The sequence below is a fragment of the Rhinoraja longicauda genome, chromosome 17 (assembly GCF_053455715.1).
Source record: "Rhinoraja longicauda isolate Sanriku21f chromosome 17, sRhiLon1.1, whole genome shotgun sequence".
NCBI lineage: Eukaryota > Metazoa > Chordata > Chondrichthyes > Rajiformes > Arhynchobatidae > Rhinoraja > Rhinoraja longicauda.
Window position 1 is genome coordinate 43,327,941 of NC_135969.1, and position 59,454 is coordinate 43,387,394.

A 59,454-nucleotide genomic window follows, 5' to 3' on the forward strand; every position below is an offset into this window, starting at 1 on the left:
TATTATTATCTCTGCCTTCAAAATATCCATTGACTTGGCCTCCACAGAATAGGTTTGTTTATAGTATTTCTGTTCATGTGGAATAGGTAGGAAAAGGCAAAAAAAACTGCTGAAAGTTGATCATGCAACAAAGCTCTGGGGAGGTATGTGTATGTAAGCCAAAATCTATCTTAATTACACTGAGTTATACCGTGTGGAAACAGGCCCTTCGGCCCAACTTGCCCGTGCTATCCAAGACGCCCAATCTCCACTTGTCCCACCTGCCCGCCTTTGGCCCATATCCCTCGACACACATGGAACCCCACTGAGATGTAGAGGTAGTTTGAGTATCAATGAGGGCAATTCTCTTTTTTGTGTTGTAACAGCTGGCAAAAATGAAGACATGTTTACTTGGATAGATGACTTTCCACTAAGCTGTTGAACTGGAACTCATTCCTCCCTGGAACTTTGTGCCAATGGGATTTTCGGAATGATGGATCATCAATGCATCTGGGTTCAGATTTCCAGGTGTCACAGCCTTTAAAAGATTATTGCGCATTGGCATATGTTAGACTTGACACTCTTTAATGTAATGGATGTGCTTGGAGTAGTTTGCGTGCAATAGCGTCACTCTGGCCATCTGTGCGTTAGGTAAATGATCCCACTGTGTTAAACAGGTTGACAGAATAAAACATATTCACGTTCGAGTACACTTTCCTCTCAAGGACGAGTGCAGGGCGAGTTGCTAAGTGTTTTCCCCCAGTCTAGTTTACTTTAGAGAGACAGCGCGGAAACAGGCCCTTTCGGCCCACCGAGTCCCACATCGACCAGCGATCCCTGCACATTAACACTATCCTACAGACACAATAAGGACAATTTTTAACATTTATGCAAAGCCAATTAACCTGTACGTCTTTGGAGTTTGGGCGGAAAGCGAAGATCTCGAAGAAAACCCACGCGGGTCACGGGGAGAACGTGCAAACTCCGTACAGACAGCACCCGTAGTCGGGATCGAACCCGGGTCTCTGGAGCTGTAAGCGCTGTAAGGCTGCACCACCTTACTGTAAGGTGGCAGTCTGAAGTGATTTTAGTTTGTTGCTCATTTTATATATTTCTTGCAACCTGTTAATTTTAGGAAGATTAATCTGCCAGAAAATGGTGTTGATGTGTATGTTAATAGCAAACAGACCTTGCAATGAGAGCTGTCGAATCCTGAACTTCCAGTTTCCTCCCACATCCCAAAGACGTGCGGGTTTGTAGGTTAATTGCCCCTCTGGAAATTGCCCCTCGTGTGTAGGATGGAACGAGTGTGCGGGTTATCATTGGTCGGCACGGACTCAGTGGGCCGAAGGGCCTGTTTCCACGCTGTATCTCTAAAGCCTCAGAAAAAAATACGATGAAAGGCTGCAAGGATGGAGAGAAAAGGAGTGAAATGTGAAGCTGGAGGAAGGGATGCAGGTGGAAGAGGTCACAGGCAGGGGGAGTGGGGTGGTGTGGAGGGAGGGATAGTGACCCGGATGGGTGGACAGGTGGGTGGGGCATAGGTATATATAAATGCAGCCGTTCACTTTGCTCTTTGGCAATCTTACCTGCTATTGACATCAAGACAACATTGGACCTTGTTTAGAGTTTAAAGATACAGCGTGGAAATGGACCCCTCAGCCGATCGAGTCCACGCCGACCAGCGATCCCCGCACACTAACAATGTCCTATTTTAATCTACAAGTTTTACTGAAGCTAATTAGACAACCAACCTGTACGTCTTTGGTGTGTGGGAGGAAACCGGGAGAAAACCCGCACCATCACAGGGAAGACGTGCAAACTCCGCAAAGACAGCACCCGGAGTCAGGATCGAACCCGTGTCTCTGGCGTTGTGAGGCATCAACTCTACCGCTGCGCCACCGTGCCGCTCAAACGGTGTGATAACAGATGACACTAAAGTCACTGAGCTCTGAAGGAAAATACTGGACACCAATGGTTAGATTCAAGCCGGACAGAAAGTAAAAGTAGACACAAGGAACTGCAGATGCCGGTTTACAAGAAAAGACACAGAGTGCTGGAGTAACTCAGCGGGTCAGGCAGCATCTGTGGAGAACATGGACAGGTGACGTTTCACAGAGTGCTGGAGTAACTCAGCGGGTCAGGCAGCATCTTGGAGAACATGGATAGGTGACGTTTCACAGAGTGCTGGAGTAACTCAGCCGGTCAGGCAGCATCTGTGGAGAACATGGAGAGACGACGTTTCCGGTTGGGACCCTTCTTCAGACTGTGGCTACAGGCACAGATTAAGGAACGGAAAAGCTTGTGGCTTCTGACTTATCGTTTAACACCGCAAAAGCCTCCCACGACCTAGAGCACACAGCACTGCAGTAACACAATGGGAAAATCCTCCAACTCTCTTGACGAGTGGAACTCCAGTCACACAGAAAATAGGTGCAGGAGTAGGCCATTCAGCCCTGCGAGCCAGCATCGCAGGGCTGAATGGCCTACTCCTGCACCTATTTTCTATGTTTGTTTGTTACTGGAGTTCCAGTATTCAGTATGATCATGGCTGATCATCCAAAATCGGTTCTCCGTTCCGGCTTTCTCCCCATATCCCATATGCCCAGTGTTAAAAGATCTTAACACTGACAACTTCAGCACTCTGTCCCCGGGTGGCTTAGCAAGGCTGCAGTGCGTGGCGATGGCAGGATGTATTTCAGAAACAGGTTAAGGTTTCGTTGCGGACACATTTCCGAGCCTTAAGCTGTGCCATGTATAAAGATAAAGGCGACAACTACAGGGTTAAAGCAAACGAGGAATCCTCCCGAGATCAGGGCGTTGGCAGCAGGTCATCGTGGAGGAATCAAACCTGAGATGGACACGCACGGTGGCGCAGCGGTAGAGCTGCCGCCTCACAGCGCCGGAGACCCGGGTTCCATCCCGACTACGGGCGCCGTCTGTACGGAGTTTGTACGTTCTCCCCGTGACCTGCATGGGTTTTCTCCGGGATTTCCGGTTTCCTCCCACACTCCAAAGACGTGCAGGTGTATAGGTTAATTGGCTTGGTGTGTGTGTAAATTGTCCCTAGTGTGTATAGGATGGCATAAACGTGCTGGTCGGCACGGACTCGGTGGGCCGAAAGGCCTGCTTCCGGGCTGTAAACTAAACTAAACTGTAATGCTGCTGTGGGTAAAGGAATCGCTGGTCGGCGTAGACTCGGTGGGCTGATAGGGCAATTAAACATTCTTGACTCATGATTATAGACAATAGACAATAGACAATAGGTGCAGGAGTAGGCCATTCGGCCCTTCGAGCCAGCACCGCCATTCAATGTGATCATGGCTGATCATTCTCAATCAGTACCCCGTTCCTGCCTTCTCCCCATACCCCCTGACTCCGCTATCCTTAAGAGCTCTATCTAGCTCTCTCTTGAATGCATTCAGAGAATTGGCCTCCACTGCCCTTCTGAGGCAGAGAATTCCACAGATTCACAACTCTCTGACTAAAAAAGTTTTTCCTCATCTCTGTTCTAAATGGCCTACCCCTTATTCTTAAACTGTGGCTCCTGGTTCTGGACTCCCCCAATATTGGGAACATGTTTCCTGCCTCTAACATGTCCAACCCCTTAGTAATCTTATACGTTTCGATAAGATCCCCTCTCATCCTTCTAAATTCCAGTGTATACAAACCGAGTCACTCCAGTCTTTCAACATATGACAGTTCCGCAATTCCGGGAATTAACCTAGTAAACCTACGCTGCACGCCCTCAATGGCAAGAATATCCTTCCTCAAATTTGGAGACCAAAACTGCACACAGTACTCCAGGTGCGGCCTCACTAGGGCCCTGTACAACTGCAGAAGGACCTCTTTGCTCCTATACTCAACTCCTCTTGTTATGAAGGCCAACATTCCATTGACTTTCTTCACTGCCTGCTGTACCTGCATGCTTCCTTTCAGTGACTGATGCACTAAGACACCCAGATCACGTTGTACGTCCCCTTTTCCTAACTTGACATCATTCAAATAATAATCTGCCTTCCTATTCTTACCACCAAAGTGGATAACCTCACACTTATCTACATTAAACTGCATCTGCCATGCATCCGCCCACTCACACAACACAAAATTATGAAGCAATTGAGATACTGTAAGTATTGTAAATACACAGCATTATTAATCCCTTCACACCTAAAGGAATTTCAGTCTGAACTTGAAGCACAGAATTTTCAGCTGTTGAAAAATGAAATTCTTCAACATGGTCAATATAGCAAAATCGAGAACCAAAGGGCATTGGTTTAAGATGAGGAGGAAAGATTTAATAAGAACCTAAGGGGAATCTTTTTTACACAAAGGGTGGTGGATGTATGGCATGAGCTGCCGGAGGAGGTCGGCGAGACCAAACGCAGGCTCGGCGATCGTTTCGCTCAACACCTTCGCTCAATCCGCCTTAACCAACCTGATCTCCCGGTGGCTGAGCACTTCAACTCCCCCTCCCACTCCCAGTCTGACCTTTCTGTCCTGGGCCTCCTCCATTGTCATAGTGATGCCCACTGCAAATTGGAGGAACAACATCTCAAATTTAGCTTGAGCAATTTACACCCCAGCGGTATCAACATTGATTTCTCTAACTTCAGGTAATTCCTCTGTCCCTCTCTTTCCCCTCCCCCTTCCCAGTTCACCCACTAGTCTTCCTGTCTCCCACTACACCCTCTCTTTGTCCCGCTCCCTCCCCTGACATCAGCCTGAAGAAGGGTCTCGACCCGAAACGTCACCCATTCCTTCTCTCCTGAGATGCTGCCTGACCCGCTGAGTTACTCCAGCATTTTGTGTTACCTTGCCGGAGGAGGTAGTTGAGGCAGGGACTATCCCAATGTTTAAGAGACATTTAGACAAGTACCTGGACAGGACGGGTTAAGAGGGATATGGGCCCAACGCAGGCAGGTGGGACTAGTGTAGATGGGGCATGTGGGCCGGTGTGGGCAGGTGGGACGAGTGTAGATGGGGCATGTGGGCCAGTGTGGGCAGGTGGGACGAGTGTAGATGGGGCATGTTGGGTGGTTTCCATGCTGCATGGCTCTATGTGAGATGATGCAGTGCTACATTGGAATGTAGATTTTCCTGTTAATCTATGATGCCATAAGAAATCTTCTCATTTTAATTGGTTACACCTACGCAGGTACGAGGAAATGAGGAAGCAAAGGTTAAAGTGACAGTATCCTACACTCATTTGGTCATTTAATTTAATTTTTCTTTTTATCGAGTGAGGATTTAGATTAAGGATTTATTCACAAAATGCTGGAGTAACTCAGCAAGTCAGGCAGCATCTCAGGAGAGAAGGAATGGGCGACGTTTCGTGTCGAGACCCTCCTTCAGTCCAGTCCTTTAGATTAAGGAGGTAGTTATAGTAATATAATATGTGCTGTGGCCATTTAATACGTGTTTTATTTTGTAAACCAGCATCTTCAAGGTCCCTCCCCCATGTATTGGCCCCTCCCTGACATGTGCCCCTTCTAGATTAACAGGACAATCTCCATTCCAAGGTGGGTGGGAGGAGGCTGGGGTTGTCGAGCAGATGGTCGACAAAGGCCTGAGATGAAAAGACAACAAGTGTGGGATGAGGAGATCATGCCCCATCTCTACCTTTCCCCATCCCCTTCCACCTACACTCCTACCATAGAAACATAGAAATTATTTGCAGGAGAAGGACACTCGGCCCTTCGAGCCAGCACCGCCATTCATTGTGATCATGGCTGATCATCCACAATCAGTAACCCGTGCCTGCCTTCTCCCCATATCCCTTGGTTCCACTAGCCCCTAGAGCTCTATCTAACTCTCTTTTAAATTCAGCCAGTGCTTTGGCCTCCGCTGCCCTCTGTGGCAGAGAATTCCACAAATTCACAACTCTCTGGGTGAAAAAGTTTTTTCTCATCTCAGTTTTAAATGGCATCCCTGTTATTCTTAGACTGTGTGGCCCCTGGTTCTGGACTCCCCCAACATTGGGAACATTTTTCCTGCATCTAGCTTGTCCAACCCTTTAATAATGTTATACGTTTCTATAAGATCCCCTTCATAAGATTACCAATGGCTTCTCATTTCACGCCTCATCTGTCGTGATCTCCTCATCTCCCACTTGGCGTCTTTTCATCTCAGGCCGTTGTCCACCGTCTTGCCCACCTGGTCCTGAAACGTCACCTATCCACGTTCTCCTGACCCACTGACTTACTGCATCTTAAAATGTTGGAAGATCAAACTCTTCAAAGTGAGAAAGTGAACTCAAGTAACGAGACCATGCGTAGTTTGAGTTTAGTTAATTGTCGCCTGTACCGAGGTACAGTGAAAAGCTTTTGTTGCTTGCTGACCAGTCACCGTGTATACGTACATGATTTCGGGAATAACATGAATAACGTTAAGTGCAAGATGAGGTCCGATCAAAGATAGTTCGAGGGTCCCCAATGAGGTGGATAGTAGTTCAGCACCGCTCTCTAATCTTTGGTAGGATGATTCAGTTGCCGGATAACAGTTGGGAAGAAACTGCCCCTGAATCTGGAGGTGTGCGTTTTCACACTTCTGTACCTTTTGCCTGATGGGAGAGGGGAGAAGAGGGAGTGGCCGGGGTGAGACTGGTCCTTAATTATGCTGCTGGCCTTGCCGAGGCAGCGTGAGGTGTAGAGGGAGTCAGTGGAAGGGAGGTTGGTTTGTGTGATGGTCTGGGCTGCTGGCCTTGCCGAGGCAGCGTGAGGTGTAGATGGAGTCAGTGGAAGGGAGGTTGGTTTATGTGATGGTCTGGGCCGCGTCCAATTTCTTGTGGTCTTGGATGGAGCTGTTCTCCAACCACGCTGAGATGCATCCCGATAAAATGCTTTCTACGGATATCCCCGGAATGCTTCGTTGTCACCTTCCCCCAGCTCACAATCATCTATTCTCCATTGCCTTTGATTGTTGTCTGGTTTTTTCACACCATATCTCGGTATCTCCCTCTCCCCTGACTCTCAGTCTGAAGAAGGGTCTCGACCCAAAACGTCACCCATTCCTTCTATCCAGAGATGCTGCCTGACCCGCTGAGTTACTCCAGCATTCAGTTTAGCTGAGTTTAGATTAGAGATACAGCGCGGAAACAGGCCCTTTCGGCCCACCGGGTCCGCGCCGACCAGCGATCCCCGCACATCAACACTATCCTACACACACTAGGGACAATTTTTACATTTACCAAGCCAATTAAACAATAGACAATAGGTGCGGGAGGAGGCCATTCGGCCCTTCGAGCCAGCACCGGCATTCAATGTGATCATGGCTGATCATTCTCAATCAGTACCCCGTTCCTGCCTTCTCCCCATACCCCCTAAACGACAATCCTTTGGAGTGTGGGAGGAAACCGAAGATCTCGGAGAAACCCAAGCAGGTCACGGGGAGAAAGTGCAAACTCCGTACAGACGGCGCCCGTAGTCGGGATGGAACCCGGGTCTCCGGCGCTGCATTCGCTGTAAGGCAGCAACTCTACCGCTGTGCCACCGTGACCGCCCCCATTTTGTGCGTCTGTCCCAGGTTGCTCATCAGTCTTCTCCAGCGAGAGGGGATGGAGACAGTGTGTGGTGCTGCAGGAAGTTATCAATCTGCCACCGAGGTTTCCAGTGTCAGGGTGCTGACAGCCCGTAAAGCTGGCAGCCACAAGCATCTCCTGTTAGCTTCTTCACATCGTCTGCGAACCATTAATTTGTCATCAACAAACCTTCTTCCACCCTCCCCCACCCAGCTCTCTCTCTCTCTCTCTCTCTCTCTCTCTCTCTCTCTCTCTCTCTCTCTCGCAAGCTCACGGGGTGCCGAGATTATTTTCTGAAGATTATCCTCACCTTAGTTGCTTCTTTGCGTTCTAATAACACAACAAGCTTAAAGAAAAAAAAGGAATAGTGCTGAATGTTCATATTTTTATTAATAATTCATGAATGCAATATCCACTTTTATAAATTCTACTGTCTGCAATCTCAATTGTGTGGCTAATTCAGGCCGACAAATAGCCTGTGGCAGACACTGAACTTACGTGTGATCAAATATATATATATGTGATCAAATATGTATATAAATAATTCATGGCCTTTATTGCCAGGTCTCCAAAAGGAAATTATTTGGAATAATTAAGCTAATTTGTTACACTGCAGATTTTAATTATTATATGGTGTGATTCGGAATAGCTATTTCCATTTCTAAGGTATCACAAAATGCTGGAGTAACTCAGCAGGTCAGGCAGCATCTCTGGAGGGAAGGAATGGGTGACGTATCGGGTCGAGACCCTTCTTCAGAATGATGAAAGGGAGCGGAACAAAGAAAGGATATAGGTGGAGACAGAGAGACAGTGGGAGAACTGGGAGGAGGGAGGGGAAGAGAGGGACAGAGGAGCTATCTAAAGTTGGAGAAGTCAATGTTCATACCACTGGGGTGTAAACTGCCCAAGCGAAATATGAGGTGCTGTTCCTCCAATTTGCGGTGGGCCTCATTATGGCACTGGAGGAGGCCCATGACAGAAAGGTCAGACTGGGAGTGGGAGGGGAAGTTGAAGTGCTCAGCCACCGGGAGATTTTCCTCGGGACATTTCCATTTCTAAAGTGCCTTTAGCAAAGGAGGAATATTATTCGGTGCTTCACAGGCGTAAATGAAGGATTTGGGCTGAATTTCGTGGAAGGAGTCATGAGGTCAAATGATCACTGAGATGAGGAAAAACTTTTTCACCCAGAGTTGTGAATCTGTGGAATTCTCTGCCACAGAAGGCAGTGGAGGCCAATTCACTGGATATTTTCAAGTGAGAGTTAGATTTTACTCTTAGGGCTGACGGAATCAAGGGATATGGGGGGGGGGGGGGAGAAGCAGGAACGGGGTACTGATTTTAGATGATCAGCCATGATCATATTGATTGGCGGTGCTGGCTCAGAGGGCCGAATGGCCTACTCCTGCACCTAGTTTTCTATGTTTCTTTGTTTTCTATCCTTCCTTTAAATGAGTCAAAACATGCAGGTGAGAAGTGAAGATGGCGAGATTCAGGAATAGAGTTGCACAGCTCACTTTAGTGTTCTTTAGTTTAGAGAAACAGGCCCTTCAGCCCACTGAGTCCATGCCGACCAGCGATCCCCGCACACTAACACTATCCTACACACACTGGGGACAATATTACATTTATACCAAGCCAATTAACCTACAAACCAGTACCTCCTTTGGAGGAAACCGAAGCGCCGGAGACCCGGGTTCCATCCCCACTATGGGCGCCGTCTGTACGGAGTTTGTACGTTCTCCCCGTGACCCGCCTGGGTTTTCTCCAAGATCTTCGGTTTCCTCCCACACTCCAAAGACGTGCAGGTTTGTAGGTTAATCAGCTTGGTATAAGTGTAAATTGTCCCTAGTGTGTGCAGGATAGTGTTAGCATACAGGGTGATCGCTGGCCGGCGCGGACTCGGTGGGCCGAAGGGCCTGTTTCCGCACTGTGTCTCTGAACCAGCTAATTTCCCCCAGAGGTTTGTTGGAGATACGATGCAGTGAGAATGACTGAGAAAGTTTAAGTCTGAAGAAGGGTCTCGACCCGAAACGTCGCCCATTCCTTCTCTCCTGAGATGGTGCCTGACCTGCTGAGTTACTCCAGCATTTTGTGAGAAAGTTTAAAAGGTAAGCCCGGCAAGTCTTTTTCTACAGAAGGCGGTGGATGCTTTGAACGCGCTGCCAGGGGTGGTGGTGGAGGCAGATACAACATTGGTGTTTACATGACCTTTGGATGGGCACATGGATATGCAGGGAGTGGAGGGATAAGGATCACGTGCAGGCAGATGAGAGTTGGTCTTGGCATGATGTGAGCTCAGGAACAGGCTCTATGTCTGTGCTAAACATGATGCCAAGACCAACTCTCCTCGCCCTGCATGTGACCCATATCCCTCCACTCTCTGCTTATCTATGTGCCAGTCACTAATGAGGCCACACATGAGCCTGCACAGGTTCATTTGCCTCCGTAAATTCCCACTAAAGTATAGGGTTTGGAGAAGAAAGTGGGATAACATAGAACTAGTGTGAAAGGCTGATCGATGGTCGGCGTGGACTCGATGGGCCGAATGGCCTGTCTCCATGTTGTCTTTTTAAACTAAACTAAACCTTAGAAGACCTAATATATAAACTTTGGTAAACTCTAAACACTGCCAAGTGGAACCAATGGTCACTTGTATATGCTGGCAAAGCTGCCGTGGAGTAGAATTAGACCATTCGGCCCATCGAGTCCACTCCGCCATTCAATGGCTGATCTCTGCCTCCTAACCCCATTTTCCTGCCTTCTCCTTGATGCCCGTTCTAATCAAGAATTTGTCTATCTCTGCCTTAAAAATACAGTGCTAAATCGTTCCCCCGACTCTCAGTCTGAAGAAGGGTCTCGCCCGAAGCGCCACCCATTCCTTCTCTCCAGAGATGCTGCCTGTCCCGCTGAGTTACTCTAGCCATTTGTGTCTGCCTTGCGCCAAATCTTTTCAACGTATAACGACCAGAAGAGATCAAGTGATTTACTAAGCAAACTTCAAACCTCACTAATGTTCGATCTTAAAGCACAAACCTAATGCTTTGGGCTATGAAGCTTGATTGATTATTTTTAAAAAGGCATGAGATCAGTCATGATCACATTGAATGATCAGTCATGATCACATTGAATGGCGGTGTTGCTCCTGCACCTATTGTCTATTGTAGCGACCATAGGGATTGGTCCTGAGAGTCGAACCCTCGGATTGGCCAGCAAGGTCACGTGGTGGTTTTGGCGCCCATAACCAGTCAGTGGGAAGAGAACTTTGATGTGAATAGTTTGAGTTAATGGTTGTCTGTAATCTCGGTCGTTATCCTTTGTAATTGAATATTGCTACCGCAATAAACTTCTTTAACAAAGTACAAGCCTCCAGACTCGCCATACTATTGTATTTATTCACAAAATGCTGGAGTAACTCAGCAAGTCAGGCAGCATCTCAGGAGAGAAGGAATGGGCGACGTTTCGGGTCGAGACCCTTCCTCAGTCTCGACCCGAAACGTCGCCCATTCCTTCTCTCCTGAGATGCTGCCTGACCTGCTGAGTTACTCCAGCAGTTTGTGAATAAATCCCTTCGATTTGTACCAGCATCTGCAGTTATTTTCTTACACTATTGTCTATTGCCTATTGATTTGTATACGCAGGTAATTCTGCAATGTGAAATTACTCGTCATTCTAAAGAGGATACAGATAATAAATAGTAGAAGTGCAGATTTGTGAAGGTCCACCGTCGAGAACTAATGGAAAATTACAAAGAAACTGAGTTAAGTTTTATTACCGGCAGAAAGGTAAAATATTATAATTTGAAGATAAGAACAACTTTGCTGTTACGTATTCTGCTTAATTTAGAACGGGCATATTGCACCAGTAAACACGTTTAGAGTCTGAAGAAGGGTCTCGACCCGAAACGTCGCCCATTCCTTCTGTCCTGAGATGCTGCCTGTCCCGCTGAGTTGCTCCAGCATTGTGTGATACCAACGTTTTTGCTCACTCGTCTGTTTGATGCGCTGCACGCACTCAGTGAGGGAAACTTAAGTTGCAGAGACTTCATACTGAACTTTGTTCCATTTCCTGTCACATAGAAACATAGAAGCATAGAAAATAGGTGCAGGAGTAGGCCATTCGGCCCTTCGAGCCTGCACCGCCATTCAATATGATCATAGACAATAGACAATAGGTGCAGGAGGAGGCCATTCGGCCCCTCGAGCCAGCACCGTCATTCAATGTGATCATGGCTGATCATTCTCAATCAATACCCCGTTCCTGCCTTCTCCCCATACCCCCTGACTCCACTATCCTTAAGAGCTCTATCCAGCTCTCTCTTGAATGCATTCAGAGAATTGGCCTCCACTGCCTTCTGAGGAAGAGAATTCCACAGATTCACAACTCTCTGACTGAAAAAGTTTTTCCTCATCTCAGTTCTAAATGGCTGATCATCCAACTCAGTATCCCGTACCTGCCTTCTCTCCATACCCCCTGATCCCTTTAGCCACAAGGGCCACATCTAACTCCCTCTTAAATATAACCAATGAACTGGCCTCAACTACCTTCTGTGGCAGAGAATTCCACAGATTCACCACTCTCTGTGTGAAAGAAAACTTTCTCATCTCGGTCCTAAAAGACTTCCCCCTTATCCTTAAACTGTGACCCCTTGTTCTGGACTTCTCCAACATCGGGAACAATCTTCCTGCATCTAGCCTGTCCAACCCCTTAAGAATTTTGTAAGTTTCTATAAGATCCCCACTCAATCTTCTAAATTCCAGCAACTCTGAAATTCCAGCAACATTAAGCAACTCTGCTGGCAATTTGCAGCAGCTTTGCAGGTCGGTGATGTTTCGACATCTGTTGTTTGCTCATTTGGTTGTAACGTCACATTCGGCCGCTGTTGAAGGTGCAGGGCAGGGCAGTGGAACCTGAGTTTCGGGAGTTTAGCCTCACAACCCACATTGTGTGCTCAGTAGGCGTGACGTTTGGACTTGAGTGTCTAGTTACCTCAAAACTCCTCTCCCTTTAGTGAACAGCAGACACTACCTGTTAGCTTCAAGAACTGCCAGAACTGCCAGAGGAAACAACAACTGCTGAGGGAGGGCATTTGATGGTGAAGTCGCAAGGTAGGTTGTGGTCTTTACTACTGAGGGAAACACTGCACTGCAGTTTGACACTTGAATTTTATTTGACTTATTTGCTTCTACAACTTCCTCGTTCGTTCGTTGGTAAGGTGCTTGCAGATTTTAAAAAGAGATTGTCGTGACTTCCTTGAATTAAGGCGGCATTGTTGTAACTCTTCTGAAATGATTGATTCACTGGTTGTAAATGTGAGCATTGTATAATTGCACAGTGATATTTTATGGGACTTTAGTGACGGGTCATAAAATGTACGAGATGTAGTTGATGTAGAGATATAGTTGAGGTGCCATCATTAAGGTCCTTGAGCCTGTTGAATACTATAATCCAGTGCTTCTTAAACTCATTCACTCTTGAGTCTTGATCACAAGGTTTCAGTCACCCTCGACTAAATTTTCTTATGTTTTTTTGGTAATTTTCGTCTTATTCTCCCTTGTGTGTAATTTTATTTGTATTAAGCCACTCACCTTTCATGCACCCCTCTAGTTTCATTCACCCTTGGGTGAACCATTCACCCGTGTAAGAAGCACTGCTTAGAATTAGTAAGAACAAGTGGCGCAGCGGGTGGAGCTGCTGCCTCACAGCGCCAGAGACCCGGGTTCGGTCCTGCCCTCAGATGCTGTCTGTGTGGAGTTTGCACGTTCTCTCTGTGACCGCGTGGGTTTCTTGCAGGTGCTCCGGTATCCTCCCACATTCCAAAGACGTGCGGGTTTGTAGGTTTGAATTGGCCCTCTGTAAAATTGCCACCCGGTGTACAGGGAATGGACAGGAAAGTGGGATAACAGAGAACTAATGTCAACGGGTCGGCGTGGACTCGGTGGGCCGAAGGGCCTGTTTCCATGCTGCATCTTTCAATCAATCAATCAATCACAAAAAACAAAATGTTGCAATAGTGAAGTGAAAATGTCCAGCACTTTGTGTCTATCTTTGATGAATTAATTTGAGGAGGAATGGATTCCATGAATCAAGGTCTATAGACACAAGGAACTGCAGAGGCTGGTTCAAAAAAAAAAGACAGGAACCCGGGTCCCTGGTGCTGACAGGCAGCATCTGTGGAGAACATGGACAGGTGACGTTTCACAGAGTGCTGGAGTAACTCAGCGGGTCAGGCAGCATCTGTGGAGAACATGGATAGGTGACGTTTCACAGAGTGCTGGAGTAACTCAGCAGGTCAGGCAGCATCTGTGGAGAACATGGATAGGTGACGTTTCACAGAGTGCTGGAGTAACTCAGCGGGTTAGAGATGCTGCCTGACCCGCTGAGTTACTCCAGCACTCTGTGAAACGTCACCTATCCATGTCCTCTAGAGATGCTGCCCGACCCGCTGAGTTACTCCAGCACTCTGTGTCCATTTTTGATGAATTAATTTGAGTAGGAAATGAGTGGAATCCATTAATAAATTTCCTTCCACTCCACCCATCAGCATCATCTCTTTGTGTGTTACTGATACCATGCCCATTGAGTTCATCTGTTTGCAAGCAGTGAGGCCTCATTATAAGATTGTGTTTTATTGCCTAACAGCAAGAGAACAGGATGAGCAGCGTTGAAGTGGTTAAGCATGCAACAGGCAGTGGCAGAGAGGCTGGGATTGCGGACTGCCCCTTCCTACGACTCATGTAGGAAGGAACTGCAGACACTGGTTTAAATCAAAGGTTGACACAAAATGCTGGGGTAACTCAGCGGGACAGGCAGCATCTATGGAGACACAAAATGTATCCAGCGATGCTGCCTGACCCACTGAGTTACTCCAGCATTTTGTGTCAACCTTCCTACCACTAGCCAGGCAAGCCGAGCTCAGTCTCAGTTCTACTCCCACCCCTATTCTCAGTCTGAGGAAGGGTCATAAGGGATAGGAAGGAGATTTAGGCCATTCGGCCCATCAAGTCTACTCCACCATTCAATCATGGCTGATTTAGATTTTTTAGATTTAGAGGTACAGCGCAGAAACAGGCCCTTCGGCCCACCGGGTCCGCGCCGCCCAGCAATCCCCGCACATTAACACTATCCTACACCCAGTACGGACAATTTTTACATGTGCCCAGCCAATTAAACTACATACCTGTACGTCTTTGGAGTGTGGGAGGAAACCGAAGATCTCGGAGAAAATCCAGGCAGGTCACGGGGAGAACGTAAAACTCCGTACAGACGGCGCCCGTAGTCAGGATCGAACCTGAGTCTCTGGCGCTGCATTCGCTGTAAGGCAGCAACTCTACCGCTGCGCCACCGTGCCGCCATATCTCTGATCTATCTCTCCCTCCTAACTCCATTCTCCTGCCTTCTCCCCATAACCCCTGACCCCGTACTAATCAAGAATTTGTCTACCTCTGCCTTAAAGATATCCTCTGACGGCCTCCACAGCCCTCTGTGCCAAAGAATTTATTCCAAAGGACCCCACTTTGGAGCGTGGGAGGAAACCAGAGCACCCAGGGAAAACCCACGCGGTCACAGGGAGAACGTACAAACTCCGTACAGACAGCGCCCGTAGTCAGGATCGAACCCGGGTCTCTGGTCTCTACCGCTGCGCCACCGTGCTGCCTATCCCATAGACGTGTGGGTTTGCAGGTTGTCCCTGCTGTATAGGGTGAGGATGAGAAAGTTGGATAACATTGAGCCTGATAGGTTCTACTCTGTATCATTCTCAAAAGCACGCATTAAGTTGGACGCGTCAGCACACGTCTGGACACAAGATCGTCATTTTAACTCTCTGTGTACTTTCGCAATGTGCAGGCACAGCTTTACCGTATTGTTGCATGTATACATCACACGCAGCTTTACCGTATTGTTGCATGTGTACAACACATATCTCCCCCCCTTAGAATTGCGATACTTTTTTAAAAATCATAATAATCTTTATCCATTATGTTTCCAAATTATTTTTCTACAACAAAACCCAATTTAAGTAAGTCCAAAAATATGCATCACTTTGTATCCAATTAAATCCAAATGAAAGTTTACCTATCCAATTCTCGTTTAGAATGTGAGTATCATTTTCAATGTAATTCTATCAACCAAATAACCTAACCAACCCAAAAGGCCGAATAAGAGTATTCATGCCACAATCCTTTCCATTAATGATAACCAAATTCTCGTTGCGTTTACATTGTCCGTATAACCGAGTCCGTATAGTCAAGTCCGTTGTCAAAATCGTCCGTTATCAGAATCCGTAGTAATCCGGTCACTTTCTATTTCGCTTTGGGTACTGCTTACGCCCTGAATTGCTTTCTTCGTTGCGCTCTGATGTCGCGTCCTCAACGGTCTCATCGTGTTTGCTTCCGTCGAAGTTTTCATGTGCAACGCTTCTTTCGTTGAGGTCTTCATCGTGCACTATGGGCGAACCTATGTCGGAGTCTATCGAATCTCCCGTTTCGTTGGTTGTGGGAGAGTCGATTTCGCGTTTCAGAATCTGGTCTGCGTGACGTTTCCAGATTTCTACACCGTTGACTTGAACCTCGACCTGGTACGAGACAGGACCGAGCTTCTTTGCGATGCGTCCTGGTACCCATTTCTCCCCTCTCACGTAGTTGCACACTAGCACGCTCTCTCCCTCCTCATATTCTCAAGCTGGGCGCGAATCGTGGTGCAACTTTTGCGAGAATTGTTTGTCACCAATGGTCGCTCTTTCATCTGGCACCGCGATGTTGAAATGCGTGCAACTTTTCCTTTTCAATAGACAATGGACAATAGGCAATAGGTGCAGGAGTAGGCCATTCGGCCCTTCGAGCCAGCACACCACTCAATGTGATCATGGCTGATCATCCTCAATCAGTACCCCGTTCCTGCCTTCTCCCCATACCCCCTGACTCCGCTATCCTTAAGAGCTCTATCCAGCTCTCTCTTAGAATAGTAGAATAGAATAGTTCCTTTATTGTCATTGTAACATGAGCCATGTACAACGAAATTGTAAAATGTCAGCCAGTCAGTGCACCATTCAAACATTTCTAAAAGCTAACGATACATACAAGGTAAAATATTTTAAAAAAGATAAACAACTAAAATAAATATCATGAAAATAGCACGCATAAACACCCAACCCTACATCCTTCTGTCGATTTCACAGTCTCTTATTATGTATCGCCCCTGCGTTCCTTGGCGGCTACATTTAGTGCCTTTATAGCAGTGGGGTAAAAACTATTTTTAAGTCTGTTTGTCCTTGTCCTTGTAGATCTGTACCGTCTGCCTGACGGTAACAGTTCAAACAGGGAGTGTCCGGGGTGGGAAATGTCCTTTATAATACTCTGGGATTTTTTGATGCAGCGGGAACTGTGTAAGTCCTCCAAGGTAAGTAGAGGGCAGCCGACAATCCTCTGGGCGTTGTCAATGGCCCTCTGGAGCGCTTTCCTCTGAGCCGCTGTGCAGCTGGTGTACCATACGCATACACAGTATGTTAGGATGCTCTCAATGTAGCACCGATAAAAGGACAACAGCAGTCTCTGAGTGATGTTATTCTTCCTGAGCACCCTCAGGAAGTGCAGTCTCTGCTGGACCTTTTTCAGCAGCGCAGAGGTGTTCACGCTCCACGTCAGGTCCTCCTCAATATGGATTCCCAGGAAGCGGAAATCCGCCACCCTCTCCACACAGTCCCCTCTGATAGTTAATGGTACCATGTCCGTTTTATTCTTTCTGAAGTCTATTATTATTTCCTTTGTCTTTAAGGTGTTGAGGAGCAGGTTATTTTCTCCACACCACACTGTCAGCTGCTCCACCTCATCCCGGTAGGCGTACTCGTCCCCCCCGGTGATGAGTCCCACCACCGTAGTGTCATCCGCAAATTTGACAATGGTGTTGCTGTGGTGGGCGGGGGTGCAGTCATGTGTATAGATGGTGTAGAGCAGGGGGCTCAGCACGCAGCCCTGTGGAGAGCCGGTACTGAGGCTGAGGGCCGTGGATGTGTGATGGCCCACTCTGACTCTCTGGCTGCGAGCTGACAGGAAGCTATTTATCCACATGCAGGTGGAGTGTGGAAGTCCCAAGTCCCCCAGTTTGTCCACCAGTTTATGGGGAAGGATGGTATTAAAGGCAGAGCTGTAGTCCACAAAGAGCATCCGCACGTAGCTCCCCGGCTGCTCCAGGTGGAACAGTGCAGCATGGAGGGCTGTGGCTATAGCGTCCTCTGTGGATCTATTCGCTCTGTACGCAAACTGGTGGGTGTCAAAGCTTCGGGGCAGGAGTGATGTGATATGACCCCGGACCAGTTTTTCAAAACACTTCATCACCACTGGTGTGAGTGCGACTGGCCGGTAGTCGTTGAGGCTGGAAATGTGGGGTTTTTTGGGCAAGGGGACTATGATTGCGGACTTCAGACAGGATGGAACAGTGGACTGGGCCAGAGACTGGTTGAAAATCCTCGTACAGACTCCAGCCAGCTGGTCAGCGCAGTCCTTCAGCACGCGTCCAGAGACGCCGTCGGGTCCAGTAGCCTTCCTTGGATTGATGGCCCGCAGCGTGCGCCTCACCTCATGCTCCTCTATCTTGAGGGTTAGGCTGCTGTGGACCATGTGGTGTGATATGGCTGTCTCGGGTGGCTCCACTTCAAAGCGAGCAAAGAAGAGGTTCAGCTCCTCTGCCAACGAGGCGTCACCTTCAGCAGCTCCAAGGTTGGTCTTATAGTTGGTTAGATACTGGATCCCCTGCCACACCTGCCTGCTGTTGTTACTGTCCAGGTGGTCCTCTATCTTCCTCCTGTAGTCTAATTTGGCCTCTCTGATGCCTCTCTTCAGGTTAGCTCGGGCCATGCTGTATAAAGCCCTATCGCCAGACCTAAAAGCAGTGTTCCTCTCTTTTAACAGCCGCTGGACCTCCCGGGTCATCCAGGGCTTCTGGTTGGGGTAGACCCGGATGCGTTTGTCCACTGTGACAGTGTCCATGCAGTTTTTAATGTAACATAGTACACTGTCTGTGAACACCTCCAGGTCCCGGTGTTCAAACACATCCCAGTTGGTCCTGTCGAAGCAGTCCTGCAGCTGCTGAGATGCACCATCAGGCCAAGTTGTGATGGTCTTTGTGATGGTAGGAGCGGTTTTCCTGAGGGGGGCATATGCAGGAATTAAAAACAGGGACATATGGTCCGACTGACCCAGGTGTGGTAGTTGTCTAGCCCTGTAGCCCAGCTTGATGTTGGAGTAGACCTTGTCCAGTGTGTTAGCTCCTCTTGTAGCACATTTAACATGCTGATAGAATTTGGGGAGCATTTTCTTCAAGTCCGCGTGGTTAAAGTCCCCTGCTATGATGTGAACACCGTCAGGATATATGCTCTGTTGACTGCTAGTGCTACCATACAAATATCCGATAGCCGAGTTAGCATTAGCATCCGGTGGTATGTACACAGCAGTTATCATGACAACAGTAAACTCTCTAGGGAGATAAATGGGCCTGCATTTAACAGTCACATACTCCAGGTCCGGGGAGCAGTGACTGTCTACAGTCACTGTGTTTGTACACCAGGTGTTGTTCACGTACACACAGAGCCCTCCACCTCTGCTCTTACCAGAGTCTCTTGTCCTGTCATGACGCTGTGCTGTGTAGCCTGCTAGCTCGATAGCAGAGTCCGGAATGAAAGAATGAAGCCAGGTCTCCGTGATCAACAGGATACAGCTGTCCTTCACGGCGTTGTTAGCTGCAGTCTGCAGCCTAAGTTCATCCATCTTGTTAGCGAGGGATCTGGCGTTCGTTAGATCCCTCAGAGAATTGGCCTCCACTGCCTTCTAAGGCAGAGAATTCCACAGATTTACAACTCTCTGACTGAAAAAGGTTTTCCTCATCTCCATTCTAAATGGCCTACCCCTTATTCTTAAACTGTGGCCCCTGGTTCTGGACTCCCCCAACATTGGGAACATGTTTCCTGCCTCTAACGTGTCCAACCCCTTAATAATCTGATATGTTTCGATAAGATCCCCTCTCATCCTTCTAAATTCCAGTGTATACAAGACTAGTCGCTCCAGTCTTTCAACATACGACAGTCCCACCATTCCGGGAATTAACCTAGTAAACCTACGCTGCACGCCCTCAATAGCAAGAATAACCTTCCTCAAATTTGGAGACCAAAACTGCACACAGTACTCCAGGTGCGGTCTCACTAGGGCCCTGTACAACTGCAGAAGGACCTCTTTGCTCCTATACTCCTTTTCATCAGCATTTCAGCCGGCGTTTGCGTTGTAGAAGTTTGCGGTGTTGAACGATAAGAGATGAGGAATCGAGCGACACGCGTTTGCAGTGGTCCCGACATCTTGTGGAGCGCTGCCTTCACCGTCTGCATGGCGCGCTCTGCGAGACCATTGGTTGCTGGATGATACGGCTCACTTTTGACACGACGAATGCCATTCGCTTTCATGAACTTTGCGAACTTTTCTCTAGCGAAACATGGGCCGTTGTCCGAAACCAGTGTATGCGGAAGGCCATGTGTCGCGAACACGAAGCGAAGCTTGTCCATAGTGACGTCACTGGTTTATTCACGTGTGATATGCACTTCAATCCACTTTGATTATGCGTCGATGAGAACAAGCAACATCTTTTCCTGTACCGGGCCGGCATAATCGACATGAACTCGCGACCATGGTTGACTAGGATGCTCCCATGAATGCAATGGTGCTTTGGGTGGATCCCGCTGATGCATTTGGCATTCTGAACACGCTCGGACTTTGTGCTCTAAGTCCTTGTCGATTCCAGGCCACCACACACAACCTCTAGCGATCGCTTTCATCTTCACAATACCCGGATGGGCATCATGCACTTCCTCGAACATTTGCGATCGACATTGGGGTGGTAGTACAACACGACTACCCCAGAGAAGACAACCCACGTGAACGCTCAGCTCCACTTTGCGACTGAAGTAGGGCTTGAAATCATCATTTGGTGGTTTGTCTGGCCACCCGCTCATGATGTATTCACGAACACGAGACAGAATCGGATCCCTCTGTCTCATGGTGCGAACACGCGATGGAGTGATGGGCGATTTCTCCAACTGGCTCATCAGAAAGACGATTTCTCCTGGTATTGGCGCTTGCGATACCGTCGCTTGTCGTGGGAGTCGGCTAAGCCCGTCTGCGTTGGTGTTAGCTGAGCCCAGTTTGTACGCGATGTCGTACTCGTATGCTGCCAGTGTTAGCGACCAGCGAATCACTGGCGGCGAAGCCATTAGTGGAATGGCCTTGTCGTTACTGAACAACCCAAGAAGCGGCTTGTGGTCAGTGTTGATTACGAATCGTTGTACGTACAAGTATGTGTGGAACTTCTTAACGCCGTAGACTATGGCTAGACCCTCCTTATCCAGCTGCGAGTAGTTGCTTTCAGCGTTATTCATACTGCGTGAAGCGTAGCCTATTGGCATTTCCGTGCCATCTTCCATGACGTGTGACAGCACTGCCCCTACTCCGTAAGGGCTGGCGTCGCAGGAGACAACCAGCGGCTTGTTGCTGTCGTAGTGCGTCAGAACTTTGGACGATTTCAGGCTTTGCTTAGCTTGTGCGAACGCATTCCGCTGAGCTGGTCCCCAGTGCCATCGAACCATTCTGCGCAGCAGTTGATGAAGTGGTTCGAGCATGGTTGAGAGATTGGGCAGAAATTTGCCGTAATAGTTCAGCATCCCAAGGAACGCCTTCAGTTCTCTGACGTTCTTCGGTTCAGCCAGCTCATCGATGGCTTTGACTCATTCATCCACTGGCTGCAGCCCTTCAGCGCTCACCTTATGGCCCAGGTATTGGACTTCATTGACGAGAAAGGCGCATGTTTCCCGTTTCAGTCGTAGGCCTGCATCTTGGAGCCTGCGGAGGACTTGTTCGAGGTTGTCGAGATGTTCTTCCTCAGAACTACCTGTGACGAGCAGATCGTCCAGGTACACCGCAACCCCAGAAATCCCCGCCAGAAGATTGTCCATCGTACGCTGAAATACAGCCGGTGATGTTGAAATGCCAAACGGCATTCTGGTGTGTTGGAACAAACCGCCATGGGTATTTATCGTCACCAGTTCACGGCATCTGGACGACAAAACCAACTGCTGGTAAGCGTGCGACAGGTAAGTGTGCGACAGGTAAGCGTGCGACAGGTCAAGTTTGGTGAACTGCCTCCCCTTCACCAGCTTCGTAAACAACTCATCAATCCGAGGTATCGGATACGTATCAGATGGAGCTGCTGTATTCACCGTTAACCTGTAGTCTCCACAGATTCTAATGCTACCGTCTGCCTTGTCAATGGAGACAATCGGTGCCGCCCATTTCGAATGTTGAACGGGTTCTATGATTTTCTCCTCCTGTAGGCGATCTAATTCGCGATCAACGTGATGGCGACGGGCCAGCGGCACTGGTCGAGCCTTGATGAATTTCGGTGGTACGGCCGGGTCGATGTAGATGTCGACTTCGAAGCCCTTGAGCGTCCCGAGTTCCGCTTTGAAGAGGTGACTGTATTTGGAGAGGAGGTTCTGCAGGCGGTCGTTCACGTTGACTTGGTTCACCTCCTGCCAGTTGAGTGGCAGAACTTTCAACCACTCATGGCCAAGTAGGCTTGGTCCCTCCCCCTTCGCTACCAGCAGCTTGGGCGTCACTGTTTGCTGGTTGTGAGAGACATTCTCCCAACAATTCCACTTTCTCTCCAGTGTAAGTACGGAGAACCACGGTGCTATCACAAAGGCGTAACCTTTCACCTTTTCGCCACTGGTTCTTCCACGTCTCTTCACTGATAAGCGTAACTCCAGCTCCGGAGTCGATTTGCATGGGGATAGTCTTTCCCCCCACACACACACAGTGTGCAGAGAGTGTCCAGCTTCAAGTTTCTGGGCACTCACATTTCGGAGGACCTAACATGGTCCAATAACACTGCTGCGCTGGTCAAGAAGGCACAACAACGACTGTTCTACCTGAGAACACTGAAGAAGTCTGGTCTACCCCAACAGCTGCTGACGACATTCTACCGCTGCACCATAGAGAGCATCCTAACACATGGCATCCCTGTGTGGTACCTCAGCTGCACGGAGGTAGAGAGGAAAGCTCTTCAGCGGGTAGTCCATAGAGCTCAGAGGACCATCGGAACACAGCTACCAGCCTTGGAGGGCATCTACAACACACGATTCCTCAGAAAAGCCACCAGCATCCACAAAGACTGTTCACACCCCTGCAACACTCTGTTCGAACTCCTTCCATCGGGCAGACGATACAAGGTCTTCCTCGCCCGCACCTCCAGACTCAGGAACAGCTTCATCCCCAGGGCCATAGCTGCTATGAACCGGTCCTGCTGAGCCGGATGGTCACATCGCACAGTGAACCGGCACAGACCTACTTGCACTTTATTCTGTTTTAAAACTGTTACAATTTGTTTCATTGGGTTGTTTAAATTAATACTGACTAGCTAATTAAATTATTGCATCGTATGGGAGGCGCATTCCCAATCTCGTTGTACCCCTGTACAATGGCAATAAAGATATATTGTATTGTATTGTATTGTATTGTAATGTGAAAGGAGTAACTTTCTTCTTCTCACTTTTAGTATTGTCACGTGTACCGAGGTACAGTGAAAAACGTTTGTTGCGTGCTGACCGGTCACAGAAAGACAACACACGATCACAATCGATCCATTCACAGTGTGCAGATACATGAGAAGGGAATAACGTTTAGTGCAAGGTAAAGCCAGCAAAGTCCTATCAAGGATAGTCCGAGGGTCACCAATGAGGTGGATAGTAGTTCAGCACTGCTCTCTGGTTGTGGTAGGATGGTTGAGTTCCTGATAATACCAGGGCCCCGGGTCATGAGTGCGTTTTTGTTGTCTCTTCCCGTGGGAAACAAGTCAATTGTCTGCACACTCTTAGTTTGTCTGTGTCCTTCTAAAGGTTGTTTAGGAAGGAGCTGCAGATGCTGGTACACACAGAAGATATACACAGAGTGCTGGAGTAACTCAGCGGGTCAGGCAGCATCTGTGGAGAACATGGATAGGTGACGATTCACAGAGTGCTGGAGTAACTCAGCGGGTCAGGCAGCATCTGTGGAGAACATGGATAGGTGACGATTCACAGAGTGCTGGAGTAACTCAGCGGGTCAGGCAGCATATGTGGAGAACATGGATAGGTGACGTTTCACAGAGTGCTGGAGTAACTCAGCGGGTCAGGCAGCATCTCTGGAGAACATGGATAGGTGACGATTCACAGAGTGCTGGAGTAACTCAGCGGGCCAGGTAGCATCTCTGGAGAACATGGATAGGAGACATTTTGGGGCAAAACGCTTCTTCGGAGCAAAGGATAAAGGGGGTGGAGGAGTACCAGAGATAGATAGTGAGGAAAGGCCAGAATAAATCCGGGCCGGTGATAGACGACCTCAGGAAGGGTGGACCCACAAGGGCCCATTGTTGGCTGGGGAAGGTGTGCTATCGAGAGGGATACAAGGATGGGAACAGTGGAACTTGTTCTAAAGCATCCTTCCAAGTCTGCTTTGCATCCTCTTTACCATTCACCTTCCCACTCGGCCTCACATCAGCAAACTTGGAAATGCTACGCTGGTTCTCTCAGCCAGTCCTTTACTGTAGATTGTGAAGAGATCGGGCCAAGCACCTCATCCTGCTCAGCTCCATCAGTTACTGCCTGGCAGCTTGGGAAAACCCCTGTCAACCACCTCTTAGTTCATGCTCGTCTAATACCCGCCGACTCGAAGGGCTCCAATCCTGCTCCGAAACCTCCTTCTGGGAACTTCCCAACAATCGTATGAAAGTCCAGGGACTTCCCATTCTCCGCCTCCTTCTCATCTACTGGGGAGTGTGGAGGTCAAGTGGCAAAAAGAATAGGTTCATTCATGACAGAAGCAGAATTAGGCCATTCGGCCCATCAGGTCTACTCCATCATTTAATCATGGCTGATCTATTTCTCCCTCTCAACCCCATTCTCCTGCCTTCACCCCATGACCCCTGACACCCGTACTAATCAAGAATCTATCTATCTCTGCCTTAAAGATATCCACTGACTTGGCCTCCACAGTCGTCTGTGGCAATGAGTTCCACAGATTCTCCACCCTCTGACTAAATAAATTCCTCCTCATCTCCTTCCTAAAGGAACGTCCTTTAATTCTGCGGCTGTGGCCTCTGGTCCTAGTGGAAACATCCTCTTCACATCCACTCTGTCCAGGCCTAGGCAGAATGAGAGTGTTCACTTTAGCCATGGCCCTCATGATTTTGGACATCTCAGTAAGGTTAACCCTCAGCCTTCTACGTACGAGATTTAAAAAAATCATCCTATCCAATCTCTCCCTATAACTCGAGTCTGCAAGCACTGGCAACATGGAGGCCCAAGGAACTGCAGGTGCTGGAATCTTGTACGGTGAACGAGGAAAGCGCTGGAGGAACTCAGTGGGTCAGGCAGAGGTGATGGAGCAGAAGGCTGCCTGGATTATGGCTGGTAATAGTTACAGGGAGAGGTTAGACAGACTTGGATTGTTTTTCTCTGGAACGCTGGAGGTTGAGATGTGACCTGGTAGAAGTTTATAAAACGATGAGAGGCGTAGGTGGGGTAGACAATCAGAACCTTTATCCTAGGGTGGGAATGTCAAACACAAGAGGGCACAGCTTTAAGCTGGGAGGATCAAAGTTTAAAGGAAAGGTATTTTTTACACAGAGGGTGGTGGGTATGGAAAGCGGTGCCAGGGGTAGTGGTGGAGGCAGATACGATAGTGGTGGTGGTTTGGAGGCTATTAGATATGCTGGGTATAGGGGGCATATGGATGATGCCCAGGTAGAGATTAGTTTGACTTGGTATCATAAACATCTCAGACAGTGTTGATTAAAAGACCCATTGCTTTGCTTTATTGTTCGATGCCCTAAATAATGTAACAATTCAGTGTAGGAATCAGGGAGGTTACAATAGACAATAGACAATAGACAATAGACAATAGACAATAGGTGCAGGAGGAGGCCATTCGGCCCTTCGAGCCAGCACCACCATTCAATGTGATCATGGCTGATCATTCTCAATCACTACCCCATTCCTGCCTTCTCCCCATACCCCCTGACTCCGCTATCCTTAAGAGCTCTATCTAGCTCTCTCTTGTTAATAGCATCCTTGAGATTGTTCTGTGTGTCTACAAGATGCCTCCTTTTTTAACATTTGTCTAGTTTATTATTGTCGGAGTGATACAGTGTGGAAGCAGGTCCTTCGGCCCAACTTGCCCATAACGGGCCAACATATCCCAGCTGCACTAGTCCCACCTGCCCGCGTTTGCTCCCTATCCCTCCAAACCTGTCCTATCCATGTACCTGTCTAACTGTTTCTTAAACGTTGGGATAGTCCCTGCCTCAACTACTTCCTCTGGCAGCTTGTTCCATACACCCACCACCCTTTGTGTGAAAAAGTTACCCCTCAGATTCCTGTTAGATTTTCTCGCTATAGCTCAGACCCTCTAGTCCTGGCAACATCCTCGTAAATCTTCTCTGTACCCTTTCCAGCTTGACATCTTTCCTATAACACAGTGCCCAGAACTGAACACAATACTCTACACGTGGCCTCACCAACGTCTTATACAACTGCAACATGACCTCCCAACTTCTACACTCAATACTCTGACTGATGAAGGCCAATGTGCCGAACGCCTTTTAGAATACCCTATCTACCTGTGACTCCATCTTCAAGGAGCTCTGCACCTGCACTCCTAGATCCCTCTGCTCTACAACACTCTACTATTCACTGTGTGGGTCCTGCCCCTGTTAAACTTCCCAAAATGGAACACCTCACACTTCTCTGTATTAAGTTCCACCAACCATTCCTCCGCCCACCTGGCCAGTCCATCCAGATCCTGCTGCAATCTTTCACAACCATCTTCACTATCTGCAAAACCACTCAAGTTGGTTTTGTCTGCAAACTTGCTAATCTTGCCCGTGTATGCTCTTATCCAAATCACTGATATAGATGACAAACAGTAACGGGCCCAGCGAACAGTAACGGTAACAGCAATTTCAAACATGTACACTGCCCGATGGGAGAGGGGAGGAGAGGGAGTGACCGGGGTGAGACTGGTCATTGATTATGCTGCTGGCCTTGCCAAGGCAGCGTGAGGTGTAGATGGAGTCATTCCTATGATGGTCTGGGCTGCGTCCACGACTCTCTGCAATTTCTTGCACTCTTGGATGGGGCTGTTCCCAAAACCGTGCCGTGATGCTTTAGGGAGGGAAGAGTAATGTGTGGGACAGGCGCAGCTGGAAATGATTAATTAATAGTGGGGGAGAGAGGAGGGAAATGTTCTGGGTCAGAACAAACCCCTGAATGAGTTGTTTCGCTCGTATCCCCTCTCATCCTTCTACCAATAAGTCTCTGCCTCCTGGTCTAGTTAGTTAGCTAGTTTAGTTTATTGTCACGTGTACCGAGGTACAGTGAAAAGCTTTTGTTGCGTGCTATCCAGCCAGCGGAAAGACAATACATGATTATAATCGTGTATCGTAGGGCGGCACGGTGGCGCAGAGGTAGAGTTGCTGCCTTACAGCGAATGCAGCGCCGGAGACTCAGGTTCGATCCCGACTACGGGCGCCGTCTGTACGGAGTTTGTACGTTCTCCCCGTGACCTGCGTGGGTTTTCTCTGAGATCTTCGGTTTCCTCCCACACTCCAAAGACGTACAGGTATGTAGGTTAATTGACTGGGTAAATGTAAAAATTGTCCCTAGTGTGTGTAGGATAGTGTTAATGTGCGGGGATCGCTGGTCGGCGCGGACTCGATGGGCCGAAGAACCTGTTTCTGCGCTGTATCTCTAAATCTAAAAAAATATCTAAATCAATCAAGCCAGTTACAGTCTACGGATAAATGATAAGGGAATAACGTTTGTGCCAGGTAAAGCTAGCAAAGTCCGATCAAAGATAGTCCGAGGGTCCCCGATGAAGTAGTTAGTATCTCAGGACTGCTCTCTGGTTATAGTAGGATGGTTCACCTGGATCTACCTGGTCTCCTCCATTGTCAAAGTCAGTCAAAATACAAATTGGAGGAACAGCATCTCATATTTCACTTGGGCAGCTTACAGCCCAGTGGTGTGAATATTGATTTCTCTAACTTCAAGTAGCCCCGGCATTCCCTCTCTCTCTCTCTATCCCTGCTCCATGCAAGCCGCACCAGCTTCTCGTTCTCACCTAGCAAACAGCTAACAACGGCCTGCTTCCTTTATCGTCGTTACTGTTTTGCGTATCTTTCATTCATTGTTCTATATCTCTCCACATCACTGTATATATCTCTCGTTTCCCTGTCCCGTGACTTTCAGTCTGAAGGAGGGTCTCGACCCGAAACGTCACCCATTCCTCCTCCCCAGAGATGCTGCCTGTCCCGCTGAGTTACTCCAGCATTTTGTGTCTGTCTTCGGTTTAAACCAGCGTCTGCAGTTCCTTCCTCCACGGGATGGTTCAGTTGGGAAGACACTTCTGATGAAAGAAATTATGGACACCACATGATTCCCTGCAGAGGAGCAATACTTTGTAGAAACAGCACACTGGAGAAATGGAGCTAGGGCCTGTTGACTGGTTTCTCTGCGCTTGGCAGCGTCAGCAGTCTAACTGGAAAAACTGGCACAAGACATTTCTTTTATTACATCCAATCTGAAAGCAAATCATATGAAAAATTGTGCGGATGCATCACATGTTCTGCTCGCTTATTGCGGGCACTATGGGGTTTGTAACCTGAACTTCTCAACCCCCTTTTGCATGTAAAACTATCTGGGTTCTGGATGAAAGGGTCAGTTAGCCAAACAAGGGGAGGATTGTGTTCCAAGCCACACCTTGTTTCACTGCATCTTCAGGTCATTGTTAAGCTGAGCACAATAAGCGGGCACAGTGCCGACAGTTGGCAGGGATGCCAGCACACACAGGTGTGGCACGCTGCAAGTCACGGGGCATGACGTGGGCAAGGTCTCCCAACACCACAAACGTGGGATCGAAACAATCCTCATGTTGCAACATGGTCGATATACCAGAACACGGTGCTTAATCACGGACACTCGGTTATTAATAAACGCACAACCAGCTCGACGGTCAACTGTGAGAAGCCGGGGGGGGGGGGGTGATCTTACATAGAAAATAGGTGCAGGAGTAGGCCATTCGGCCCTTCGAGCCTGCACCGCCATTCAATATGATCATGGCTGATCATCCAACTCAGTATTCCCGTACCTGCCTTCTCTCCATACCCCCTGATCCCTTTAGCCACAAGGGCCACATCTAACTCCCTCTTAAATATAGCCAATGAACTGGCCTCAACTATCTTCTGTGGCAGAGAATTCCACAGATTCACCACTCTGTGTGAAGAAAAACTTTCTCATATCGGTCCTAAAAGACTTCCCCCTTATCCTTAAACTGTGCCCCCTTGTTCTGGACTTCCCCAACATCGGGAACAATCTTCCTGTATCTAGCCTGTCCAACCCCTTAAGAATTTTGTAAGTTTCTATAAGATCCCCCCCTCAATCTTCTAAATTCCAGCGAGTACAAACCGAGTCTATCTAGTCTTTCTTCATATGAAAGTCCTGCCATCCCAGGAATCAATCTGGTGACCCTTCTCTGTACTCCCTCTATGGCACGAATGTCTTTCCACGAATGCTTGTTATGGGAAGTGGCACGGTGGCGCAGCGGCAGAGTTGCTGCCTTACAGCGCCAGAGACCCGGGTCCCATCCAGACCATGGGTGCTGTCTGTACGGAGTTTGCACGTTCTCCCCGTGACCTGCGTAAGGTTTTCTCCGGGTGCTCCGGTTTCCCCCCACACTCCAAGGACGTCCAGGTTTGTAGGTTAATTGGCTTGTGTAAATTGTCACGACTGTGCAAGACAGAAAATGTACAGGTGATCGCTGGTCGGCACGGACTCGGTGTGCCAAAAGGCCTGGTTCCATGCTGTATCTCCAAACTAAACCCCCATGCTGTATCCCCAAACCGTCAGAGACTCCTCCTCACTCACCACATTCAAAACATCACTGAAGTCTCACCTCTTCAGCACTGCCTTCAACCACTGAAGGTCACCTCACCTTCTGTCTCCTTTCTCTGTTTGTTTACTTATTTATCTATTTATTCACTTCTCTATGTTCTAGAAATCCCTGTAAAGCATCTTTGAGTGTTTGAAAAGCGCTATATAAATGTAATGCATTATTATTATTATTATTAAAGTAAATCTGTATTGAGAAGGACAGAATTCAGGGCTACTAGTTCAGTAACAATGGTTGGAGAACGAGGATGGGGGGAGGAATTGTCCTACTGAAAATGATCCTTGCTTCCCCTCTCTCTGTGTGCTTCCCGCATCCTTGTTCAACCCTCCTGATTAAATATTACTGCTTGAGTGCCTTGTTGTCACGTCCCCTCGGTTAGCAATGACTCCTTCTACATTTCCTCAGCAGCATCTGCTTTGATCAGGCGTTTTCACACCTTACCCTTCCATTTCCCTGTCTCCCCGTCCCCTAACTCTCAGTCTGAAGAAGGGTCTCGACCCGAAACGTCACCCATTCATTCTCTCCGGAGATTCTGCCTGACCCGCTGAGTTACTCCAGCATTTTGTGTCTATCTTCCATGCTAGAAATGCCTTACTGAATGTTTAGAAACATAGAAACATAGAAAATAGGTGCAGGAGTAGGCCATTCGGCCCTTCGAGCCTGTGCGCACCGCCTTTCAATATGATCATGGCTGATCATCCAACTCAGTATCCCGTACCTGCCTTCTCTCCATACCCCCTGATCCCTTTAGCCACAAGGGCCACATCTAACTCCCTCTTAAATATAGCCAATGAACTGGCCTCAACTACCTTCTGTGGCAGAGAATTCCACAGACTCACCACTCTCTGTGTGAAGAAATGTTTTCTCATCTCGGTCCTAAAAGACTTCCCCCTTATCCTTAAGCTGTGACCCCTTGTTCTGGACTCCCCAAAATCGGGAACAATCTTCCCGCATCTAGCCTCTCCAACCCCTTAAGAATTTTATATGTTTTATACTTATCCAACTAAATGAGTTAAACCCTGTAATAAACCCTGTTTTATTAAACCCAGTAATAAAATTAAATGAGTCCAACGCCCTATTTTCATGTTGACTGTTTCCTTGGCCAGTGAGTTGCATGCAGAAGGGGTCTGACGAACTAAACAGAGTCCACAGGTGCTGTCTGATCTATTGAGTTCTTCCAGTACTCTTCCAGTGTTTTGCTCAAGATTCCAGCATCTGCACTTTCTTGTTTTTAGTTTTGTTTAGTTTAGAGATACAGTGTAGAAACCGGCCCATCGGCCCACCGGTTCCACGCCGACCAGCGATCCCCGCACATTAACACTATCCTGCACACACTAGGGACAATTTACACTTATACCAAGCCAATTAGCCTAACGTCATTGCACGTCAGGTTAAGACCTGCACGTCTGCACGTTAGGTTAAGACCTCACTAAGACCTGCACGTCTTTGGAGTGTGGGGGAAAACCGAAGATATCGGGGAAAACCCACGCAGGTCACGGGGAGAACGTATAAACTCCGTACAGACAGCGCCCGTAGTCGGGATCAAACCCAGGACTCCAGCGCTGTAAGGCAGCAACTCTACCGCTGCACCTCCGTGTCACAGGTACCATAACAGCATTTAAAAGAAATTTGGACAGGTGCATGGATAGGAAAGGTTTCATTCTGCTACTTTATCTGAACCAAATCTTTTCTGCTTTAAAGAGCGTTTGAGAAATGTAATGAGGGTGACAAGGTTCACAGTGTGACCAAACTTCGTCCCACCCCGCCTCTCTCTCCCAGCTTTTCTCCTCCCACTCCAACAATCCTGAAGAAGCATCCAGACCCGAAACAACGCCCATCCATTCTCTCCACAAATGCTGCCTGACCTGCTGAGTCACTCCAGCCCTTTGTGTTTTGCTGAAGAATTCTAAGTATTTATTGTGTGGCCGGCAATGTCACACTAAGCTTCCAGGGTTGAAAGACTCCAGGCTTCACAGTGGCGCAGCGGGTAGAGCTGCTGCCTCACAGCGCCAAACGCCTGCTTTCAATCCTGACCTCGGCTGCTGTCTGTGTGGAGTTTGCACGTTCTCCCTGTGACCGAGTGGGTTTCCTCAGGGTGCTCCAGTTTCCACCCACATCCCAAAGACGTGCGGGTTTGATAGATTAATTGGCCCTCTGTAAACTGTTCCTAGTGTGTAGGGAGTGGATGTGAAAGTGGGATAACATAGAACTAGTGCGAACAGGAGTGTTGGCACGGACTCGGTGGGCCGAAGGGCCTGTTTCCAAGCTGTATCCAAAAGCCTGTTTCCAAGCTGTATCTCTAAACTAAACTAAACCGCACTAACATTCACCTTCAACAATTGACCTACGTGCTCGACTTAATGTTCAGTGAATTGAAGAGACGGCAGACTAATTGAGTGCTCTTTGAATTAAACAGCTTCAACTTGCTTTAATTACTTTGATTGCGTGCCATTTCAGGAAATGCTACAAGGCTGATCATACAGAAGGAGGATCTACAACAGCTTTGAAAATACAGATAAATGTTATTCAAACACCTGGTGACTGGTCTGACAGAGAAATGAGGCCTACAGGTGGGGTTTTATTTTTTAACGTTTTTTTTAAAGCTGAGGGCTTTAAGCTGCCTTACAGCGAATGCAGCGCCGGAGACCCGGGTTCCATCGCTCTCCCCGTGACCTGTGTAGATTTTCTCCGTGATCTTCGGTTTCCTCCCACACTCCAAAGACGTGCAGGTTTGTAGGTTAATTGGCTTGGTAAATGTAAAAATTGTCCCTAGTGGGTGTAGGATAGTGTTAATGTGCGGGGATCGCTGGTCGGTGCGGACCCGGTGGGCCGAAAGGGCCTGTTTCCGCGTTGTATCTCTAAACTAAACTAAACAGAAACACGGTGACTTTGATACTTATATGTAGGATTTCAGTGATGCAAGAATTAATTCTCTATTTTACAAACTTTCACTGACACTTCTCAACACACGTCAAAATCCATTGATAATCAAAAGTGATTTATGCTTGTATATTAATAAGGTCAGGCCCAAAGTACCTGCCAAGTTATTGTTGGTAACTGTGGACTTTAGACCACTGATTATTTCTAGAACTTCTTGCTTTTACTGCCGGAGACTTAACTCAAATGAGAAACTTGCAAAGCGTTTCATAGAACACAGAGCAGTACGGGAACAGGCCATTCGGCCCACAATGTGTGTGCTGAACACGAAGCCAAGTTAAAGTAATCTCCTCTGCCTGCACGACCAATATCCCTCCATTCCCTCCATATCTGCCTGTCTCAAAGCATTTTAAGCACCACTATGGTAGCTGCCTCCACCACCACCCCTGGCAGCGCGTTCCAGGCCCCCACCACCCTCTGTGTGTAAAATTGGAAAAACTAGTCCCGTACGGCGCCTTTAAACTTTGCCCCTCTCACCTCCCACCAAGTCAGTGGATATTTTTAAGGCAGAGATAGAAAATTCTTGATTAGAACGGGTGTCAAGGGTTACGGGGAGAAGGCAGGAAAATGGGATTAGGAGGCAGAGATGGGCCGTGATTGAATGGCGGAGTGGACTCGATGGGCCGAACGGCCTGATTCTACTCCTATCACGTGAACTTGTGAACCATGCCCCCTAGTCCTTGACATTTCCACCCGGGAGAAGGCCGTGACTGTAATTTTCCATGGATTAGAACAGAGAGGAAAAGTAATGCAGAGTTTCTGGAACATTCTGGAGCAAAGAGTAGGAATAAACGGGTCCTTTTCGGCATGGCAGGCAGTGACTAGTGGGGTACCGCAAGGCTCAGTGCTGGGACCCCAGTTATTTACAGTGTATATTAATGATTTGGACGAGGGAATTGATTGCAACATCTCTAAATTTGCGGATGACACGAAGCTGGGTGGCAGTGTTAGCTGCGAGGATGATGCTAGGAGGCTGCAGAGTGACTTGGATAGATTAGGCGAGTGGGCAAATGCATGGCAGATGCAATATAATGTGGATAAATGTGTGGTTATCCACTTTGGCGGCAAGAACAGGAAAGCAGAATATTACCTGAATGGTGACCGATTGGGAGAAGGGGAGATGCAACTTGACCTGGGTGTCATGGTGCACCAGTCATTGAAAGCAAGCATGCAGGTGCAGCAGGCAGTGAAGAAAGCGAATGGTATGTTGGCATTCATAGCAAGAGGATTTGAGTTTAGGAGCAGGGAGGTTATGCTGCAGTTGTACAGGGCCTTGGTGAGACCGCACCTGGAGTATTGTGTGCAGTTTTGGTCTCCTAACCTGAGGAAAGACGTTCTTGCCTTAGAGAGAGTACAGAGAAGGTTCACCAGATTAATCCCTGGGATGGCGGGACTTACATATGAGGAAAGACTGGATAGACTGGGCTTGTACTCGCTGGAATTTAGAAGACTGAGGGGGGATCTTATAGAAACATATAAAATTCTTAAGGGGTTGGAGAGGCTAGATGCGGGAAGATTGTTCCCGATGTTGGGGGAGTCCAGAACCAGGGGTCACAGTTTAAGGATAAGGGGGAAGTCTTTTAGGACCGAGAAGAGAAAACATTTCTTCACACAGAGAGTTGTGAGTCTGTGGAATTCTCTGCCACAGAAGGTAGTTGAGGCCAGTTCATTGGCTATATTTAAGAGGGAGTTAGATGTGGCCCTTTTTTCTAAAGGGATCAGGGGGTATGGAGAGAAGGCAGGTACAGGCTACTGAGCTGGATGTTCAGCCATGATCATATTGAATGGCGGTGCAGGCTCGAAGGGCCGAATGGCCTACTCCTGCACCTATTTTCTATGTTCTATGTTCTAACATTCACTATTAGAAAATAGGTGCAGGAGGAGGCCATTTGACCCTTCGAGCCAGCACCGCCATTCATTGTGATCATGGTTGATCGTTCCCAATCAATAACCCGTGCCTGTCTTCTCCCCATATCCCTCGATTCCACTAACCCCTAGAGCTCTATCTAACTCTTTCTTAAATCCATCCAGTGATTTGGCTTCCACTGCCCTCTGTAGCAGAGAATTCCACAAATTCACAACTCTCTGGGTGAAAAAGTATTTTCTCACCTCAGTTTTAAATGGCCTCCCCTTTATTCTAAGACTGTGGCCCCTGGTTCTGGATCTCGGCCAACTTTGGGAACATTTTTCCTGCATCTTGCTTGTCCAGTCCTTTTATAATTTTATATGTTTCTATAAGATCCCCTCTCATCCTTCTAAACTCCAGTGAATATCACAGAGTTCTCAAAATATCGGGCTCGGGGCCAAATATCTAGATTTTGAGTTTGAGATAACTAGATGGTAATAAATTTAAAGTTTGAAACGTTGAATCCTTTTTAAGTCTCCTCAATGCTTTAGTTTAGTTTAGTTTAGTTTAGAGATACAGCGCGGAAACAGGCCCTTTCGGCCCACCGGGGTCCGCACCGACCAGCGATCCCCGCACATTAACACTATCCTACACCCACTAGGGACAATTGGGTTAAAGCCGATTAACCTACAAACCTGTACGTCTTTGGAGTGTGGGAGGAAACCGAAGAGAAAACCCACGCAGGTCACGGGGAGAACGTACAAACTCCGTACAGGCAGCACCCTTAGTCAGGATCGAACCCGGGTCTCCGGCGCTGCATTCGCTGTAAGGCACCACTGTGCCGCCATGCTGTGATTTACAACACATAGCCCAAGAACACGAGGATCATGAGGACACAGGATGAAAGGCGATAATGTTTAGTGCGAGGTAACATCCAGTAAAGTCCGATTAAACGTAGTCCGAGGATCTCCAATGAGGTAGATGAGAGGTCAGGACTCCTCTCGAGTTGGTGGGAAGATGGTTCAGTTGCCTGATAACAGCCGGGAAGAAACTGCCCCTGAATCTGGAGGTGTGCGTTTTCACGTCATTTTTTTGCATATCTTTCATTCATTTGTTCTATATCTCTCTGCATCACCGTCTATGTTTCTCGTTTCCCTTTCCCCTGACACTCAGTCCAAAGAAGGGCCTCGACCCGAAACGTCACCCATTCCTTCTCTCCTGAGACAGGACCTGACCTGCTGAGTTACTCCAGCTTGGAGGAGAACTTTTTTGGTGGGCTTGTAATAAATGTCCGTCACTAGTTTTTCTCCTGTGATGGAGATGGTGAGGTCCAGAAACGGGAGGGAGATGTCAGAGATAGTCAATAATAAATTGTCTAAAGAAGGGTCTCGACCCGAAACATCACCCATTCCTTCTCTCCCGAGATGCTGCCTGACCTGCTGAGTTACTCCAGCATTTTGTGAATGAGTCACTCCAGCTTTTTGTGTCTATCTTCAGAATATCAACCGACAGCTTTCAATGTTAAATTGTAATGCTTTCAGTTTAGTTCAGTTTAGTTTTGAGATACAGCTCGGAAACAGGCCCTTCGGCCCACCGAGTCCATGCCAACCAGCGATCCCCGCACATTAACACTATCCTACACACACTAGGGACAATTTACATTTATACCAAGCCACTTAACCTACAAACCTGTACGTCTTTGGAGCGTGGGAGGAAACCGAAGATCTCGGAGAAAACCCACGCAGGTCACGGGGAGAACGTACAAACTCCGTACAGACGGCGCCCGTAGTCAGGATTGAACCGTGTCTCTGGCGTTGTGAGGCAGCAACTCTACCGCTGCACCACCCTGCCACCCCTAAATGATGTTCCTGCCCAGGATCGAACTGGGGACCTTTTGCGTGTGAGGCGAATGTGATAACCGCTACACTACAGAAACGGTCTACACAGCGGAAGGCTAATTATGTTTAATACCTCCTTACAGTGATACTACGTGGTTCTGTGCTGCTGCTTGCCAGTGGAATAATGGTGTACATCGCCAAGAAAATGATTGTTCTTGAAGTAAGAATGAAACCTATGAAATATCCGAACGGTATGGACTCTTGTTTAACATCTTCCATTAAATAATATTACGTTCAAAGGTCAGTTTTTAAATATGAACACTTTGTACTAGAAACAAAAGTTATATTAACACAGAGCACAGACCACTACAATGCAGAAGCACTGTCTGTGTAACTCATCAGTACCTAGCCCACAGCCAACAATGGACCATTGTGAACATCGTTCATTTTTGCACATCATAATTCATCTGTTCTATAATCACCGTCTATATCTCACCTTTCCCTTTCCCCTGACTCTCAATCTGAAGGACGGTCTCGACCTGAAACGTCACCTAATCCTTTTCTTCAGAGATGCTGCCTGACCCGCTGAGTTACTCCAGCTTTTTGTGTCAGTCTTCGGTTTAAACCAGCACCTGCAGTTCCTTCCTACCCAGGAACAGACCCTTCGGCCCATAATGTCCGTGCTGACCAAGATGCCAAGACCAACTAATCTCCTCTGCCTGCACGTGATCCATATCCCTCCATTCCCTGCATATCCACGTGCCTATGTAATAGCATCTTAAACACCACTATCGTATCTGCCTCCACCACCACCCTCTGTGTCCCAGGCCCCATCACTCTCTGTGTCCCAGGCCCCATCACCCTCTGTGTCCCAGGCCCCATCACTCTCTGTGTCCCAGGCCCCATCACCCTCTGTGTCCCAGGCCCCATCACCCTCTGTGTCCCAGGCCCCATCACCCTCTGTGTCCCAGGCCCCATCACCCTCTGTGTCCCAGGCCCCATCACCCTCTGTGTCCCAGGCCCCATCACTCTCTGTGTCCCAGGCCCCATCACTCTCTGTGTCCCAGGCCCCATCACCCTCTGTGTCCCAGGCCCCATCACCTTCTGTGTCCCAGGCCCCATCACCCTCTGTGTCCCAGGCCCCATCACCCTCTGTGTCCCAGGCCCCATCACCCTCTGTGTCCCAGGCCCCATCACCCTCTGTGTCCCAGGCCCCATCACCCTCTGTGTCCCAGGCCCCATCACTCCCTGTGTCCCAGGCCCCATCACCCTCTGTGTCCCAGGCCCCATCACCCTCTGTGTCCCAGGACCCATCACCCTCTGTGTCCCAGGCCCCATCACTCTCTGTGTCCCAGGCCCCATCACCCTCTGTGTCCCAGGCCCCATCACTCTCTGTGTCCCAGGCCCCATCACTCTCTGTGTCCCAGGCCCCATCACCCTCTGTGTCCCAGGCCCCATCACCCTCTGTGTCCCAGGCCCCATCACTCCCTGTGTCCCAGGCCCCATCACCCTCTGTGTCCCAGGCCCCATCACCCTCTGTGTCCCAGGCCCCATCACCCTCTGTGTCCCAGGCCCCATCACTCCCTGTGTCCCAGGCCCCATCACTCTCTGTGTCCCAGGCCCCATCACCCTCTGTGTCCCAGGCCCCATCACCCTCTGTGTCCCAGGCCCCATCACCCTCTGTGTCCCAGGCCCCATCACCCTCTGTGTCCCAGGCCCCATCACCTTCTGTGTCCCAGGCCCCATCACCCTCTGTGTCCCAGGCCCCATCACCCTCTGTGTCCCAGGCCCCATCACCCTCTGTGTCCCAGGCCCCATCACCCTCTGTGTCCCAGGACCCATCACCCTCTGTGTCCCAGGCCCCATCACTCTCTGTGTCCCAGGCCCCATCACCCTCTGTGTCCCAGGCCCCATCACTCTCTGTGTCCCAGGCCCCATCACTCTCTGTGTCCCAGGCCCCATCACTCTCTGTGTCCCAGGCCCCATCACCCTCTGTGTCCCAGGCCCCATCACCCTCTGTGTCCCAGGCCCCATCACCCTCTGTGTCCCAGGCCCCATCACCCTCTGTGTCCCAGGCCCCATCACCCTCTGTGTCCCAGGCCCCATCACCCTCTGTGTCCCAGGCCCCATCACCTTCTGTGTCCCAGGCCCCATCACCCTCTGTGTCCCAGGCCCCATCACCCTCTGTGTCCCAGGCCCCATCACCCTCTGTGTCCCAGGCCCCATCACCCTCTGTGTCCCAGGCCCCATCACCCTCTGTGTCCCAGGCCCCATCACTCTCTGTGTCCCAGGCCCCATCACCCTCTGTGTCCCAGGCCCCATCACTCCCTGTGTCCCAGGCCCCATCACCCTCTGTGTCCCAGGCCCCATCACCCTCTGTGTCCCAGGACCCATCACCCTCTGTGTCCCAGGCCCCATCACTCTCTGTGTCCCAGGCCCCATCACCCTCTGTGTCCCAGGCCCCATCACTCTCTGTGTCCCAGGCCCCATCACTCTCTGTGTCCCAGGCCCCATCACTCTCTGTGTCCCAGGCCCCATCACCCTCTGTGTCCCAGGCCCCATCACCCTCTGTGTCCCAGGCCCCATCACTCCCTGTGTCCCAGGCCCCATCACCCTCTGTGTCCCAGGCCCCATCACCCTCTGTGTCCCAGGCCCCATCACCCTCTGTGTCCCAGGCCCCATCACTCCCTGTGTCCCAGGCCCCATCACTCTCTGTGTCCCAGGCCCCATCACCCTCTGTGTCCCAGGCCCCATCACCCTCTGTGTCCCAGGCCCCATCACTCTCTGTGTCCCAGGCCCCATCACCCTCTGGGTCCCAGGCCCCATCACCCTCTGTGTCCCAGGCCCCATCACTCTCTGTGTCCCAGGCCCCATCACCCTCTGTGTCCCAGGCCCCATCACCCTCTGTGTCCCAGGCCCCATCACTCTCTGTGTCCCAGGCCCCATCACCTTCTGTGTCCCAGGCCCCATCACCCTCTGTGTCCCAGGCCCCATCACCCTCTGTGTCTCAGGCCCCATCACCCTCTGTGTTACAGGGCCCATCACCCTCTGTGTTACAGGGCCCATCACCCTCTGTGTCCCAGGCCCCATCACCCTCTGTGTCCCAGGCCCCATCACCCTCTGTGTCCCAGGCCCCATCACCCTCTGTGTCCCAGGCCCCATCACCCTCTGTGTCCCAGGCCCCATCACCCTCTGTGTCCCAGGCCCCATCACTCCCTGTGTCCCAGGCCCCATCACCCTCTGTGTCCCAGGCCCCATCACTCTCTGTGTTCCTTTAAACTCCGCCTCTCTCATCTTATAGCTAAGCCCACTATCTATGACATTTCCACCCTGGGTTAAGGGTTCTGACTGCCGACACTATTTACGCCCCTCATAGAAACATAGAAAATAGGTGCAGGAGTAGGCCATTCGGCCCTTCGAGCCTGCACCGCTATTCAATATGATCATGGCTGATCATCCAGCTCAGTAACCTGTACCTGCCTTCTCTCCATACCCCCTGATCCCTTTAGCCACAAGGGCCACATCTAACTCCCTCTTAAATATAGCCAATGAACTGGCCTCAACTACCTTCTGTGGCAGAGAATTCCACAGATTCACCACTCTCTGTGTGAAAAAAAACTTTCTCATCTCGGTCCTAACAGACTTCCCCCTTATCCTTAAACTGTGACCCCTTGTTCTGGACTTCCCCAACATCGGGAACAATCTTCCTGCATCTAGCCTGTCCAACCCCTTAAGAATTTTATATGTTTCTATAAGATCCCCCCTCAATCTTCTAAATTCCAGCGAGTACAAGCCGAGTCTATCCAGTCTTTCTTCATTTGAAAGTCCTGCCATCCCAGGATTTTATAAACATCTATAAACATTGTACAGCCATTATAAAGTCTCCCCTCAGCTGCTGAAGTCTGAAGAAGGGTCTCGACCCGAAATGTCACCCATTCCTTCTCTCCCGAGATGCTGCCTGACCCGCTGAGTTACTCCAGCATTTTGTGTCTACCTTCGATTTACACCAGCATCTGCAGTTCTGTCCTACACACTCTGCTTGTGGCTAATACCCTCTAGTCCAGTCGATGTGCTGGCAAACCTCCTCTGCACCCTCTCCAAAGCCTCCACATGGATGACTAGAATACATCAATACATCAAAACCAGCTGAACCAAAATGCTATAGAGCTGCCACATGCCACCCTGCTTCTCATGTACGATGCCCTGACCAATGAAGGCAAGTGTACCCAATGCCTGAACCACAAGCACGCACGAATGCAGCCTCTGATTGCCGGCACTCTGTAGTGAGTGTACTGGAGAGAAGGTCGGCACGGTGGCGCAGCGGTAGAGTTGCTGCCTCACAGCGCCAGAGACTCGGGTTCAACCCTGACCATGGGTGCTGTCGGTACGGAGTTTGTACGTTCTCCCCGTGACCCACAAAGGGTTTTCACCGGGGTCTCCGGTTTCCTCCCACACCAAAGACGTTTGTAGGTTAATTGGCTTTGGTAAAATTGTAAATTGTCCCCCGTGTGTGTAGGATAGTGTTGGTGTATGAGGATCACTGGTCGGTCTGTTCCCGCACTGTATCTCTAAACTAAACTAAACTAAAAATGCCCGTGCTTTCCTTTGTAATAAAGGTAAAGCCAACAAAGCCACCTGTCTTTGTGTAAAGTTTAATAGAAAATAGGTGCAGGAGGAGGCCATTTGGCCCTTCGATCCAGCACCGCCATTCATCGTGATCATGGCTGATCATCCACAATCAGTAACCCGTGCCTGCCTTCTCCCCTTACCCCTTGATTCCGCTAGCCCCTAGAGCTCTATGTAAATGTGTGGTATTGTTCCCCTGTGGCTGATTAGACTGACACCCTGAATGGATGGGTCTCTCTACGATGAAAGTTTGGACAGGCTTGTTATATCTACTAGAGTTTATGAGAGGGAGAGATGATTTGATTGAAATATATAAGATCTCATCTGAAGAAGGGTCTCGACCCGAAATGTCACCTATTCATTTTCTCCAGAGATGCTGCCTGACCCGCTGGGTTACTCCAGCATTTTGTGTCTATCTTTGGTGTAAACCATCATCTGCAGTTCACAAGTTACAGGAGTAGAATGAGGCCATTCTGCCCATCGAGTCCACTCCGCCATTCCATCATGGCTGCTCTCTGCCTCCTAACCCCATTTTCCTGCCTTCTCCCCATCACCCTTGACACCCGTTCCAATCAAGAATTTGTCTATCTCTGCCTTAAAAATATCCACTGACTTGGCCTCCACAGCCCTCTGTGGCAATGAGTTCCACAGATTCACCACCCTCTGACTAAAGAAGTTCCTCCTCACCTCCTTTCCAAGAGAGAGCCTTTTAATTCCGAGGCTGTGCCCTCTGGTCCTGGACTCTCCCACCTGTGGAAACATCCTCTCCACATCCACTCTATCTAAGCCTTTCATTATTCTGTAAGTTTCAATGAGGTCCCCCCTCAACCTTCTAAACTCCAGCGAGTACAGGCCCAGTGCTGTCAAACGCTCATCATGTGCTAACCCACTCATTCCTGGAATCATTCGTGTAATCCTCCTCTGGACCCTCTCCAGATCCAGCACGTCCTTCCTCAAACACGGGCCCCAAATTTGCTCGCAATACGACACAGTTCCTTCCTACACAGACTTAACTTCTGAGGATAACGATGTTTCCTCAGGTGTAAGCCAGGGAGAAACGCAGCATGTTTTAAGTTACATCTTTAAAATGTGTGAAATGTTTTGTTTTTAGAGCTTACGGATCCAAACCATAAGACGTTCGTGTGCCAAATGGAAACGCAATGTCCAGAAGATCAATTTCCCTTTAAGATCACCAGTGGAGCAGCGAATGTTGTTGGGCCCAACATTTGTTTCAACGGTGAAACGTGAGCCATTCCTCCTATAACTCTGTTCTCACTTCACTTCAGTTTAGTTTATTGTCATGTGTGCCGGGGTACAGTGAAAAGCTTTTGTGTCTATACCTCTACACCACATAGAGGTCTAAAATCATGAGAGGAATAGATCAGGTAGATGCACAGAGTCTCTTGCCCAGAGTAGGGGAATCGAGGACCAGAGGACACAGGTTTAAGGTGAAGGGGAAAAGATTTAATAGGTATCTGAGGAGTAACATTTTCACACAAAGGGTGGTGGGCGTATGAATCAAGCTGCCAGAGGAGGTAGTTGAGGCTGGGACAATCCCAACGTTTAAGAAACAATTAGACAGGTACATGGATAGGACAGGTTTGGAGGGACATGGACCAAATGCAGGCAGGTGGGACTAGTGTAGCTGGGACATTGTTGGCCGGTGTGGGCAAGTTGGGCCGAAGGGACTGCTTCCACACTCTATGACTCTACGAACCACACCTCATGCAACGCCAAACTAGGCTGGAAACCTATTATCAATGTTCATATCATATCATATCATATCATATATATACAGCCGGAAACAGGCCTTTTCGGCCCTCCAAGTCCGTGCCGCCCAACGATCCCCGTATATTAACACTATCCTACACCCACTAGGGACAATTTTTACATTTACCCAGCCAATTAACCTACATACCTGTACGTCTTTGGAGTGTGGGAGGAAACCGAAGATCTCGGAGAAAACCCACGCAGGTCACGGGGAGAACGTACAAACTCCTTACAGTGCAGCACCCGTAGTCAGGATCGAACCTGAGTCTCCGGCGCTGCATTCGCTGTAAAGCAGCAACTCTACCGCTGCGCTACCATGGGAATATAATTCTTCCAAAAGAAATGTTTTATTGAATACTCCTCTCTAAACCTAATATTTACATTTCTAATGTCTTTAATATTTATTTCTGTGCTTACTAAGATCCAGTTAAATGCCCACGACCACAGAGTCATATTATTTCACTTCGTAACAGGTGCCGTTAAATCATATTTTTTCCACTTTTATTCGTCCATTTTCCTTCCAAGAACAGGAAGACAGATTATTATCTGAATGGTGTCAAGTTAGGAAAAGTGGAAGTACAATGAGATCTGGGTGTCACTGAAAGTAAGCATGCAGGTACAGCAGGCAGTGAAGAAAGCTATTGGCATGTTGGCCTTCATAGCAAGAGGAGTTGAGTATAGGAGCAAAGAGGTCCTTCTGCAGTTGTACAGGGCCCTAGTGAGACCACACCTGGAGTACTGTGTGCAGTTTTGGTCTCCAAATTTGAGGAAGGACATTCTTGCTATTGAGGCCGTGCAGCGAAGGTTTACTAGGTTAATTCCCAGAATGGCGGGACTGTCATATGTTGAAAGACTGGAGCGACTAGGCTTGTATTTGCTGGAATTTAGAAGGATGAGAGGGGATCTTATTGAAACATATAAGATTATTAAGGGATTGGACACGCTAGAGGCAGGAAACGTGTTCCCGATGTTGGGGGAGTCCAGAACCAGGGGCCACAGTTTAAGAATAAGGGGTAGGCCATTTAGAACGGAGATGAAGAAAAACTTTTTCACCCAGAGAGTTGTGAAGCTGTGGAATTCTCTGCCACAGAAGGCAGTGTAGGCCAATTCTCTGAATACATTCAAGAGAGAGTTAGATAGAGCAGAGTCAAGGGAAATGGGGAGAAATCAGGAACAGGGTACTGATTGTGGATGATCAGCCATGATCACAGTGAATGGCGGTGCTGGCTCGAAGGGCCGAATGGCCTACTCCTGCACCTACTGTCTATTGTCATTGTCTATTGATGCTAAAGTGGTGTTTAAGACATTTTTCGACAGGCACATGGATATGCAGAGGATGGGGGATATGGATCTTGTGCAGGCAGAGGTGATTAGTTTAACTTAGTACATTAACAGATTTGTGTTTGAACACAATCTATTCCCTTACTCGAAGTTCAAATGTCATTCTTGCTTCGTGTGCAGGCTCGTGTGGCACTATTATCTCAGCGGGTCAGGCAGCATCTGCGGAGGGAATGGACTGATGAGATTATGGGGCGGGGCCCTTCTTCCGAGTCAAGGACCGAAGAAGGGTCTGGACCCGAGACGTCCCCTGTCAATTCCCTCCGCAGAGTCTGCCTGACCCGCTGAGTTCCTCCAGCACTTTTGAGTATCGCCATTGTTTGAGATATCTTTCCGTTTCTCCCACAAACAGGCTAATAAGTACCGTAAAGAATAACGTCGGGAAAGGAATAAACATTGCTTTAGTAAATGGTGAGTGAACGATCCAAGAAAATGAGAACTGTTGTTAATGATAACTTTATATTGTCAAGTCACATTTTATGATGTGTAACCTGATGCCTTTATTCCACAGCAACCAATGGTCAACTAATAACCATCAACTTTTTCGACATGTGGACGGGAAGTAAGACATTTTTCATAAAAGAAAGTTTGTTTTATTTTGCTGAAGAGTTTAAAAATTGTCAGGACTTGTGTTTACACGCTAGATAATTCAATCAAAATATATATATTTTAAATCAAGTATAGAAGTTGTGAGGTCATGTTGCAGTTGTATAATAGACAATAGACAATAGACAATAGGTGCAGGAGGAGGGCATTCGGCCCTTCGAGCCAGCACCGCCATTCAATGTGATCATGGCTGATCATTCTCAATCAGTACCCCGTTCCTGCCTTCTCCCCATACCCCCTGACTCCACTATCCTTAAGACGTTGGTGAGACCACATTTAGAGTATTGCGATCAGTCCTGGGCACCATGTTGTAGGAAAGATATTGTCAAGCTTGAAAGGGTTCAGAAAAGATTTACCAGGATGTTGCCAGGACTAGAGGGTGTGAGCTACAGGGAGAGGTTGAGTAGTCTGGGTCTCTATTCCATGGAGCATAGGAGGATGAGGGGTGATCTTATAGAGGTGTCCAAAATCATGAGAGGAATAGATCGGGTTGATGCACAATCTTTTGCCCAGAGTAGGGGAATCGAAGACCAGAGGACATAGGTTCAAGGTGAAGGGAAAAAGATTTAATAGGAATCCGAGGGGTAACTTTTTCACACAGAGGGTGGTGGGTGTAGGAACGAGCTGCCAGAGGAGGTAGTTGAGGCTGGGACTATCCCATCGTTTAAGAAACAGTTGGACAGGTACATGGATTGGACAGGGTTGGAGCGCTGGCAATTGGGACTAGGGCAGTTGGCCGGTGTGGGCGAGTTGGGCCGAAGGGCCTGTTTCCACACTGTATCAATCTATGACTCTATCAAATTAAATTAAAAGGGGGAGGAAAACAAAGGAGGACCCGGTGTGGGGAGACTAACAAGTGGGAGGGAGGGGGGAGGAGAGGGGGTAGACGAAAGAAGGACCAGGCGCAGGGTACTTTGTAACTTTGTCAGCGCCCTTTAAGCGGCGACAATTTGCATACCTTGGGTATTGTCACTGTGACTTGGCACTAGTGACAATCCATTCATTCACTCATTCAAAATGGCGGCACGGTGGCGCAGCGGTAGAGTTGCTGCCTTACAGCGCCGGAGACCCGGATTCGAACAGGAAATTGTGAATAGAATATTATGATTTGAATGCAGATTTGAATGGAGATGAACCTCACTATTTGATTTATTTACAAAATGCTGGAGTATGGAATGGCAGGTGAATGGAATTCGGTCACTGATCACCCACAGTCTGTATAACCAGCAGAGCGGGTTTAAGAGGCGGAAACAAAGACCTGCACATGCTGGTTGTGTAAGAAAATAACTGCAGATGCTGGTACAAATCGAAGGTATTTATTCACAAAATGCTGGAGTAACTCAGCAGGTCAGGCAGCATCTCGGGAGAGAAGGAATGGGTGACGTTTCGGGTCGAGACCCTTCTTCATTCTGAAGAAGGGTCTCGACCCAAAACATCACCCATTCCTTCTCTCCCTACATGCTGCCTGACCTGCTGAGTTACTCCAGCATTTTGTGAATAAATCGATTTGTACCAGCATCTGCAGTTATTTTCTTATACTATATGAATCTCACTATTACTGCAAATGTAACACATTAATAAATGGAACGTTCAACAATGCTCTTTTTTTCTTCGTCAGAAATTGAACAGCTTGTGGATTTCTTAAAAGATATAAAGCTTCCGACGATTCTGCTCCTTGCTTCATTCGATGACCCATCAACAAAGTGAGTCTTTAACACACTCTGGCTCGTTAAAATGGTGGCTTAGTGACATGGAAGTTTAATACAAATGGAAAGACAACACGTTAGAGGCAGGAAACATGTTCCCAATGTTGGGGGAATCCAGAACCAGGGGCCACAGTTTAAGAATAAGGGGTAGGCCATTTAGAACGGAGAAGAGGAAAAACCTTTTCAGTCAGAGAGTTGTGAATCTGTGGATTTCTCTGCCTTAAAAGGCAGTGGAGGCCAATTCTCTGGATGCTTTCACCTATCCATGTTCTCCAGAGATGCTGCCTGACCCGCTGAGTTACTCCAGCACTCTGTGAAACGTCACCTATCTATGTTCTCCAGGGATGCTGCCTGACCCGCTGAGTTACTCCAGCACTCTGTGAAACGTCACCTATCCATGTTCTCCAGAGATGCTGCCTGACCCGCTGAGTTACTCCAGCACTCTGTGAAACATCACCTATCCATGTTCTCCACAGATGCTGCCTGACCCGCTGAGTTACTCTAGCACTCTGTGTCTACCTTTGGTCTGAACATTGAATTCTCCAATGTTAAGTAACACCCCCCCTTTGTCTCGGTCTTTCTTGCCCACCCCCGTCACGCCAGCACATAGATAGTTCTCCCTCTATCCACCCCTCCACCATGTTTTTACGTGGGTCTTTCACAGTTAAATCTACTTTTTTAAATCTGCACGATCTCTTGAAGCATTTTCAATTTTGTTTGACAGGATGAACGATGAAGCAAAAAAGTTATTTACTGAGCTGGGAAGTTCTTTAATTTTCTCCCTGGGCTTTCGAGACAACTGGGTGTTTGTGGGAGCGAAGCCGATTAAGGGGAAAAGTCCATTTGAACAGGTATGGATAAAGAATGGAAATAATAAACGATAAATAATAATAACATACCATGAGTATTTGTCGGCACTGGGCCTGTACTCGCTGGAGTTTAGAAGCATGAGGGGGGACCTCATTGAAACGCACAGACTAGTGAAAGGCTTGGATAGAGTGGATGTGGAGAGGATGTTTCCATTGGTGGGAGAGCCCAGGACTAGAGGTCACAGCCTCAGAATCAATGGATGTTCTTTTAGGAAGGAGATGAGGTGGAATTTCTTTAGTCAGAGGGCGGTGGTGAATCTGTGGAATTCTTGGCCACAGAAGGCTGTGGGCAAAGTCAGTGGATATTTTAAAGTCAGAGTTAGATAGATTCTTGATCAGTGCGGGTGTCAGGGGTTATGGGGAGAAGGCAGGAGAATGGGGTTAGGAGGGAGAGATAGATCAGCCATGATTGAATGGCAGAGTGGACTCGATGGGCAGAATGGCCTAATTCTACTCCTGCCGGGCATCTACCCCGGGTCGGGGCTGGTCGAACCTCCTGTGATTTGGAGCTTCCCGAAGTCGGTCTCTGCCCGAGACTGCGAGCTCCTCAATGTTGAAGTCCGCAGGCCGCGGTTGGAGCGTCGATCCCAGGCAAGGGGTTGCACGCTCTGATGGTAAGGCCAGGGCCCCCACGGTGGGGCTCACAGTCAGTCTCGAGCAAGGCCGCCAGCTCCGCCATGTTAGGCCGCAGAGCGACCGGAGATACGATCCGGAAAACAATCGCATCTCCGGCAAGGTAGGAGATTGAATAAAAGTTTCCCCCGGTCCCCTACCCCCACCCCCCACCCCCCTCCCTACCCCACATAAAACAAACCAGAAAACATTAACACAAACTTTTAAAACAAACAATAACAAAAAAGACGAAAAAACAGACAGACTGTTGGCGAGGCTGCCACCCGGTGGAATATGAGATGGATTGTAGTTCACCACTGCTCTCTGGTTGTGGTAGGATGGTTCAGTTGCCTGATAACAGCTGGGAACAAACTGTCCCTGAATCTGGAGGTGTACGTTTGCACACATCTGAACCTTTTGCTCATTGGCAGAGTGGGGGGGGAGGGGGGGGGGATGAGGGGGGGCCGGGGTGAGACCAGTCCTTAATTATGCTGCTGGCCTTGCTGAGGCAGCGTGAGGTGTAGATGGAGTCAATGGTAGGGAGGTTGGTTTGTGTGATGGTCTGGGCTGCTGGCCTTGCTGAGGCAGTGTGAGGTGTAGATGGAGTCAATGGTAGGGAGGTTGGTTTGTGTGATGGTCTGGGCTGTTGGCCTTGCCGAGGCAGCGCGAGGTGTAGATGGAGTCAATGGAAGGGAGGTTGGTTTGTGTGACGGTCTGGGCTGCGTCCACAATCTACACCTGTGGAATATTCCTTCCAGATGAAGCAGAAACTCACAGTCACCCCGCCAATCTAGTGTCCCCCCTCAGTGTTCACAACGAGGTCTGCTCTGCTTTGATGAATCCACAAGTAGGTTAATGTTTATTATTGTCACGTGTACCAAAGTGCAATGAAGAGCTTTGTTCTGCATGCTATCCATATAACCATATAACCATATAACAACTACAGCATGGAAACAGGCCCGTTCGGCCCTACCAGTCCACGCCGACCACTCTCCCTGACCTAGTCTCATCTACCTGCACTCAGACCATAACCCTCTAATCCCCTCTTATCCATATACCTATCCAATTTACTCTTAAATAATAAAATCGAGCCAGCCTCCACCACTTCCACCGGAAGCCCATTCCATACAGCCACCACCCTCTGAGTAAAGAAGTTACCCCTCATGTTACCCCTAAACCTTTGTCCCTCAATTCTGAAGCTATGTCCCCTTGTTGGAATCTTCCCCACTCTCAAAGGGAAAAGCCTACCCACGTCAACTCTGTCCGTCCCTCTCAAAATTTTAAAAACCTCTATCAAGTCCCCCCTCAACCTTCTACGCTCCAAAGAATAAAGACCCAACCTGTTCAACCTCTCTCTGTAGCCTAAGTGCTGAAACCCAGGCAACATTCTAGTAAATCTCTTCTGTACCCTCTCCATTTTGTCGACATCCTTCCTATAATTTGGCGACCAGAACTGCACACCATACTCCAGATTCGGCCTCACCAATACCCTGTACAATTTTAACATTACATCCCAACTTCTATACTCAATGCTCTGATTTATAAAGGCAAGCATACCAAATGCCTTCTTCACCACCCTATCCACATGAGATTCCACCTTCAGGGAACAATGCACAGTTATTCCCAGATCCCTCTGTTCCACTGCATTCCTCAATTCCCTACCATTTACCCTGTACGTCCTATTTTGATTTGTCCTACCAAATCGGATCAGATACTATACATAAATACAATCAAGGCAAACTCAAGTCCAATAGGTGGAGCAAAGGGGAAGATACAGAGTGCAGAATATACTTCTCAGCATTGTAGCACATCAGTACCAGAGGCAAGGTATATGGGACTCGTGTAGATGGGACATGTTGGTCGGCATGGGCAAGTTGGGCTGAAGGGCCTGTTTCCACACGGTATGATTCTATGACTCCAAGTCCAATGTTCACAATGGGGTAGAGGTGAATGGGACAGTACCCTAGCTAATGGAAGGGCGACTTATGGAAGGGTCCCGATCCGAAACATCGTCTGGCCTTTTCCCGCCACAGATTGTTCCTTGTATCCCTCTCATTAGCCCACCTTCCCCAGCCAACAATGGGCCATTGTGGGCTCCACCCTTCCTGAGGTCACCTGTTGCCGGCCCTGATTTGTTCTGGTCTTTTCCCACTCCCCTCCCCACCTCCACTCTCAGTCTGAAGAAGGGTTCCGTCCCGAAACAATAGACAATAGACAATAGGTGCAGGAAGAGGCCATTCGGCCCTTCGAGCCAGCACCGCCATTCAATGTGATCATGGCTGATCTTTCTCAATCAGTACCCCGTTCCTGCTTTCTCCCCATACCCCCTGACTCCGCTATCCTTAAGAGCTCTATCTAGCTCTCTCTTGAATGCATTCAGAAAATTGGCCTCCACTGCCTTCTGAGGCAGAGAATTCCACAGATTCACAACTCTCTGACTGAAAAAGTTTTTCCTCATCTCAGTTCTAAATGGCCTACCCCTTATTCTTAAACTGTGGCCCCTTGTTCTGGACTCCCCCAACATTGGGAACATGTTTCCTGCCTCTAACGTGTCCAACCCCTTAATAATCTTATACGTTTCGATAAGATTCCCTCTCATCCTTCTAAATTCCAGTGTATAAAGCCTAGTCGCTCCAGTCTTTCAACATATGACAGTCCCGCCATTCCGGGAATTAACCTAGTAAACCTACGCTGCACGCCCTCAATAGCAAGAATATCCATCCTCAAATTTGGAGACATTGGAAAACTGCACACAGTACTCCAGGTGCGGTCTCACCAGGGCCCTGTACAACTGCAGAAGGACCTCTTTGCTCCTATTCTCAACTCCTCTTGTTATGAAGGCCAACATTCCATTGGCTTTCTTCACTGCCTGCTGTACCTGCATGCTTCCTTTCAGTGACTGATGCACTAGGACACCCAGATCTCGTTGTACGTCCCCTTTTCCTAACTTGACACCATTCAGATAATACTCAGCCTTCCTATTCTTACCACCAAAGTGGATAACCTCACACTTATCCACATTAAACTGCATCTGCCATGCATCCGCCCACTCACACAACCTGTCCAAGTCACCCTGCAACCTCATAGCATCTTCCTCACAGTTCACACTACCACCCAGCTTTGTATCATCTGCAAATTTGCTAATGGTACTTTTAATCCCTTTGTCTGGCCTTTTCCCTCCACAGATTGTGCCTTGTATCCCTCTCATTAGCACACCTTCCCCAGCCAACAATGGGCCATTGTGGGCTCCGCCCTTCCTGAGATCACCTGTTGCCGGCCCTGATTTGTTCTGGTCTTTTCCCACTCCCCTCCCCACCTCCACTCTCAGTCTGAAGAAGGGTTCCGTCCCGAAACGTCACCTATTCTTTCTCCAGAGGCGCTGCACAAACAGTCTCTCTGTTCTTGTGGGAGATTTGTACACTGTATATCTCCGCAGATGGTTTGTATTCCTAGTCGGGGCTGTTCTCACCACATTCCTCCTCTTTAATTCAGCTGTTTCACATACTCTTGTGTTGGCACAGCTTGGGGTCTTGTTCTGGAATGTCATGGATAGTAATCACATCTGGCCACCCCGACCACGGGCGCTGTCTGTACGGAGTTTGTACGTTCTCCCCATGACCTGCGTGGGTTTTCTCCGGGATCTTCCGTTTCCTCCCACACTCCAAAGACGTGCAGGTTTGAGGGTAAATTGGCTTGGTCAATGTAAAAATTGACCCTAGTGGGTGTAGGATAGTGTTAATGTGCGGGGATCGCTGGTCGGCGCGGACCCTGTGGGCCGAAGGGCCTGTTTCCGCGCTGTATCTCTAAAGGAAACCAAACTAAACCCAGCGGGACAGACAGCATCTCTCGAGAAAAGGAATAGGTGACGTTTTGGGTTGAGACCCTTCTTCAGATCTCGTTTGGTTAGTATTTTTGCTTGTTTAGCATCTTTGTAGACCACACCAAAATTGGTGGAGTTGTGGGTAGTGAGGATGGCTGTCAAAGTATAGGGTGGGTTATGGATCGACTACAGAAATGGGTGGAGAGATGGCAGATGGAGTTTAATCCAAGCTGGTTGTGACAGGACTGAAAGTTGCACTTGCAGAGGTTAAATGCCAGGGGGAAAGATTCCAATGAATGGCATGACTCGTGACCAGATTCAAGATTCAAGATCAATTTATTGTCACGTGTACCAATTAAGGTGCAGTGACATTTGAGTTACCATACAGCCATACTAAGTGAAAAGCAACAAGACACACAGCCACATAAAATAAAATGTAACATGAACACCCACCACAGTGGATTGCACATTCCTCACTGTGATGGAAGGTAATAAAGTTCAATCATTTTCCTCCTTGTTCGCCCACGGTCGGGGCTGTTGAACCGTCCGCAGTCACTGCTGCCGACTGTCCTCCGATTGCTGCTTAGTGGGATCTCAGGGTCAAGTCCATGGCTCCCTGAAAATGGCAACACAAGTAGATGGATCGATAAAGAAGGCGTGTGATATACTTGCCTTCATCGGTCAGGGCAATAGACAATAGGTGCAGGAGGAGGCCATTCGGCCCTTCAAGCCAACACCGCCATTCAATGTGATCATGGCTGATCATTCTCAATCAGTACCCCGTTCCTGCCTTCTCCCCTGACTCCGCTATCCTTAAGAGCTCTATCTAGCTCTCTCTTGAATGCATTCAGAGAATTGGCATGTAGTACAAGAGTCAGGAAGGTATGTTGCAGCTTTGTAGAAATTTGGTTCGGCCGGTCTTTGGAGTATTGGGTGCAGTTCTGGTCGCTCCGTACAGAGAGGATTTTTTAATTTTTAAAAAATATGTTTTTAGATTCTTTTAGATTTAGAGATACAGCGCGGAAACATGCCCTTCGGCCCACCGGGTCCGCGCCGCCCAGCGATCCCCGCACATTAACCTACACACACTAGGGACAATTTAAAAAAAACATTTTACCCAGCCAATTAACATACAAACCTGTACGTCTTTGGAGTGTGGGAAGAAACCGAAAATCTCGGAGAAAACCCACGCAGGTCACGGGGAGAACGTACAAACTCCGTACAGACGGCGCCCGTAGTCGGGATCGAACCCGAGTCTCCGGTGCTGCATTCGCTGTAAGGCAGCAACTCTACCACTGCGCCACCGTGATGTGGAGAGGGTACAGAGGAGGTTTACCAGAATGCTGCCTGGGTTCAAGCTCAGAGCCATGAGCAGAGATTGGACAAACTTGGATTGTTTCCAGTTTAGACAGAGGGTCCTGAATTTAAAATGTCAACTTTGTTTCTCTGCGGCCATTGTCCTTCTGAATGTTTTCAGTATTTTCCATTTTTCAGTTGCTTAGACATGTTCTGACAATGGCCCGAACTTTTCAGAAAATGGCAGATTGTTCAATTCTAGGCAAAAATAAATATATCATCAAAGTTACAGGTAACTTTATTCTATTTATTAGCTAGAGTTTAGTTTAGAGATACAGCGCAGAAACAGGCCCTTCGGCCCACCGAGTCCACGCCGACCAGCGATCCCCGCACACTAACACTGTCACACCCACTAGGAACGATTCACAATTTTACCAAGCCAATTAACCTACAAACCTCGTATTTATTCACAAAATGCTGGAGTAACTCAGCAGGTCAGGCAGCATCTCAGGAGAGAAGGAATGGGCGACGTTTCGGGTCGAGACCCTTCTTCAGACTGAACCAGTCCAATCCCCATTTTTTACCGTAGAACCAGCCAATCCCCACTTTTTTAAGTTTAGCAACCTACAAACCTGTACGTCTTTGGAGTGTGGAAGGAAACCGAAGATTTCGGAGAAAACCCACGCAGGTCACGGGGAGAACGTACAAACTCCGTACAGACAGCACCCGTAGACAGGATCGAACCTGGGTCTCTGGCGCTGTGAGGCAGCAACTCTACCGCTGTGCCACTGTACCACGCTGACGTTATTTAATATTATTTTGTTATTTGAAGGCAAGAGTCAGTTTACAGTTTAGTCTATTGTCACGTGTACCGAGCGAGGTACATGAAAGATTATTTTTTTTTAGATTTAGAGATATAGCGCGTAAACAGGCCCTTTCGGCCCACCGGGTCCTCACCGCCCAGCGATCCCCGCACATTAACACTATCCTACACACACTAGGGACAATTTTTACATTTACCCAGTCAATTAACCTACATACCTGTACGTCTTTGGAGTGTGGGAGGAAACCGAAGATCTCGGAGAAAACCCACGCAAGTCACGGGGAGAACGTACAAACTCCGTACAGACGGCGCCCGTAGTCGGGATCGAACCTGGGTCTCCGGCGCTGCATTCGCTGTAAGGCAGCAACTCTACCGCTGCGCCACCGTGCAGCCAGTCAGTGCTAACCAGTCAGCGGAAAGACAATACACGATTACAATCGAGCCGTCCACAGCGTATCTGTAGAGGTAGAGATTTCAGAGTGTGGAGCGGTTGTGATATGTGATTGTAGAATCTGCTTCTGTGGATAGCACGCACATGGTCGCTTGGGCTGGGAGCCATCTTGGTAGCACGAGGAGTCTTGCTCTTTTAACTAGAATAAAAACACATTGATGATATGTTATGTTTTTGTTACAGATCATTAAGAACAATAAGGAGAAGAACAAGTATGAGAACTGGCCTGAAGCAATTGAGATAGAAGGGTGTGTTCCAAGGAAGACGGATTAGAGACTTTAACCATTCGCTATCTGTTTGGAGCAACACAATACCAATGTATTATTCACAACAACACTCCTGACATTTTTTTGCCTTCTTCACAAACATTATTCTTGCCCCCTCAGCACTTTCTTGCCCACTTTACTTGCCAGGTGTCAATTTTGTGGTATTTTCTTTAGAAGAAGAGGAATTTCTTTAGCCAGAGGGTGGTGAATCTGTGGGATTCATTGCCACCGACGTTAAGGGTAGGCCAATTCATTGGGTTATTTTTAAAGCAGAGACTGATAAGTTCTTACCAAAGATAGACACAAAAGTGCTGGAGTAACTCAGTGGGTCAGGCAGCATCTCTGGGGGAAAAGGATGGGTGACGTTTCGGGTCGAGACCCTTCTTCAGATTGAAAGTAGGGGGTGGGGATGAGGGGGATGGGGATGGTGGAGGTGGTGATGGTGGAGGTGGGGATGGGGGGTGGGGACAGGGGGGAGTGGGGACGGGGGAGTGGGGAGGGTGAAGAACTGGAGGTGAGAAGAGACAAATTACCTCAGACAGGGCGGTTCTTGATAGGTTCTTGATTAGTGCGCGCATCAGGGGTTATGGGGTGAAGGCAGGAGAATGGGGTTAGGAAGGAGAGAGATAGAGCAGGCATGATTGAATGGTGGAGCAGACTCGATGGACTGAATGGCCTAATTCTGCTCCTACATCTTATGATCTAAGAGGTGATTGTACAGGCTGAATGTCAGAATTTCTAGCTGTTGTAAGAAATTAGAAACTTAATCAATGGATTAAAGTAATTCCCAGTATTTCAGCTTGGACGACACACAGTGGCACAGCAGGTAGAGTTGCTGCTTCACAGGTTCGCCGGAGACCCAGGTTCGATCCTGACGTCGGGTGCTGTCTGCGTAGAGTCTGCACGTTCTTCCTGTGACCGCGTGGGTTTCCTCTGGGTGCCGCCATCTGCCTGACACGCGTTTAGCCCAGATCCCTGTAAACCTTTCCTATCCACGTACTTATCCAAGTGTTGTTTAACTGTTGTGATGGTATCTGTCTCTACTGCCACCTCCGCCAACTCATGCCACATCCCAAATACGTGCCGGTAACCGGCCATCCGTAAATTGTCCCCAGTGTGCAGGGAGTGGATGAGAAAGTGGGATAACATGGAACCAGTGTGAACGGGTGGTCGATGGTCGGCGCGGACCCGATGGGCCGAAGGGCCTGTTTCCACGCTGTATCTCGAAACTAAAACCAAAACCAAAACAAAACCTATTGTCATCTTTGGAGAACATGGATAGGTGACGTTTCACAGAGTGCTGGAGTAACTCAGCGGGTCAGGCAGCATCTCTGGAGAATGTGGATGGGTGACGTTTCACAGAGTGCTGGAGTAACTCAGCGGGTCAGGCAGCATCTCTGGAGAATGTGGATGGGTGACGTTTCGGGTCGGGTAAGAAGAGAAGAAAAGTCTCGACCCGAAACGTCAACTCTCTATATTCTCCATTGAAAATGTTTCCTTTTGCATGCTATCCAAACAGATCCAATAAAACATACATAAATAAAAGATAGACACAAAATGCTGGAGTCACCCATTCCTTCTCTCCAGAGATGTTGCCTGGCCCGTAGAGTTACTCCAGCATTTTCTGCCTATCTTCGGTTTAAACCAGCATTTACAGTTCCTTCCCACAAACATAAATACAATCAGTTCATACTCAACTACAACAGGTAGACCAAAGGGGAAGATACAGAGTGCAGAATATAGTTCTCAGCATTGTAGCGCATCAGTTCCAAAGTCCAATGTCCGCAATGGGGTAGATGTGAATCGGACAGTGCCCTAGCTTGTGGAAGGGCCGTTCAGAAGCCTGATAACAGAGGGGAAGCAGCTGTCCCTGAGTCTGGTGGTGCGCGCTTTCAAGCTTCTGTACCTTCTGCTGGACGGGAGCGGGGAGAAGAAGGAATGGCCGGGGTGGGACAGGGACACTCTCTGATTACGTTGGTTGCTTATTCGAAACAGCATGAAGTGTAGACGGGGAGTCTGGTCTGTGTGATGGACTGGGCTACATCTACAACTACAACTCTACGCAATCTCTTGCTGTCCTGGGCAGAGCTGTTCCCAAACCAAGCCATGATGCAACCAACACTCAGCTTTCTATGGATCATGTGCGTGTGTGTGGGTGTGAGTGTGTGTGTGTATGAGTGTGTGTGTGCGCAAGTGTGTGTACGTGTGTGCGTGTGTTTGTGTACAGGTGTGTGCGTGCGCGCGTGGGTGTGTGTGCGTGTGTGTATGAGTGTGTGCGGGTGTGTGCGGGTGTGTGTGGGTGTGTGCGTGTGTTTGTGGGTGTGTGTGTGTGTGCATGTGCGTGTGTGTGCATCTGCGGGTGTGTGTATGCGTGGGGGTGTGTGCGTGTGCATGTGCGGGTGTGTGTGTGCGTGTGTTTGAGCGCGGGTGTGCGTGTATGCATGCACGTGTGCGGGTGTGTGTATGTGCGTGTGTGTGTGCATGTGGAGGTGTGTGTGCGCGGGTGTGTGTGCGCACGGGTGTGTGTGTGTGTGCGCACGGGTGTGTGTGCGCGTGGGTGTGTGTGCGCATGGGTGTGTGCGCACGGGTGTGTGTGGGTGTGGGTGTGTGTGTGTGCGCGGGTGTGCGTGTGCATGTGCGTGTGTGCATCTGCGGGTGTGTGTATGCGTGGGTGCGTGTGTGTGCGTGTGCGGGTGTGTATGTGTGTGTGTGCGTGTGTTTGAGCGCGGGTGTGCGTGTATGCATGCACGTGTGCGGGTGTGTGTATGTGCGTGTGTGTGTGCATGTGCAGGTGTGTGTGTGCGCGGGTGTGTGCGCGCGGGTGTGTGTGTGTGCGGGTGTGCTTGTGGGTGTGTGTGCACGGGTGTGTGCGTGTGTGTTTGTATATCGTGTCGTCATGTCCCCTTTAAGGGCCACTGCTCCCCTGGCCACAGGCTGTCGAGCCACAGCCAAGTCCAATTAAGGGTCATTGGATCAATTAGCCCGATGCTACAGGGGCCGAACGGTAGAGTTGCTGCCTTACAGTGACCCCGGTTCGATCCTGACTACAGGTGCTGTTGGATGGAGTTTGTACGTTCTCCCCGTGACCTGCGTGGGTTTTCTCCGGGTGCTCCGGTTTCCTCCCACACTCCAAAGACGTGCAGGTTTGTAGGTTAATTGGCTTGGGTAAATTGTCCCTAGTGTGTGTAGGATAATGTCAGTGTGCAGGGATCGCTGGTCGGTACGGACTCGATGGGCCGAAGGGCCTGCGTTCGCGCTGCATCTCTGTACTAAAACTATAGACCTACCCCTAGAGCCCTGAGGTGAGGCTGTGAGATGATTCTAGACCATCTTGTTTGTCTCTAGAAATAATCCCCTCAGGTGAGTTCACTGCACTGCGTGTGCTACTGTATTCATTATTAAGCTAGACATAATTAATTAATTATGAATTATATATATATATATATATATATATATATATGATTTTTGCTATTGTGTTAATTACATTGAATAGAAAGACCTGTGTTTTAAGCATGAGAGAAATCTAATTATCCCATGATGTATTATATTAAGACCACTAAGAAATGTTATAAATCATTAATGTGTTTATAGTCCCATGGAATCTATGTTTCTGTTCACGTATTTGCCAGTTTTAATTTGTCAAAGCCAATTTAGCAAATATTTTTACTTTCTTTCTGTGTTGATTTTATTTTTATTTTTAATCTTTCAGTCAGTAATGTTTGTTTTAGGAGCCCAGTGGGGGGGTGCCTGGAATGTGCGTCCAGGAGTAGCAGTCGAGAGGATGCCAGCACTGGGCCTGTACTCGCTGGAGTTTAGAGGACCTCATTCAAACTTACTGAATAGTGGGCGGCCTGGATAGAGTGGATGTGGAGAGGGTGTTTCCACTAGTGGGAGAGTCTAGGACCAGAGGGCACGGCCTCAGAATAAACGGACATAACCTTTAGTGAGGAGATGAGGAGGAATTTCTTTAGTCAGGGAGTGGTGAATCTGTGGAATTCTTTGCCACAGAAGGGTGTGGAGGCCAAGTCAGTGGATATTTTTAAGGCGGAGATTGACAGATTATTGATTAGTGCGGGTGTCAGGGGTTATGGGGAGAAGGCAGGAGAATGGGGTTAGGGGGGAGAAATAGATCAGCCATGATTGAATGGTGGATTAGACTTGATGGGCCGAATGGCCTAATTCTGCTCCTGAAACTTATGAAGTGAGAAAGAACACATGATTCAGAGAGGGAGAAGAACAAACTTTCACCAGAATGCTCACTGGAATGGCAGGAGCATTAGGTGAAGAGAGATTTGGCCGACCAGACCTGTTGGCATTGGTTTATAACTATCACGTGTACCAAGATACATTGAAACAGTTTTATTTAGACAATAGACAATAGGTGCAGGAGTAGACCATTCGGCCCTTCGAGCCAGCACCGCCATTCACTGTGATCATGGCTAATCATCCACAATCAGTACTCCATTCCTGCCTTCTCCCCATACCCCCTGCCTCCGCTATCTTTAAGAGCTCTATCTAAAACTAAAACTATAGACCTACCCCTGGAGCCCTGAGGTGAGGCTGTGAGATGATTCTAGACCATCTTGTTTGTCTCTAGAAATAATGTCCCTCAGGTGAGTTCACTGCACTGCGTGTGCTACTGTATTCATTATTAAGCTAGACATAATTAATTAATTATGAATTATATATATATATATGATTTTTGCTATTGTGTTAATTACATTGAATAAAAAGACCTGTGTTTTAAGCATGAGAGAAATCTAATTATCCCATGATGTATTATATTAAGAACATTAAGAAATGTTATAAATCATTAATGTGTTTATAGTCCCATGGAATCTATGTTTCTGTTCATGTATTTGCCAGTTTTAATTTGTCAAAGCCAATTTTGCAAATATTTTTACTTTCTTTCTGTGTTGATTTTATTTTTATTTTTAATCTTTCAGTCAGTAATGTTTGTTTTAGGAGCCCAGTGGGGGGGGGGTGCCTGGAATGTGCTTCCAGGAGTAGCAGTCGAGAGGATGCCAGCACTGGGCCTGTACTCGCTGGAGTTTAGAGGACCTCATTCAAACTTACTGAATAGTGGGCGGCCTGGATAGAGTGGATGTGGAGAGGGTGTTTCCACTAGTGGGAGAG

At 48.5% G+C, this 59,454-nt stretch overlaps 1 protein-coding gene and 1 non-coding gene across 2 annotated transcripts; one reads left to right on the forward strand and one right to left on the reverse strand.

Annotated features, from left to right (window-relative positions):
• The first annotated feature begins 12,467 nt into the window (after positions 1-12,467).
• Positions 12,468-54,379, forward strand: LOC144601663 (protein FAM3C-like). The gene is made up of 9 exons (XM_078413900.1): positions 12,468-12,603; positions 31,972-32,084; positions 36,279-36,386; positions 41,873-42,005; positions 44,222-44,280; positions 44,381-44,431; positions 46,094-46,178; positions 46,906-47,032; positions 54,236-54,379. Exons 2-9 carry the CDS (start codon positions 32,072-32,074, stop codon positions 54,323-54,325), a joined length of 666 nt encoding a protein of 221 aa, XP_078270026.1. The 5' UTR covers positions 12,468-12,603; positions 31,972-32,071; the 3' UTR covers positions 54,326-54,379.
• Positions 36,161-36,233, reverse strand: trnav-cac (transfer RNA valine (anticodon CAC)). The gene has a single exon. It is a non-coding gene; the product is annotated as a tRNA-Val (tRNA).
• Positions 54,380-59,454: the final 5,075 nt, after the last annotated feature.

Excerpts from the sequence above, each read along its gene's own strand:
- LOC144601663 (XM_078413900.1), top strand. Across the intron at positions 42,006-44,221 it reads ATTTGTTTCAACGGTGAAAC|GCTAATAAGTACCGTAAAGA; the intron begins GTGAGCCATTCC and ends TCCCACAAACAG. Across the intron at positions 46,179-46,905 it reads TTCGATGACCCATCAACAAA|GATGAACGATGAAGCAAAAA; the intron begins GTGAGTCTTTAA and ends TTTGTTTGACAG.